The 72,089-nt window shown below is 50.2% G+C and overlaps 1 protein-coding gene across 1 annotated transcript; it reads right to left on the reverse strand.

Annotated features, from left to right (window-relative positions):
* Positions 1-17,866: 17,866 nt before the first annotated feature.
* slc46a1 (solute carrier family 46 member 1) lies at positions 17,867-44,184 on the reverse strand. Its single transcript, XM_059655236.1, has 5 exons — positions 43,680-44,184; positions 34,497-35,349; positions 31,931-32,014; positions 19,748-19,904; positions 17,867-18,114 (listed from the first exon to the last, which is right to left on the reverse strand). Exons 1-5 carry the CDS (start codon positions 43,926-43,928, stop codon positions 17,988-17,990), a joined length of 1,470 nt encoding a protein of 489 aa, XP_059511219.1. The 5' UTR covers positions 43,929-44,184; the 3' UTR covers positions 17,867-17,987.
* Positions 44,185-72,089: the final 27,905 nt, after the last annotated feature.

Here is a 72,089-nt window from a genome sequence, read left to right on the forward strand (position 1 = left end):
CACTGACCCTCTGACAGTGTGCTCCCTCAGCACTGACCCTCCGCAAGTGCCCACTCCCTCAGCACTGACCCTCCGACAGTGCCCACTCCCTCAGCACTGACCCTCCGACAGCGAGCTCCCTCAGCACTGACCCTCCGACAGTGCCCACTCCCTCAGCACTGACCCTCCGACAGTGCCCACTCCCTCAGTACTGACCTTCCGACAGTGTGGCACTCCCTCAGCACTGACCCTCCGACAGTGTGCTCCCTCAGCACTGACCCTCCGACAGTGCCCACTCCCTCAGCACCGACCCTCCGACAGTGCCGACTCCCTCAGCACCGACCCTCCGACAGTGCTGATTCCCTCAGCACTGACCCTCCGACAGTGCCGATTCCCTCAGCACTGACCCTCCGACAGTGCCCACTCCCTCAGCACTGACCCTCCGACAGTGCTGACTCCCTCAGCACTGACCCTCCGACAGTGCCCACTCTCTCAGCGCTGACCCTCCGACAGTGCCGACTCCCTCAGCACTGACCCTCTGACAGAACCCACTCCCTCAGCACTGACCTTCCGACAGTGCTGACTCCCTCAGCACTGACCCTCCGACAGTGCCCACTTCCTCAGCACTGACCCTCCGACAGTGCCGATTCCCTCAGCACTGACCCTCCGACAGTGCCGATTCCCTCAGCACTGACCCTCCGACAGTGCCCACTCCCTCAGCACTGACCCTCCGACAGTGCCCACTCCCTCAACACTGACCCTCCGACAGTGCTGACTCCCTCAGCACTGACCCTCCGACAGTGCCCACTCCCTCAGTGCTGACCCTCCGACAGTGCGGCGCTCCCTCAGCACTGACCCTCCGACAGTGCCGATTCCCTCAGCACTGACCCTCCGACAGTCCCGATTCCCTCAGCACTGACCCTCCGACAGTGCCCGCTCCCTCAGCACTGACCCTCCGACAGTGTGGCGCTCCTTCAGCACTGACCCTCCGACAGTGCCGACTCCCTCAGCGCTGACCCTCCAACAATGCGGCGCTCCCTCAGCACAAACCTCCCGACAGTGCCCACTCCCTCAGCACTGACCCTCCGACAGTGTCCACTCCCTGAGCACTGACCTTCCGACAGTGCCCACTCCCTCAGCACTGACCCTCTGACAGTGCCCACTCCCTCAGCACTGACCCTCCGACAGTGCTCACTCCCTCAGCACTGACCCTCCGAAAGTGCCCACTCTCTCAGCACTGACCCTCCGACAGTGCTCACTCCCTCAGCACTGACCCTCCGACAGGGCCCACTCCCTCAGTACAGACCCTCCAACAGTGCGGCGCTCCCTCAGGACTGAGCCTCCAACAGTGCCCGCTCCCTGAGCACTGACCCTCCGACGGTGCCCGCTCCCTCAGCGCTGACCCTCCGACAGTGCCCGCTCCCTCAGCACTGACCCTCCGACAGTGCCCACTCCCTCAGCACTGTCCCTCCGACAATGCGGCGCTCCCTCAGTACTGACCCTCCGACAGTGCCCCCTGCCTCAGCACTGAGCATCCGATAGTGCCCGCTCCCTGAGCACTGACCCTCCGACGGTGCCCGCTCCCTCAGCGCTGACCCTCCGACAGTGCCCGCTCCCTGAGCACTGACCATCCGACAGTGCCCACTCCCTCAGCACTGACCCTCCGACAGTGCCCGCTCCCTGAGCACTGACCCGCCGACAGTGCCCGCTCCCTGAGCACTGACCCTCCGACAGTGCCCACTCCCTCAGCACTGACCCTCTGACAGTGCCCACTCCCTCAGCACTGACCCTCCGACAGTGCCCGCTCCCTGAGCACTGACCCTCAGACAGTGCCCGCTCCCTCAGCACTGACCCTCCGACAGTGCCCGCTCCCTCAGCACTGACCCTCCGACAGTGCCCACTCCCTCAGCACGGTCACTCCGACAATGCGGCGCTCCCTCATCACTGACCCTCCCCACAGTGCGGCGCTCCATCAGCACTGACCCTCCGACATTGTGCTCCCTCAGCACTGACCCTCCGACAGTGCCCACTCCCTCAGCACTGACCCTCCGACAGTGCCCACTCCCTCAGCACTGACCCTCTGACAGTGTGCTCCCTCAGCACTGACCCTCCGCAAGTGCCCACTCCCTCAGCACTGACCCTCCGACAGCGAGCTCCCTCAGCACTGACCCTCCGACAGTGCCCACTCCCTCAGCACTGACCCTCCGACAGTGCCCACTCCCTCAGTACTGACCTTCCGACAGTGTGGCACTCCCTCAGCACTGACCCTCCGACAGTGTGCTCCCTCAGCACTGACCCTCCGACAGTGCCCGCTCCCTCAGCACTGACCCTCCGACAGTGCCCACTCCCTCAGCACTGACCCTCTGACAGTGCCCGCTCCCTCATCACTGACCCTCCCCACAGTGCGGCGCTCCCTCAGCACTGACCCTCCGACAGTGTGCTCCCTCAGCACTGACCCTCTGACAGTGCCCACTCCCTCAGCACTGACCCTCCGACAGTGCCCACTCCCTCAGCACTGACCTTCCGACAGTGTGGCACTTCCTCAGCACTGACCCTCTGACAGTGTGCTCCCTCAGCACTGACCCTCCGACAGTGCCCACTCCCTCAGCACTGACCCTCCGACAGTGCCCACTCCCTCAGCACTGACCTTCCGACAGTGCGGCGCTCCCTCAGCACTGACCCTCTGACAGTGTGCTCCCTCAGCACTGACCCTCCGACAGTGCCCGCTCGCTCAGCAGTGACCCTCCGACAGTGCCCACTCTCTCAGCACTGACCCTCCGACAGTGCCCACACACTCAGCACTGTCCCTCCAACAGTGCGGCGCTCCCTCAGCACTGACCCTCTGACAGTGCGGCGCTCCCTCAGCACTGACCATCCGACAGTGCGGCGCTCCCTCAGCACTGACCCTCCGACAGTGCCGATTCCCTCAGCACTGACCCTCCGACAGTGCCCACTCCCTCAGCACTGACCCTCCGACAGTGCCCACTCCCTCAACACTGACCCTCCGACAGTGCTGACTCCCTCAGCACTGACCTAACGACAGTGCCCACTCCCTCAGCACTGACCCTCCGATAGAGCCCACTCCCTCAGCACTGACCCTCCGACAGTGCCGACTCCCTCAGCACTGACCCTCCGACAGAACCTACTCCCTCAGCACAGACCTTCCGACAGTGCCGACTCCCTCAGCACTGACCCTCCGACAGTGCCGACTCCCTCAGCACTGACCCTCCGACAGTGCCCACTTCCTCAGCACTGACCCTCCGACAGTGCCCACTCCCTCAGCACTGACCCTCCAACAGTGCCGACTCCCTCAGCACTGACCCTCCGACAGTGCCCACTCCCTCAGCACTGACCCTCCGACAGTGCCGACTCCCTCAGCACTGACCCTCCGACAGTGCCCACTCGCTCAGCACTGACCCTCCGACAGTGCCGACTCCCTCAGCACTGACCCTCCGACAGTGCCGACTCCCTCAGCACCGACCCTCCGACAGTGCCGATTCCCTCAGCGCTGACCCTCCGACAGTGCCCACTCCCTCAGCACTGACCCTCCGACAGTGCCCACTCCCTCAGCACTGACCCTCCGACAGTGCCCACTCCCTCAGTACTGACCTTCCGACAGTGTGGCACTCCCTCAGCACTGACCCTCTGACAGTGCCCGCTCCCTCATCACTGACCCTCCCCACAGTGCGGCGCTCCCTCAGCACTGACCCTCCGACAGTGTGCTCCCTCAGCACTGACCCTCCGACAGTGCCCACTTCCTCAGCACTGACCCTCCGACAGTGCCGATTCCCTCAGCACTGACCCTCCGACAGTGCCGATTCCCTCAGCACTGACCCTCCGACAGTGCCCACTCCCTCAGCACTGACCCTCCGACAGTGCCCACTCCCTCAACACTGACCCTCCGACAGTGCTGACTCCCTCAGCACTGACCCTCCGACAGTGCCCACTCCCTCAGTGCTGACCCTCCGACAGTGCGGCGCTCCCTCAGCACTGACCCTCCGACAGTGCCGATTCCCTCAGCACTGACCCTCCGACAGTCCCGATTCCCTCAGCACTGACCCTCCGACAGTGCCCGCTCCCTCAGCACTGACCCTCCGACAGTGTGGCGCTCCCTCAGCACTGACCCTCCGACAGTGCCGACTCCCTCAGCGCTGACCCTCCGACAGTGCGGCGCTCCCTCAGCACTGACCCTCCGACAGTGCGGCGCTCCCTCAGCACAAACCTCCCGACAGTGCCCACTCCCTCAGCACTGACCCTCCGACAGTGTCCACTCCCTGAGCACTGACCTTCCGACAGTGCCCACTCCCTCAGCACTGACCCTCTGACAGTGCCCACTCCCTCAGCACTGACCCTCCGACAGTGCTCACTCCCTCAGCACTGACCCTCCGAAAGTGCCCACACTCTCAGCGCTGACCCTCTGACAGTGCGGCGCTCCCTCAGCACTGACCCTCCGACAGGGCCCACTCCCTCAGTACAGACCCTCCAACAGTGCGGCGCTCCCTCAGGACTGAGCCTCCAACAGTGCCCGCTCCCTGAGCACTGACCCTCCGACGGTGCCCGCTCCCTCAGCGCTGACCCTCCGACAGTGCCCGCTCCCTCAGCACTGACCCTCCGACAGTGCCCACTCCCTCAGCACTGTCCCTCCGACAATGCGGCGCTCCCTCAGTACTGACCCTCCGACAGTGCCCCCTGCCTCAGCACTGACCCTCCGACAGTGCCCAGTCCCTCAGCACTGACCCTCCGATAGTGCGGCGCTCCCTCATCACTGACCCTCCCCACAGTGCGGCGCTCCCTCAGCCCCGACCCTCCAACAGTGTCCACTCCCTCAGCACTGACCCTCCGACAGTGCCCGCTCCCTCAGCACTGACCCTCCGACAGTGCGGCGCTCCCTCAGCACTGACCCTCCGACAGTGCCCACTCCCTCAGCACTGTCCCTCCAACAGTGCGGCGCTCCCTCAGCACTGACCCTCCGACAGTGCCCACTCCCTCAGCACTGTCCCTCCAACAGTGCGGCGCTCCCACAGCACTGACCCTCCGACAGTGCCCACTCCCTCAGTTCTGACCCTCCGACAGTGCCCGCTCCCTGAGCACTGACCCTCCGACAGTGCGGCGTTCCCTCAGCACTGACCCTCCGAGAGAGCCCACACCCTCAGCACTGACCCTCCATCAGTGCCCACTCCCTCAGCACTGACCCTCTGACAGTGCCGACACCCTCAGCACTGACTTTCCGATAGTGCCCGCTCCCTGAGCACTGACCCTCCGCCAGTGCGGCGGTCCCTCAGCACTGACCCTCCGACAGTGCCCGCTCCCTCATCACTGACCCTCCCCACAGTGCGGCGCTCCCTCAGCACTGACCCTCCGTCAGTGTGCTCCCTCAGCACTGACCCTCCGACAGTGCCCACTCCCTCAGCACTGACCCTCCGACAGTGCCCACTCCCTCAGCACTAACCGTCCGACAGTGTGCTCCCTCAGCAATGACCCTCCTACAGTGCGGAGTTCCCTCAGCACTGAACCTCCGACAGTGCCCACTCCCTCAGCACTGACCCTCCGACAGAGCCGACTCCATCAGCACTGACCCTCCGACAGTGCCCACTCCCTCAGCACTGAGCATCCGACAGTGCGGTGCTCCCTCAGCACTGACCCTCCAACAGTGCCCACTCCCTCAGCACTGACCCTCCAACAGTGCCCACTCCCTCAGCACTGACCCTCCGACAGTGCCGACTCCCTCAGCACTGACCCTCCGACAGTGCCCACTCCCTCAGCACTGACCCTCCGACAGTGCCGACTCCCTCAGCACTGACCCTCCGACAGTGCCCACTCGCTCAGCACTGACCCTCCGACAGTGCCCACTCCCTCAGCACTGACCCTCCGACAGTGCCGACTCCCTCAGCACCGACCCTCCGACAGTGCCGATTCCCTCAGCGCTGACCCTCCGACAGTGCCCACTCCCTCAGCACTGACCCTCCGACAGTGCCCACTCCGTCAGCACTGACCCTCCGACAGTGCCCGCTCCCTCATCACTGACCCTCCCCACAGTGCGGCGCTCCCTCAGCACTGACCCTCCGACAGTGTGCTCCCTCAGCACTGACCCTCCGACAGTGCCCACTCCCTCAGCACTGACCCTCCGACAGTGCCCACTCCCTCAGCACTGACCTTCCGACAGTGCGGCGCTCCCTCAGCACTGACCCTCTGACAGTGTGCTCCCTCAGCACTGACCCTCCGACAGTGCCCGCTCGCTCAGCAGTGACCCTCCGACAGTGCCCTCTCTCTCAGCACTGACCCTCCGACAGTGCCCACACACTCAGCACTGTCCCTCCAACAGTGCGGCGCTCCCTCAGCACTGACCCTCTGACAGTGTGCTACCTCAGCACCGACCCTCCGACAGTGCCGATTCCCTCAGCACTGACCCTCCGACAGTGCCGCTTCCCTCAGCACTGACCCTCCGACAGCGCCCACTCCCTCAGCACTGACCCTCCGACAGAGCCGACTCCATCAGCACTGACCCTCCGACAGTGCCCACTCCCTCAGCACTGAGCATCCGACAGTGCGGTGCTCCCTCAGCACTGACCCTCCAACAGTGCCCACTCCCTCAGCACTGACCCTCCAACAGTGCCCACTCCCTCAGCACTGACCCTCCGACAGTGCCCACTCCCTCAGCACTGACCCTCCGACAGTGCCCACTCCCTCAACACTGACCCTCCGACAGTGCTGCCTCCCTCAGCACTGACCCTCCGACAGTGCCCACTCCCTCAGCACTGACCCTCCGATAGAGCCCACTCCCTCAGCACTGACCCTCCGACAGTGCCGACTCCCTCAGCACTGACCCTCCGACAGAACCTACTCCCTCAGCACAGACCTTCCGACAGTGCCGACTCCCTCAGCACTGACCCTCCGACAGTGCCGACTCCCTCAGCACTGACCCTCCGACAGTGCCCACTTCCTCAGCACTGACCCTCCGACAGTGCCCACTCCCTCAGCACTGACCCTCCAACAGTGCCGAATCCCTCAGCACTGACCCTCCGACAGTGCCCACTCCCTCAGCACTGACCCTCCGACAGTGCCGACTCCCTCAGCACTGACCCTCCGACAGTGCCGACTCCCTCAGCACTGACCCTCCGACAGTGCCGACTCCCTCAGCACTGACCCTCCGACAGTGCCGACTCCCTCAGCACCGACCCGCCGACAGTGCCGATTCCCTCAGCACTGACCCTCCGACAGTGCCGATTCCCTCAGCACTGACCCTCCGACAGTGCCCACTCCCTCAGCACTGACCCTCCGACAGTGCCGACTCCCTCAGCACTGACCCTCCGACAGTGCCGACTCCCTCAGCACCGAGCCTCCGACAGTGCCGATTCCCTCAGCACTGACCCTCCGACAGTGCCGATTCCCTCAGCACTGACCCTCCGACAGTGCCCACTCCCTCAGCACTGACCCTCCGACAGTGCCCTCTCCCTCAACACTGACCCTCCGACAGTGCTGACTCCCTCAGCACTGACCCTCCGACAGTGCCCACTCCCTCAGCGCTGACCCTCCGACAGTGCGGCGCTCCCTCAGCACTGACCCTCCGACAGTGCCGATTCCCTCAGCACTGACCCTCCGACAGTGCCCACTCCCTCAGCGCTGACCCTCCGACAGTGCGGCGCTCCCTCAGCACTGACCCTCCGACAGTGCCGATTCCCTCAGCACTGACCCTCCGACAGTGCCGATTCCCTCAGCACTGACCCTCCGACAGTGCCCGCTCCCTGAGCACTGACCCTCCGACAGTGTGGCGCTCCCTCAGCACTGACCCTCCGACAGTGCCGACTCCCTCAGCACTGACCCTCTGACAGTGCCCACTCCCTCAGCACTAACCTTCCGACAGTGCCCACTCCCTCAGCACTGACCCTCCGACAGTGGCCACTCCCTGAGCACTGACCTTCCGACAGTGCCCACTCCCTCAGCACTGACCCTCTGACAGTGCCCACTCCCTCAGCACTGACCCTCCGACAGTGCGGCGCTCCCTCAGCACTGACCCTCCGACAGGGCCCACTCCCTCAGTACAGACCCTCCAACAGTGCGGCGCTCCCTCAGGACTGAGCCTCCAACAGTGCCCGCTCCCTGAGCACTGACCCTCCGACGGTGCCCGCTCCCTCAGCGCTGACCCTCCGACAGTGCCCGCGCCCTCAGCACTGACCCTCCGACAGTGCCCACTCCCTCAGCACTGACCCTCCGACAGGGCCCACTCCCTCAGCACTGACCCTCCGACAGTGCGGCGCTCCCTCAGGACTGAGCCTCCAACAGTGCCCGCTCCCTGAGCACTGACCCTCCGACGGTGCCCGCTCCCTCAGCGCTGACCCTCCGACAGTGCCCGCTCCCTCAGCACTGACCCTCCGACAGTGCCCACTCCCTCAGCACTGACCCTCCGACAGTGCCCACTCCCTCAGCACTGTCCCTCCGACAATGCGGCACTCCCTCATCACTGACCCTCCGACAGTGCCCCCTGCCTCAGCACTGACCCTCCGACAGTGCCCACTCCCTCAGCACTGACCCTCCGACAGTGCCCACTCCCTCAGTACTGACCTTCCGACAGTGTGGCACTCCCTCAGCACTGACCCACCGACAGTGTGCTCCCTCAGCACTGGCCCTCCGACAGTGCCCGTTCCCTCAGCACTGACCCTCCGACAGTGCCCACTCCCTCAGCACTGACCCTCCGACAGTGCCCGCTCCCTCATCACTGACCCACCCCACAGTCCGGCGCTCCCTCAGCACTGACCCTCCGCAAGTGCCCACTCCCTCAGCGCTGACCCTCCGACAGTGCCCGCTCCCTCAGCACTGACCCTCCGACAGTGCCCACTCCCTCAGCACTGACCCTCCGACAGTGCCCACTCCCTCAGCACTGTCCCTCCGACAATGCGGCACTCCCTCAGTACTGACCCTCCGACAGTGCCCCCTGCCTCAGCACTGACCCTCCGACAGTGCCCAGTCCCTCAGCACTGACCCTCCGATAGTGCGGCGCTCCCTCATCACTGACCCTCCACACAGTGCGGCGCTCCCTCAGCACTGACCCTCCCCACAGTGCGGCGCTCCCTCAGCCCCGACCCTCCATCAGTGTCCACTCCCTCAGCACTGACCCTCCGACAGTGCCCGCTCCCTCAGCACTGACCCTCCGACAGGTCCCAGTCCCTCAGCACTGACACTCCGACAGTGCCCACTCTCTCAGCACTGTCCCTCCAACAGTGCCCGCTCCCTGAGCACTGACCCTCCGACAGTGCGGCGCTCCCTCAGTTCTGACCTTCCGACAGTGCCCACTCCCTCAGCACTGACCCTCCGACAGTGCCCGCTCCCTGAGCACTGACCCTCCGACAGTGCGGCGTTCCCTCAGCACTGACCCTCCGAGAGAGCCCACACCCTCAGCACTGACCCTCCATCAGTGCCCACTCCCTCAGCACTGACCCTCTGACAGTGCCGACACCCTCAGCACTGACATTCCGACAGTGCCCACTCCCTCAGCACTGTCCCTCCAACAGTGCGGCGCTCCCACAGCACTGTCCCTCCAACAGTGCCCGCTCCCTGAGCACTGACCCTCCGCCAGTGCGGCGGTCCCTCAGCACTGACCCTCCGACAGTGCGGCGCTCCATCAGCACTGACCCTCCGACAGTGTGCTCCCTGAGCACTGACCCTCCGACAGTGCCCACTCCCTCAGCACTGACCCTCCGACAGTGCCCACTCCCTCAGTACTGACCTTCCGACAGTGTGGCACTCCCTCAGCACTGACCCACCGACAGTGTGCTCCCTCAGCACTGGCCCTCCGACAGTGCCCGTTCCCTCAGCACTGACCCTCCGACAGTGCCCACTCCCTCAGCACTGACCCTCCGACAGTGCCCACTCCCTCAGTACTGACCTTCCGACAGTGTGGCACTCCCTCAGCACTGACCCTCCGACAGTGTCCGCTCCCTCAGCACTGACCCTCCGACAGTGCCCACTCCCTCAGCACTGACCCTCCGACAGTGCCCGCTCCCTCATCACTGACCCTCCCCACAGTGCGGCGCTCCCTCAGCACTGACCCTCCGACAGTGTGCTCCCTCAGCACTGACCATCCGACAGTGCCCACTCCCTCAGCACTGACCCTCCGACAGTGCCCACTCCCTCAGCACTGACCTTCCGACAGTGTGGCACTTCCTCAGCACTGACCCTCTGACAGTGTGCTCCCTCAGCACTGACCCTCCGACAGTGCCCGCTCGCTCAGCAGTGACCCTCCGACAGTGCCCTCTCTCTCAGCACTGACCCTCCAACAGTGCCCACTCACTCAGCCCTGTCCCTCCAACAGTGCGGCGCTCCCTCAGCACTGACCCTCTGACAGTGTGCTCCCTCAGCACTGACCCTCCGCAAGTGCCCACTCCCTCAGCACTGACCCTCCGACAGCGAGCTCCCTCAGCACTGACCCTCCGACAGTGCCCACTCCCTCAGCACTGACCCTCCGACAGTGTGCCCCCTCAGCACTGACCCTCCGACAGTGCCCGCTCCCTCAGCACTGACCCTCCGACAGTGTGCCCCCTCAGCACTGACCCTCCGACAGTGCCCACTCCCTCAGCACTGACCCTCCGACAGTGTGCCCCCTCAGCACTGACCCTCCGACAGTGCCCACTCCCTCAGCACTGACCCTCCGACAGTGTGCTACCTCAGCACCGACCCTCCGACAGTGCCGATTCCCTCAGCACTGACCCTCCGACAGTGCCGATTCCCTCAGCACTGACCCTCCGACAGTGCCCACTCCCTCAGCACTGTCCCTCCAACAGTGCGGCGCTCCCACAGCACTGACCCTCCGACAATGCCCGCTCCCTCAGTTCTGACCTTCCGACAGTGCCCACTCCCTCAGTTCTGACCCTCCGACAGTGCCCGCTCCCTGAGCACTGACCCTCCGACAGTGCGGCGTTCCCTCAGCACTGACCCTCCGAGAGAGCCCACACCCTCAGCACTGACCCTCCATCAGTGCCCACTCCCTCAGCACTGACCCTCTGACAGTGCCGACACCCTCAGCACTGACATTCCGATAGTGCCCGCTCCCTGAGCACTGACCCTCCGCCAGTGCGGCGGTCCCTCAGCACTGACCCTCCGACAGTGCCCGCTCCCTCATCACTGACCCTCCCCACAGTGCGGCGCTCCCTCAGCACTGACCCTCCGACAGTGTGCTCCCTCAGCACTGACCCTCCGACAGTGCCCACTCCCTCAGCACTGACCCTCCGAAAGTGCCCACTCCCTCAGCACTAACCGTCCGACAGTGTGCTCCCTCAGCAATGACCCTCCTACAGTGCGGAGTTCCCTCAGCACTGAACCTCCGACAGTGCCCACTCCCTCAGCACTGACCCTCCGACAGAGCCGACTCCATCAGCACTGACCCTCCGACAGTGCCCACTCCCTCAGCACTGAGCATCCGACAGTGCGGTGCTCCCTCAGCACTGACCCTCCAACAGTGCCCACTCCCTCAGCACTGACCCTCCAACAGTGCCCACTCCCTCAGCACTGACCCTCCGACAGTGCCCACTCCCTCAGCACTGAGCATCCGATAGTGCCCGCTCCCTGAGCACTGACCCTCCGACGGTGCCCGCTCCCTCAGCGCTGACCCTCCGACAGTGCCCGCTCCCTCAGCACTGACCATCCGACAGTGCCCACTCCCTCAGCACTGACCCTCCGACAGTGCCCACTCCCTCAGCACTGACCCTCCGACAGTGCCCACTCCCTCAACACTGACCCTCCGACAGTGCTGACTCCCTCAGCACTGACCCTCCGACAGTGCCCACTCCCTCAGCGCTGACCCTCCGACAGTGCGGCGCTCCCTCAGCACTGACCCTCCGACAGTGCCGATTCCCTCAGCACTGACCCTCCGACAGTGCCGATTCCCTCAGCACTGACCCTCAGACAGTGCCCGCTCCCTCAGCACTGACCCTCCGACAGTGCCCGCTCCCTGAGCACTGACCCTCCGACAGTGCCCACTCCCTCAGCACTGACCCTCTGACAGTGCCCACTCCCTCAGCACTGACCCTCCGACAGTGCCCGCTCCCTCAGCACTGACCCTCAGGCAGTGCCCGCTCCCTCAGCACTGACCCTCCGACAGTGCCCGCTCCCTGAGCACTGACCCTCCGACAGTGCCCACTCCCTCAGCACTGACCCTCCGACAGTGCCCACTCCCTCAGCACGGTCACTCCGACAATGCGGCGCTCCCTCAGCAGTGACCCTCCAACAGTGCGGCGCTCCCTCAGCACTGACCCTCTGACATTGTGCTACCTCAGCACTGACCCTCCGACAGTGCGGCGCTCCCTCAGCACTGACCATCCGACAGTGCGGTGCTCCCTCAGCACTGACCATCCGACAGTGCGGCGCTCCCTCAGCACTGACCCTCCGACAGTGCCGATTCCCTCAGCACTGACCCTCCGACAGTGCCCACTCCCTCAGCACTGACCCTCCGACAGTGCCCACTCCCTCAGCACTGACCCTCCGACAGTGCCCACTCCCTCAACACTGACCCTCCGACAGTGCCCACTCCCTCAGCACTGACCCTCCGACAGTGCCGACTCCCTCAGCACTGACCCTCCGATAGAGCCCACTCCGTCAGCACTGACCCTCCGGCAGTGCCTGCTCCCTCAGCACTGTCCCTCCGACAATGCGGTGCTCCCTCAGCACTGACCCTCCGACAGTGCCCACTCCCTCAGCACTAACCGTCCGACAGTGCCCGCTCCGTCAGCACTGACCCTCCGGCAGTGCCTGCTCCCTCAGCACTGAGCCTCCGACAGTGCCCACTCCCTCAGCACTGACCCTCCGACAGTGCCCACTCCCTCTGCACTGTCTCTCCGACAATGCGGCGCTCCCTCAGCACTGACCCTCCGACAGTGCCCACTCCCTCAGCACTGACCGTCCGACAGTGCCCGCTCCGTCAGCACTGACCCTCCGGCAGTGCCTGCTCCCTCAGCACTGACCCTCCGACAGTGTGCTCCCTCAGCACTCACCCTCCGACAGTGTGCTCCCTCAGCACTGTCCCTCCGACAGTGCCCGCTCCCTCAGCACTGACCCTCCGACAGTGCCCACTCCCGCTGCACTGTCCCTCCGACAATGCGGCGCTCCCTCAGCACTGACCCTCCGACAGTGCCCACTCCCTCAGCACTGACCGTCCGACAGTGCCCACTCCCTCAGCACTGACCCTCCGACAGTGCCTACTCCCTCAGCACTGACCCTCCGAAAGTGCCCACTCTCTCAGCACTGACCCTCCGACAGTGCGGCACTCCCTCAGCAGTGACCCTCCGACAGTGCGGTGCTCCCTCAGTACTGACCCTCCGACAGTGCGGCGTTCCCTCAGCACTGACCCTCCGACAGTGACCATTCCCTCAGCACAGACCCTCCGACAGTGCCCACTCCCTCAGCACTGACCTTCCGACAGTGTGCTCCCTCAGCACTGACCCTCCGACAGTGCCCTCTCCCTCAGCACTGACCCTCTGACAGTGTGGCGCTCCCTCAGCACTGACCCTCCGACAGTGTGCTTCCTCAGCACTGACCCTCCGACAGTGCCCACTCCCTCAGCACTGTCCCTCCAACAGTGCGGCGCTCCCTCAGCACTGACCCTCCGACAGTGTGCTCCCTCAGCACTGACCCTCCGACAGTGCCCACTCCCTCAGCACTGACCCTCCGACAGTGCCCACCCCCTCAGCACTGACCCTCCGACAGTGTGGCGCTCCCTCAGCACTGACCCTCCGACAGTGTGCTCTTTCAGCACTGACCCTCTGACAGTGCCCGCTCCCTCAGCACTGACCCTCCGACAGTGCGCACTTCCTCAGCACTGACCCTCCGACAGTGACCATTCCCTCAGCACTGACCCTCTGACAGTGCCCACTCCCTCAGCACTGACCCTCCGACAGTGTGCTCCCTCAGCACTGACCCTCCGACAGTCCACACTTCCTCAGCACTGACCCTCCGACAGTGACCATTCCCTCAGCACTGACCCTCCGACAGTGCCCACTCCCTCAGCACTGACCCTCTGACAGTGTGGCGCTCCCTCAGCACTGACCCTCCGACAGTGTGCTCCCTCAGCACTGACCCTCCGACAGTGCCCGCTCCCTCAGCACTGACCTTCCGACAGTGCCCACTCTCTCAGCACTGTCCCTCCAACAGTACGGCGCTCCCTCAGCACTGACCCTCCGACAGTGCCCGCTCCCTCAGCACTAACTTCCGACAGTGCCCACTCTCTCAGCACTGTCCCTCCAACAGTACGGCGCTCCCTCAGCACTGACCCTCTGACAGTGCCCACTCCCTCAGCACTGTCCCTCCAACAGTGCAGCGCTCCCTCAGCACTGACCCTCCGACAGTGCCCACTCCCTCAGCACTAACTTCCGACAGTGCCCACTCTCTCAGCACTGTCCCTCCAACAGTACGGCGCTCCCTCAGCACTGACCCTCCGACAGTGCCCGCTCCCTCAGCACTAACTTCCGACAGTGCCCACTCTCTCAGCACTGTCCCTCCAACAGTACGGCGCTCCCTCAGCACTGACCCTCTGACAGTGCCCACTCCCTCAGCACTGTCCCTCCAACAGTGCAGCGCTCCCTCAGCACTGACCCTCCGACAGTGCCCACTCCCTCAGCACTAACTTCCGACAGTGCCCACTCTCTCAGCACTGTCCCTCCAACAGTACGGCGCTCCCTCAGCACTGACCCTCTGACAGTGCCCACTCCCTCAGCACTGTCCCTCCAACAGTGCAGCGCTCCCTCAGCACTGACCCTCCGACAGTGCCCACTCCCTCAGCACTGACCCTCCGACAGTGCCCACCCCCGCAGCACTGACCCTCCGACAGTGTGCTCCCTCAGCACTGACCCTCCGACAGTGTGCTCCCTCAGCACTGACCCTCCGACAGTGTGGCGCTCCCTCAGCACTGACCCTCCGACAGTGCCCACTCCCTCAGCACTGGCCCTCCGACAGTGTGCTCCCTCAGCACTGACCCTCCGACAGTGCCCGCTCCCTCAGCACTGACCCTCCGGCAGTGCCTGCTCCCTCAGCACTGACCCTCCGACAGTGCTCACTCCCTCAGCACTGACCCTCCGGCAGTGCCTGCTCCCTCAGCACTGACCCTCCGACAGTGCTCACTCCCTCAGCACTGACCCTCCGACAGTGTGCTCCCTCAGCACTGTCCCTCCCACAGTGCCCGCTCCCTCAGCACTGACCCTCCGACAGTGCCCGCTCCCTCAGTACTGACCCTCTGACAGTGTGGCGCTCCCTCAGCACTGATCCTCCGACAGTGCGGCGCTCCCTCAGCACTGATCCTCCGACAGTGTGGCGCTCCCTCAGCACTGATCCTCCGACAGTGCGGCGCTCCCTCAGCACTGATCCTCCGACAGTGTGGCGCTCCCTCAGCACTGACCCTCCGACAGTGCGGCGCTCCCTCAGCACTGATCCTCCGACAGTGTGGCGCTCCCTCAGCACTGATCCTCCGACAGTGCGGCGCTCCCTCAGCACTGATCCTCCGACAGTGCGGCGCTCCCTCAGCACTGATCCTCCGACAGTGTGGCGCTCCCTCAGCACTGATCCTCTGACAGTGCGGCGCTCCCTCAGCACTGACCCTCCGACAGTGTGCTCCCTCAGCACTGACCCTCCGACAGTGTGCTCCCTCAGTACCTGAGCGGAATTTCTGACACCCTTTAACCCTGAGGCAATGTGGAACTGAGTGAGTTATGACTGACACCTTTGAACTTGCTCAGTTTGCCTCTGGTACCAACGTTTCATGTCTCCTCCCACATCGGTACGGTTCTGTGTCTGGTTAATTAACGAGTACAAAACACTGTGAGATTTCATCAATAATCACTTTATTTCAACTATTATCTGTTAACATGCATTTGGAACCTTCCCTCTCCTGTGTTTGAAATATGGAGACAGAGAGAGTCTGCAAACTGTAATTACAATGTATACAAAATTTAAAACACCTGATTAGGCCATCATTTTGATTATATTTTAAATAAGCGTTGCAAATTCTAAATTAATGTTTAATTCACATACTGCAATGCAAAATCTTAAAATTTCCATCTCCAGGTCTTTGATCATGTCTCGAGCTCAATTTACAGGAAGGGCCCGTTCAGAGATGGACTCATTCTTCCTTCACTGCGCAAGGCAAATCTTGGGAAACTGACCAAGATTATGAAGATGCCTGAAAGTCCACAGCACGGCTGTGCGAGCATCGAAATACTGAGGCATTCGAAATTCTGCACAGTCTGATGGGGGCGAATGGGTTGGGTGTGGGGGGGGGGGGGTGCAGTGCGGGGGTTTGGGGGGGTGGTGGGGGTTACTGTACCCAATGGCTGGTCAGCTGGTTACTGGATCGAGTCAGATCTAATGTTAATCAGTAAGAGAAGAAGCAGGGATGGTGACGGAATCATAGTTACACTCAAGGTCTTGTGATCTGGACCTTCAGACCTGAAAGGGTAGTGCGAGGTGATTCGACAGGGAAGGTCATGGTGTCATGATAATACCACTGACCTAGTAACCCAGATCCCAGGGGAATGTTCTCGGGACTCGAGTTCGAAACCCAGTATGCCCGAGGATGAAAACCAAAAGAACTGCGGATGCTGTAAAACAGAAACAAAAAAACCCAGAAGTTGCTGGAAAAGCTCAGCAGGATCCAGTCGGGTCAGGTCTGTGGAGAGAAGTGAAGAGTTTCGGGTTTGGTAACCCTTCCTCTTCCTCAGAAGGCGTTCCCAGCCCTGAGGACGGGTCTGAAGCGTTAACTCTGATTTCTCTCCACAGGGCGATGACACATGATGGAAACTTGATTTTGGAAAAACATCTGAAAACAAAATTCTGCTCCAATGTAACCACCGCCATTACACCCTATTGGGTTCATCCTCAAGGGTGCCCTTTAGGGAAGGTCACGGTCCTGGGGTCATTTCTTCCTCCCCAGGGGGATTTACCGAGATGTTGCCTGGCCTGGAAAATTTTCATGGGCAGACTAGGTCTATTTCCCTTGGAGCACAGGAGATTGAGGGGGAACATGATTGGGACGTAACAAATTATGAGGGGTATCGACACAGTAGACAGGAAGGAACATTTTCCCTAGGAAGAGGGATCAATGACCAGGGGGCATGGAATTAAGGTAGGGCGCAGAAGTTTAAAAGGGGATGTAAGGAAATTTTTTTTTAATCCCAAAAGGTGGTGGGGGAATCTGGAATTCACTGCCTGTAGGGTGGGAGAGGCAGAGACCTTCATAATATTGGGGAAGTGCTTAGATGTTCACGTGAGATAACTAAACTATAGGCCATGTGCTGGGATTAGAATAGTGAGGTGCTTGTTTTGGACTGGAGTGGACTCGATGGGCTGAAAGGCCTTTATCTGTGCTGTAGACCTCTGGGACTATATGAAAACTGCTGTCCTGACCTGTTCTGGCCTCCATGTGACTTCAGACTCACAGCAATGTGGTTGTCCCTTAACTGCCCCAGGGGCAATTACAGATCGGCCATAACTACTGGTCCAGCCAGTGACACCCTCAAGAAATTTTTAAAAAAATAGATTTTCAGAAGATACTTGGAAGAACACCTGTAAAGCAGGAAGGTTCTGGAAGAGAGAGAGACTGGTACAAATTGGCACAAAATGGATCTGTCAAAATGTCATCACTGACCCAATCAGCTAAAAGGCTCCCGCCGCATTAAATTGTTGTCCTCGCTTCCACAGGTTTGCAGTTCCATGTGAAAAAGCAAACAAATTCACTCACAGAGATAACAACGTGTGGAGCTGGATGAACACAGCAGGCCCAGCAGCATCTCAGGAGCACAAAAGCTGACGTTTCAGGCCTAGATCCTTCGTCAGTGAGCCTCATCCCCTTCTCTGATGAAGGGTCTAGGCCCGAAATGTCAGCTTTTGTGCTCCTGAGATGCTGCTTGGCCTGCTGTGTTCATCCAGCTCCACACGTTGTTATCTCTGATACGGATTTACTCACAGTGACAGGCAGAGTAGCGGGCAAACCCACGGTGATGACAAAGGTTTCGTGGTAAAACTCCGCACCAGAATCAGCAGGTGACAGGGGTAACCTGCTCACTGTGGTCGGAGGCAGGATCACAATCGCGATTCACAGCAGTAGCGGCCGGGCTCTCAAAGCGTCTGTACAGCACCTTCCTCTCTTCGCAGCCCAGAACACTAGGGTACGAAGCAAATGGGTAAGGCCAGTCAGTGCGGGCACTCTGCTCACGGGCAACGTCACCCATTTCGGCTTAACTCATCTTCGCATCTAACCCCGTGCTGTCCCTGCCCCGGGAGTGTTTGATGGGGACAGTGTAGAGGGAGCTTTACTCTGTATCTAACCCCGTGCTGTCCCTGCCCCGGGAGTGTTTGATGGGGACAGTGTAGAGGGAGCTTTACTCTGTATCTAGCCCCATGCTGTCCCTGTTCCTGGGAGTGTTTGATGGGGAACAGTGTAGAGAGAACTTTACTCTGTATCTAACCCTGTGCTGTCCCTGTTCCTGGGAGTGTTTGATGGGGAGCAGTGTGGAGAGAACTTTACTCTGTATCTAACCCTGTGCTGTCCCTGTCCTGGGAGTGTTTGATAGGGACAGTGTAGAGGGAGCTTTACTCTGTATCTAACCCCGTGCTGTCCCTGTCCTGGGAGTGTTTGATAGGGACAGTGTAGAGGGAGCTTTACTCTGTATCTAACCCCGTGCTGTCCCTGTTCCGGGGAGTGTTTGATGGGGAACAGTGTGGAGAGAACTTTACTCTGTATCTAACCCTGTGCTGTCCCTGTCCCTGGGAGTGTTTGATGGGGGACAGTGTAGAGGGAGCTTTACTCTGTATCTAACCCCGTGCTGTCCCTGTTCCTGGGAGTGTTTGATGGGGGACAGTATAGAGAGAGCTTTACTCCATATCTAGCCCCATGCTGTCCCTGTCCCTGGGAGTGTTTGATGGGGGACAGTGTAGAGGGAGCTTTACTCTGTATCTAACCCCGTGCTGTCCCTGTCCCTGGGAGTGTTTGATGGGGACAGTGTAGAGAGAGCTTTACTCTGTATCTAACTCCGTGCTGTCCCTGTTCCTGGGAGTGTTTGATGGGGGAACAGTGTAGAGGGAGCTTTACTCTGTATCTAACCCCGTGCTGTCCCTGTCCCGGGGAGTGTTTGATGGGGGAACAGTGTAGAGGGAGCTTTATATTGATCCATCTGGCATCACTGTGTCTTTCTCCCCACTCGCAGTGTGATATCACCGCCTCCTCTCCACAATGTGCTTCTACTTCCTTTTCCCAGGGTTGCAGGCTAACGGACTGACTGCAACGTGTGATCTGCACCATGCAGTCACCCTCCTTTGCCTGTTGGCTCCCATACCCCAACCTGTGAGGCAGGTCATGCTGCCCTGAGGGCTGTATTGGACCTGTTCAGTGGCAGGTGGTCCTTTGCCAAGGCCCGGGCTCTTCCTGTGCGATTACAGCACTGTTGCGGTGCAGCAGTGTTTTCCCCTTTCCTCTGCGCCAGATCTCAGATCATTCGACAAGAATACTGATAGCTGAATGAACACAGTGCACCCTGTGCTAGCTACTCCTCGGAAAAAGAATTGTTAATGCTGACTGCCTCACGAGGGACACAAAACATGGTTAAACACACAACCAGAGGATTACCCGTTAACCCAGGGAGCCACAGCAACCCAGTGACCGGTAAACCCTGACCACCAGTAAACCCTGACCACCAGTAAACACTGACCACCAGTAAACTCGACCACCAGTAAACACTGACCACCAGTAAACACTGACCACCAGTAAACTCGACCACCAGGTGGTCAAATTACTCACCCGACTATTCCAGCTGGAATGAGGAGCAGGGCAGCCCCGAACAGGAAAGTGAATCCTTTCATGAAGTGCAGTGTTGCAGGATATAAGGAGTTGAAGACAAGTGTAGACACCAGTGAGCACGCACTCTCCACACATGCGACCGAAGCGAACAGGGCTCCTGTAGACAGAACAACGGCATCTCTTACACACCACTCCCCTGAGTCACGGCTTCCTGCAGGAAATCTTTGGGGGACAACTCCGAAGATTCAGAGCCAGACTACATCAACAGAATCTGGAGAAACCATTTCCCCGAGAGCAGGAGATCAGGCCAAAGGGCAGCGATATCAGGAGCTCTCTCCCCCAAACCCGCTGATTAGACCAGGGCTCAACAAAAGAATTGAGACTGACAAATGTCTGCTGAGTTTAGAGGATTACAGGGAAACGAGATGGGTGGAACGAGTTAGGACCCAATGTGAACTCAGTGGTATGGGAAATAGTCTCACAAATATCTTTATAGTCTTACTGGATGACACACACAGGAAATTCTCCCTGTCACGAAGTCATAGAGCTGTAACAGCATGGAAACAGACCCTTCGATCCAACCCGTCCATGCTGGCCTGATATCCCAAATTTATCTAGTCCCATTTGCCAGCATTTGGCCCATATCCCCCTCAACTCTCCCTACTCATGTACCCATCCAGATGCCTTTTAAATGCTGTAACTGTACCAGCTCCCATCCCTTCCTCTGGCAGTTCATTCCATACATGCACCACCCTCTGTGTGAAAATGTTGCCCCTCAGGTCCCTCTTAAATCTTTTCCCTCTCACCTTAAACCTGTGCCCCTCGTATTTTGGACTCCCCCACCCTGGGGAAAAGACCTTGTCTATTCACCCTATCCATGCCCCTCATGGTTTTATAAACCTCTATAAGGTCCCCCCTCAGCCCCCGACGCTCCAGGGAAAATAGCCCCAGTCTATTCAGCCTCTCCCTGTAGCTCAAACCCTCCCACCCTGGCAACATCCTCGTAAATCTTTTCTGAACCCTTTCAAGTTTCACAACATCCTCCCTGTAGCAGAGAGACCAGAACTGAACGCAATATTCCATAACTAACATCCTGTACAGACACAACATGGCCTCCCAACTCCTGCAGGGGAGGCAATGGCCTAGAGGTATTATTACTGGACCGTTAATCCAGAGAGAGAACAAGAACAAAGAAAATTACAGCACAGCAACAGGCCCTTCGGCCCTCCAAGCCTACACCGACATGCTGCCCGTCACAACTAAAACCCTTCTGGGGTCTGAATCCCTCTATTTCCATCCCATTCATGTTTTTGTCAATACACCCTTTAAAAGTCACTATGGTATCTGCTTCCACTACATCCCCCAGCAGCGAGTTCCAGGCACCCACAACCCTCTGTGTAAAAAACTTGCCTCGTACATCACCCTTAAACCTTGTCCCTCATACCTCAAACACATGGCCCCTTGTGACTGACTCTTCCACCCTGGGGAAAAGCATCTGACTGTCCACTCTGTCATTGCCCTTCATAATCTTGTAGACCTCTATCAGGTTGCCCCTCAACCTCCATCATTACAGTGAGGACAACCCAAGTCTCTCCAACCTGTCCTCATAGCTAATGCCCTCCATACTAGGCAACATCCTGATAAATCTTTCCTGTGCCGTCTCCAAAGCCACCCACATCCTTCTGGTAGAATTGAACACAATATTCCAAATGCAGCCTAACTAAGGTTCTACAAAGCTGCACATTAACTGCTAATTTTTAAACTCAATGCCCCGGCCAATGAAGGCATGCATATCCATATGCCTTATTGACTACCTTCTCCACCTACGTTGCCACTTTTAGTGACCTGTGTTCCTGTACATCCAGATTCCACTGCCTATCAGTACTCTTCTGCCATTTACTGTATATTTTCATGGTCATGTTCTGAGGGCCTGGGTTCGAATCCCATGACGGCTGATGGTGGAATTTGAATTCAATAAATATCTGAAATTAAGAGTCTAATGATGACCGTGAATCCATTATCAATTGTCAGGAAAAGCCCATCTGGTTCACTAATGTCCTTTAGGGAATGAAACTGCCATGCTTACCTGGTCTGGCCTACATGTGACTCCAGACCCACAGCAATGTGGTTGACTCTTAACTACCCTCTGCCAGTGACACTCAACCCTCATAAAGGTAACAAAACAGTCAATGCAGAAACCAATAAAGGCAAGCGTACCAAACGCTGCCTTCACTATCCTGTCTACCTGCGACTCCACTTTGAAAGAACTGTGGACCTGCACCCCTTGGTCTCTTTGTTCAGCAACACTCCCCAGGACCCTACCATTAAGTGTACAAGTCCTGCCCTGATCAGTCCTACCAAAATGTAGCCCCTCACATTCGTCTAAATTACAATCTATCTGCCACCCCTTGGCCCATCTGATCAAGGTCCTGTTATACTCTGAGATAACAACTACACCACCAATTCTGGTGTCATCTGCAAACTTACTACCCATTCCTCCTAAATTCACATCCAAACTGTATATATAACTGACGAGAAGTAGTGGACCCGGCAATGATCCTTGTGGCACACCATTCACTTCTCACAGCACAGACGTCGTGCCTGTGCTCTGATAATGTTATTTCATCAACCACACTTCTGACTCCTGTTCTTATCGCCTCACCACACAAATCCTTCCTTTCCAATTCCCCTTTAGGACAGTTATTACTGAGTCTGTTTCCGTTACATGTTCTACATCAGGACATTTACCGTGACTTTTGTACAGAAAGAGGCGAAGTTGGAGCAAGAGTGAGCCATGTTGGTCTGATTACTGTGACCAACCCAATAACCTTTCACATTTGCATCCTGTCCTTATCAGGAATCTACCTCCCTCTGCTTGAAAAAAGATTCACAAACTCTGCATCCACTGCGTTTTGAGGAAGAGACCTCCAAAGATTCGCAACTTTCTGCGAGAATTACTTTCCCCTCATCTTGGTCTTGAATGTGCGAGCCACAATTTCGACACTGAGGTCCCTCGATCTACGTTCTCCCACATGGTCTCCATTTCTGTCCTGTCAAAACCCCTCAGGATCTCTGCTGAAGAGTCATCTCTCTTGAAACATTAGCTTGCTATCTCCCCACGGACGCTGCCTGACCCGCTGTGATACAAAGAAACAAAGAAACCTACAGCACAGGAACAGGCCCTTCGGCCCTCCAAGCCTGCGCCGATCAAGATCCTCTGTCTAACCTGTCATCTATTTTCTAACGGTCTGTGTCCATTCGCTCCCCGCCCATCCATGTACCTGTCAAAAAGACGCTAACGTGTCTGCGTCTACCCCCTCCGCTGGCAACGCGTTCCAGGCACCCACCACCCTCTGTGTAAAGAACTTTCCACGCATATCTCCCTTAAACTTTCCTCCTCTCACTTTGAACACATGACCCCTAGTAATTGAGTCCCGCACTCTGGGAAAAAGCTTCTTGCTATCCACCCTGTCTATACCCCTCATGATTTTGTAGACCTCAATCAGGTCCCCCCTCAATCTCTGTCTTTCTAATGAAAATAATCCTAATCTACTCAACCTCCCTCCATACCAGGCAACATCCTGGTGAACCTCCTCTGCACCCTCTCCAAAGCATCCAGCATTTGCTGTTTTCAGTTCAGAGTCCAGCATCTGCAGTAATTTACTCCCCTCAGGATCGTATCTAGTTCAATTATGTCACCACTGTCCCTTCCGCACTCCAGTGGATACAATCCCAGACTGCACAACCTTTCCTTGGAAGATAAACATCCTGTTCCAGTTGTTAGTTTGCTAAACCCTCTCTGAACTGCTTCCAAAGTATGTACATCCTTCCTTAAATAAGGTGACCAAAGCTGTACACTGTACTGTGGACGTAGTCCCACCAACACCCTATACAACTGTCGCAGAGAGTTTTGTACATTCAATTCACACCACCAGCTTTCTGAATTACTTCCAGTACCTGCACACTAGTCTTTCATGATCCATCTACACCTCAAAGCTCAGGAACATTTCTACATTTAGATAACATTCTTTTTTATTCTTCCTTCCAAAATGGTCCATCTCACTTTTCCCATTTGTGAGATCTTTGCAGATTCGCTTAGTCTATCAGCTTCCTTGTGTAACATCCGCTCGTCCCCTTCACATCTTAATTTCCTACCTATCTTTGTGTCATTGGAAAATTTAGACACCACACCTGCAAAGAAGCCACTTGTACAAACGGTAAAGAGTTGAGGTCCCAGCCACTAATTTCACACCGCAGGAAAACACACCCCCATCTACATCAATGGAACTGAGGGTGAGAGGGTGAAGAGCATCAAGTTCCTCAGAATGACAATAACCGACAATCTGTCCTGGATTTCCCAGATCGATGCAACAGTCAAGAAGGCACAACAACACCTCTTCACCCTCAGGAAGCTCAGGAAGTTTGGCATGTCCATAAGGTCCATCACCAACTTCTACAGATGTACCACTGAAAGCAAACTGTCCGGGTGCATAACGGCCTGGTATGGAAACTGTTCTAAAAACTACAGAAAGTTGTGTGCACAGTCCAGACCATCTCAGAAGCCAACCCTCCATCCATGTCCCCATTTACACAGCTCACTGCTGCAGAAAGGCGGTTAACATCATCACAGGCCCATCACACCCCAGTAACGACCTCCCACAACCTCCTCCGTCAGGCAGAAGATACAGAACCTGAACACACGCACCAGCAGGTTCAGGAACCGCTTCTTCCCGGCCGTTATCAGACTGTTAAAGCGACTGTAGCCTCAAATAATGTAACCTGCAATGTAACCTGTATGCCTCTAAGTCTTAGAGCTGGATGAACACAGCAGACCAACCAACATCACAGGAGCTTTCCTGCTGCTTGGCCCGCTGTGTTCATCCAACTCTGCATCTTATTATCTCCTAAGATGCTGCTTGGCCCGCTGTGTTCATCCAACTCTGCACCTTATTATCTCCTAAGATGCTGCTTGGCCTGCTGTGTTCATCCAGCTCTGCACCTTGTTATCTCAGACTCTCCAGCATCTGCAGTTCCTACTATCTCTGCCTCTAAGTCTTTTTGATCGGTACATCCTTTGCTGGCTGTGATCTTCCTGCACCACTTGCACACAAAGCTTTTCACTGTATTTCAGTACACATGACAATAAAATCAATTACCACTCATTAAATTTCAGTAATCAGAAAGTGACCCTATTATTATTAATATTCACTGCTTCTGTGAGCTGAATCCCCCCACTATCAACATCCTGGAGGGGGTTACCACTGTCCGGAAACTCAACTGGTCTCCCCACATAAACTCAGTGGCTACAAGAGCAGATCAGAACCAGGAATACTCCAGCGAATAGCTCACTTCCTGACTCCCCAAAGCCTGTCCACCATCTACAAGGCACAAGTCAGGAGTGCAATGGAATACTCCTCACGAAGCTTGACACCATCCAGGACAAAGAAGCCCTCCCTTGAGTGGCACCACATCCACAAACATCCCACTCCCTCCAGCCCCAAAGCTCAGTAACAGCAGTGTGTACTATCTACAAGATGCTCTGCAGAAATTCACCAAAGATCCTCGGGTAGCACCTTCCAAACCAACGACCACTTCCATCTAGAAGGACATGGGCAGCAGATACATGGGGAGCACCATTCCCTACAAGTTCCCCTCCAAGTCACACACCATCCTGACTTGGAAATATATCACCGTTCCTTCACTGTCAAAATCCTGGAATTCCCTCCCTAAGGGCATTGTGGGTCAACCGACAGCACACAGACTGCAACGGTTCAAGAAGGCAGCTCACCCCACCTTCTCAAGGGGGCAATTAGGGATGAACAATAAATACAGGCCCAGCCAGAAAATGCCCAAGTCCACAAGTGAATAAAACAAAGCTGAACTAATCTATTCATGCCAATATTACTCCTATATCCCTTAAATACAATTTCCTTTACAAAGAGAAACCACACTGACTGGTCAATTACCTGAATGCACATAAGTCCCCTGCAATAACTTAATAGTAGCTTTGAATATTTTCTCTGTGACAGATGGCTTGTAGTTTTCTGCTTTCTGACTCGCTTCCTTTCTGAATAATGGAGTTTCAATAGGACTGAACCTTCCCAAATCCAGTGTATTTTGGAAAATTAAAAACATTTGGTAACTATTTCACCAATCTCTTTATTTTCAAGATCCAGCAGGAAGTCCTTCAGAACCCCACAGCTTGTCCGTCACATCACTGACAACTTGATCGGTTTCACTTCCCTGGTGGTAATAATTTACTTGAATTCCTTGTTCCCTTCTATTTCCTGATTTACAGCTATTTCTGGGATCTTACCCTGCATCTACTGTGCTAAAGACCGACGCAAAGCGCTTGTCCAATTTATCTGCCATTTTTTTATTGTCCGTTGTTAATTCCACAGACACACTTTCTACAAGTCCTATATTCACTTTGGAACACTCTTCTTTTTAAAATAGCTATTGAGTCTTTTAATATCTATTTTTATATTCCTGGCTAACTTACTCTCACACTCTAACTTTTCCCTCCAGCATTATTTTGCTGTTAATTATATACTGTACAATTTTCTGACCTAGCTCCAATCAGCACAATTAAACCGGTTTTTTTAAGGGTTTAGTTAACCCTTTAGTTAACTCTCGGAGATAGGTCCTGTCCTTGTAATTTTTCTTTCTTGTTGGAATATACCTATTCTGTGTACTCTAAAACATCCGCTTAAATTTCTGCCACTGCATCTCTTTCGACATACCTTAGCACTGCTGCCTCACAGCGCCAGGGGCCTGGGTTCAGTTCTACCCTCGGGCGACTGTCTGTGTGGAGTTTGCACATTCTCCCCGAGTCTGCGTGGGTTTCCTCTGAGTCAAGATGTGCGGGTTGGGTGAATTGGCCGTACTAAATTGCCCGTGTGCAGGCTAGGTGGACTAGCCATGCGAATGCAGGGTTACAGGGATAGGGTAGGGCGGGTGTGAGTCTGGGCAGGATGCTCTTCATTGGTGTGGACTTGTTGGGCCGAATGTAAGGATTCTATGATCTATCCGTCCATGTTGTTTGCCAATTTTCTTCAGGTAGCTCTGCTTTTGTGTTCTCTGTACTGCCTTCACTTAATTTTGAAACAATAGTCTTCAATCCACTCTTCTGTTCATCAAACTGAATGTAATTCAATCATGTTATGATCACTGCTTCCTATGGGCCGCCTTCACAATGAACACAGAATGTAGAACTGTACAGCATGGGAACAGGCCCTTCGGCCCAACACGTTGTGCCGAATATGATGCTAAATTAAACTAATCCCTTCTGTCTGTCCTCAGTCCATGTCCCTCCATTCCTTGCATATTCATGTGTTTATCTGAAAGCCTCTTAAATGCCTCTATCATATCTGCTTCCACCCCCACCCTGGCAGCATGTTCCAGACTCTTACCACTCTCTGTGTAAAAACTTGCCCCTGACATCCCCTTTGAAGTTTCCCTCTCTCACCTTGAACACATGTCCCCATAGTATTAGACGTTTCAATTCTGGGATAAATTATGACTGTCAACCTTAACTATGCATCTCATAATTTTACGGATTTCTATCAGGTCTCCCCTCAGCCTCTGACACTCCGGAGAAAGTAATCCTGGATTACCCAGCCTCTCCTTATAGGTCAAACCCTCGAATCCAGGCAGCATCCTGGTAACTCTCTTCTGCACCCTCTTCAAAGCCTCCACATCCTTCCTGTAATGTGGTGACCAGAACTGAACACAATTCTCTATGTGTGGCCTAACCAAAGTCTTGTAAAGGTGTAACAATGACATCCTGACTTTTGTACTCCATTTCCAGACCAATAAAGGCAAGCATGCCATACACCTCCTTTACCACCCTATCTACTTATGTGGCCACTTTCGGGGAGCTATGGACTTGAACCCCAAGGTCCCTCTGTACGTCAGTGCTGTTCAGGGTCCTGCCATTAACTGTATACTTTTCCTTAACATCTGATCTCCCAAAGTGCAGCACCTCACACTTACCTGGATTAAACTCCATCTGCCAATTCTCCGCCCATATCTACAGCTGGTCTATATCCTGCTGTATCCTGTGACAACCTTCTACACTGCCCACAACTCCACCGATCTTTGTATTGTCTGCAAACGTAGTAACCCACCCTTCTACATTTCAATCCGAGTCATTTATCACAAACAGCAGAGGTCCCAGTACGATCCCTGCGAAACAGACGGACCTCCAGCCTGAAAAACACTCCTCTGTCACTACCCTCTGCTTTCTATGGGAAGGCCAATTCTGAATTCACACAAGCAAGTCACCGTGGATCCCATGCATCTTACTCTTCTGGGCGAGCTGCCATGAGGGATCTTGGTGAAAGCCATGTAAACAATATCCACTGATCCAGCCTCATTGATCACCTTCGTCACCATCTCAAAAAATTCAACCCATTTAATAAAATACGACCTGTCCTGCACAGCACCATGCTGACTGTCCCTAATTAGGCCGTGCTTTTCCAAATGTACATAAATACTATCCCGGTGGCTCAGTGGTTAGCACTGCAGCCTCACAGCACCAGGGACCTGGGTTCGATTCCCCCCTCAGGCGACTATCTGTGTGGAGTTTGCACATTCTCCCCGTGTCTACGTGGGTTTCCTCTAGGTGCTCCAGTTTCCTCCCACAGTCCAAAGATCTGCAGGTTAGGTGGAGCGGCCATGCTAAATTGCCCGTAGTGTTCAGGGGTGTTTGGGTTATAGGGGGATGGGTCTGGGTGGGATGCTTCAAGGGGCGGTGTGGACTTGTTGGGCCAAAGGGCCTGTTTCCACACTGTAGGGAATCTAATCTAATCTAATCTAAGATTCACTCCAAACACTGATGCGAGACTCACCAGTCTATAATTTCATACATTATCCCTATTTCCCTTGTTGAACAGAGGAACAACATTAGATACTGATTTGAGATATGATAATGATATCAGAACATTAATTAATCTATCTCATTGCACAATACAAGGTCTATTATTGTCCACACTTTACGTGACTCAGAAAATGCTTTCCTAAGAAACTATCATGTAAACATTGTATAAACTCCTTATCTTGGTAACCTTTATTCACCTGAGCTTTCTATTTATATGTAGATTAACATCTCCCCTGATTATTGCCTTGCTTTTCTGACAGGTTCTTATTAAGTCTTCCTCTATGCTTCAACCTACAGTGTAGTAATTTTGGTGGGGTCTGTACTTCACTATCAGGAATGACCTTGGGTTTTCTCATTTCTTACCAAACCGTTTGCACACCTTGGGTCGACCCTCCCTCCTGGGATATTACCATCATTAATGAACAGATCTAAGTCCCCTGCCTTGCTCCTGGCTTCCTGTCCTTCCTAAATCCCCTGGCCTTTCAATACTCAAATCCCGATCCATATCCCTGCAATGGCCATCAGATTGTATTTCTCTCATAGAATCGCAGAATCCCTACAGTGAAAGCAGGCCATCCAGCCCACCAAGTCCACACTGACCCTTTGAACAGCATCCCACCCAGACCCACCCTCCACCCCATCCCTGTAACCCACCTAGCCTGCACATCACTGGACACCATGGGCAATTTAGCATGGCCGATCCACCTAGCCTGCACATCTTTGGACTGTGGGACGAAACCGGAGCACCCGGAGGAAACCCACACAGACGTGGGGAGAATGTGCAAACTCCACACAGACAGTCGCCCAAGGGGGGAATCGAACCGGGTCCCCGGTGCTGTGAGGCAGCAGCGCGAACCACTGAGCCACTGTGCTGCCCCTTTGCTTCTGTTTGTGCTCTCTGTTCATCTGTTTTGCTCCAAATGCTGCGTACACCCAGATACTGAGCCCTTATTATTTTCTTAGTCTCTAGCTTTCTCTGTCGCCTGACTCTTGGGAGTTGTATTGTCTATCTGTTCCTGTTATGGTCAGTTCACCATTTCCTGCCAGGATACCTTTCGCTTTGACTATGACTCTCCTCGTTGAATGACCACATCTCCCCAGGTTTTATTTTAAGACCTTCCGAGCCTCCCTGATGATGTGGCTCACATGAACACTGACCACAGCATCCCAACAGTTTGTGTCTCAGCAGAGTCACCCTCCCTGTGTCTGAAACCTGGGCATGCAGCAGGGCTGATTTTCCACGCTGGCTCCTACCCAGGGGAAGTCTTCCAATGGTGCAGTGCTCCCTCCGCGTGTCGGCTGAGTGGGGTTTAGATTAGATTAGATTAGATTACCTACAGTGTGGAAACAGGCCCTTCGGCCCAACAAGTCCACACTGCCCCTTGAAGCATCCCACCCAGACCCATTCCCCTATTACCCACACACCCCTGAACACTACGGGCAATTTAGCATGGCTTGACTGGCAAAGCTGGACAGTGAGTCACCAGCAAAGTAACCCAACTGCCTGACGGTTTCTTCATTGCCTGACAGGGTCCTGTACATATCTGCCTGGGTAGCAGCGGTGGCCAGAGCTCTTTCAGTGCGGTAAAGGTCAGGAGCAGGAGCTGTTCTGATATTTATGGGATAAATGTGCAGCAGCAGAGGGAGCAGGATGGGACTCTGTCTTCTAGTAGACTCTTGAAATGACCTTGAATTTTAACAATAACTTCCTCCTAACCTGCAGCACAAACACAAACAGAGGTTAAGCCTCCGGTAGCAGTTTCCTCATTGCATCCCTTTCATCTTCACCAACTCACTCTGCTGACCATTAGGCCTCAAACTCAAACCTAGTTCACTGTTCCTCAACACCTCCAAACTCTGCAGCACCCTGACCACCCCCTGGTCCTTCACAAAGTCGCCTGTGTGCCTGAGGCACACACTCATTTAGGCAGGGGGCTGTCTCAGTCGTGGGGGCCTGGGCGAATATTTCCTCTTGTTGGGGAAAATGGAGCCAAGGACACCGTTTATGAATGAGATATCGGTCTTTTAACATAGAGCTGAGGAGGGATCCTCTGTCTCAGACAGCTGTATTTCTGTTCAACCGTCTTCCCCGGGGAGCAGAGGAGGCTGGGTCAGTGATTTTGTTTAAGGCTGAACTGGACTGATGTCAGGCTGACCGGGAAGTGAAGGAGAGCAGTCAGAAACACAGAGGGAAGGTGACAGCTAGATCACTCTTAATCTTATCCAATGGGGGAGCAGGCTCAAAGGGCTGAATGGATCCTGTTAACACATGCCAAAATCTTCACAGATCCTTCATAGACACCCACCCCTCCCTTTAAATCCTGAGCACCGTCCAAAGGCTAGGACTGTGTTGGAACAGGGTGCTACTCTACCCCGGGACAATTCCCCAATGTGGCTGGGGCTCAGGGCTCCCTTGTGAGTGGGGCAGTCAGTTGCCTGCATCCCTCACATCTGATATATCCTCTAGCCCCTCGGTCGGCTTAGTTACAGAACTGGCTTGGTGTCTATGTCACTCCCTCCTCCATCCCAATTCAGATTTTCTGCAAACCTTACCAGTAAATCTGTGGCTCGATGCAATCAGGCCAGCAGTGAGTAACTTTTGCCTATCACATGGTTCTGGCTGATAAAAACTGTTTAAACTTCAAGTATTTCACAGGAAGGATCAGGCTGACTAGAGAGCACATGCAGGAAAATCAAGACATATCACAGTGCTGGTAGCGATCACTCCTCTCCCAAACATAGCCAGACCCTTGGGAGTAACAGCTGTCGGCGGAATACCAGATCACAGTGGGGCAAGGTCGCAATAGTCCTCCCTCAAAACTGACCCACAACAGACATGATCACCCCTTCAGGCAGCCAAGCTGACTCTGATAGATCGTATCATGTACTTTTACATGTTCTGCTATTTACACCCTTTATAACAGACAAAAGAAAACACTGAACATTTGGAATGAAAACTGAGAGCGCAGGACAAATTCAGCAAGGTCTCTGCAGTGAGAAACAGAGTTAATCTTTCGAGGGCAAATGACTTTTTTGGGGAGCCCTGAAATCCTGAAGGCGGTTCTGACAACTGGACTCAAAACTTTGACTCTGTTTCTCTCTCCGCAAATGGAGACAGGCGCATTAAGTTTCTCCAGCACTTTCCCATCTTATCCTTGATGACAGACTTTAACATTTTCTCAAGAAAATATCACGTCCAAGAATAAATAACAAGAGGGTAAGGATTCTGAGCAGGAGCGGTTTGTAGATGAACAAAATTGTAAAGGGTCGCGCTCTGAGTGATGGCATGTTTTTGAGCTTACCTTGTTCTGTCACATCAGCCAACTTTGACAATTTAGCTCGGATCACTGGTGTAGTTGCCATAGCGAGAAAACGTAGCCCGTAACCTTGTGGGAGGGAGAAAGGAGACTTGTTTTGTGATAGAGTAAATTGTCACAATGTAGGGAGACACATTCTGTGGAAAACAAGCAAATGGGATCACACTATGCAGAAACAGTTGCGACAGAGGCTATCTTAATAAGATAACCTACACCAGTAAGGAATTCAGTCCTGTTAGACCTGAGATAACAAGGTGTAGAGCTGTGTTCATCCACCATGTTACCTCAGATTCTCCAGCATCAGCAGCTCCTACTATCATAGAACAATACAGCGCAGGACAGGCCCTTCGACCCTCGATGTTGTGCTGACCTGTGAACTAATCTAAGCCCATCCCCCTACACTATCCCATCATCATCCATATGCTTATCCAAGGACTGTTTAAATGCCCCTAATGTGGCTGAGTTATCTACCTTGGCAGGCAGGGCATTCCACGCCCTTACCACTCTCTGAGTAAAGAACCTGCCTCTGACATCTGTTTTAAATCTATCACCCCTCAATTTGTAGCTACGCCTCCTCGTACAAGCTGAAGTCATCATCCTCGGGAAAAGTCTCTCACTGTCCACCCTATCTAATCCTCTGATCATCTTGTATGTCTCTATTAAATCCCCTCTTAGCCTCCTTCTCTCCAATGAGAACAGACCTAAGTTCCTCAGCCTTTCTTCATAAGACCTTTGCTCCAGACCAGGCAACATCCTGGTAAATCTCCTCTGCACCTTTTCCAATGCTTCCAAATCCTTCCTGTAATGGGGCGACCAGAACTGCACGCAATATTCCAAATGAGGCCGCACTAGCATTTTGTACAGTTGCAGCATGACATCACGGCTCCAGAACTTAATCCCTCTCCCAATAAACCCTAACACACTGTAAGCCTTCTTAACAGCACTATCAACCTGGGTGGCAACTTTCAGCGATATCCCTGACAGACCTGTTCCCTGGGAATGAAGTGAGCTGAGTGGACCAAGTTACAATGGGGGACCATTTGGGGACACTGTTCATTGTATCATAAGGTTCAGGATGATGGTGCGAAATGGCATTGTTCAAGATAACAAAGTGTTCAGATGAAGGGTCTAGGCCCGAAACGTCAGCTTTTGTGCTCCTGAGATGCTGCTGGGCCTGCTGTGTTCATCCAGCTCCACACTTTATTATCTTGGATTCTCCAGCATCTGCAGTTTCCATTATCAATGGCATTGTTCGATCCAAATTGGAATAATCAAGAGAGCTGACTCCAACGGGGCCAAAGCAGAGCTGGGCCAGACTTACCGCAGCCACAGGTTTGTGGGAACAAACAGCCACTGATCAAAGATCCAAATGGAGATTGATTAGGTATAGTCCAGGTGAACGTGAAAGATAGGACAAATAAATGCAGAGCTCCCGCAATGACAGAGTGTGAAAAAGTAAGAAGGGTGCCTATGGAAATATATCACTGCTCCTTCCAGATCAAAATCCAGGGATTCCCTCCCAAAGGGACATTGTGGGTCTACCTATAGCACATGGACTGCAGCAGTTCAAGAAAGCAGCTCACAGTCACAACGGCAACTAGGGATGAGCCAACCAGGCAGGCTCAATTCTAATGAATAAATGATAGTATTTTTCAGAAGGGTCTTATTAACAGCTATCTTTTACCCGGCGTCATGCACATGCAACACCCAGGACAACAGCTCCCGCACAGCCTTTAGACTAGTACTTTTTGGAATGAGGTAAGCCATTTCAGTTATGAGGATACACTGGGGAAATTAGGGTAGAAATGTTTCACAACGGAGCAGACCAAATGGGCTGAATGGCCTAATTCTGCACCTACATCTTATAGCCCAGACAGGGAGAAACTAATCCCACTCACAGAAGGGTCAAGAACCAGAGGACACAGATTTCAAGTATTTTGCAAAAGAAGCAAATGTGAGGTAACAGCAAACATTTTCAGGACTAGAAAGGATCAATGAGCTGAGGGAAAGACCGAGATAAGCAATATTACCAAAGTGGTTGGATTGTTCAGTTCCATTCTGTCACCAGTGGGAAGGATATGATGAATCATCAGTGAGCAGAGTTCACAGTAAAACCATGAGAAACAGGAACGGGAAGAGGCCATTCAGCCGTTTGAGCCTGCTCTGCCGTTCAATGGGATCATGGCTGATTCTGACATTTATGTCCACTTTTCCCGTAGCCCTTAATTCCCTGACTGATCGGGAATCTACCTGTCTCGGTATTAAATATACACAAGAACTCTGCGCCCACAAATTTCTGTGGCGAGGAGTTCCAAAGGCTCGAGTCACACACTGATCTCCCAGGAAGATACCTGGCCCAACACGACATATTGTTCATTGATGCAGGATGCAAGGACCAAGAGGTTGGACTTCCCATGGCTTTTCCATATGCCCCCTCCTTCCTGCCAAACCAAATCCCAGGGTGCGTTAGGAATCATAAGGGTGAGCTGGCATTTCATTATCCCGGGATTCAGTCCGTCTGTTGGTGTTAAACTACAAAGTGGTGACTCACCGGTGAACATGACAGTGCTGTTTGCTGCTACTGAGAAAGTCACCAAACCAGCCACATTTGACAACAGTCCGATCTCAGCGATCCAAGTGTCACCAAGGCAATACTGCATCATCTTCAGGGCCAGGAGGCTGCTCAAGTAGGTCATGTGCTCAACTGCTAAGCCGTATCCAATCTGATCGGATCGCCAGCACAGCGGGGAACTCAGCTCAAAGAGGACCAGGATGTCCTTGACTCCGAAATGCACAGTCACCATGATAAAGAGGGACAGTGCATACAGGCAGAGACGGTGCCGACGTCCAGTCTCCTGCCCACTGGAGTACAGGCGGTACACCGAGCGATAATGCTCCATGGTCAACAGTTTGCCTGGTCTCTTCACGGTCACAGACTCCTCAATGAAAACAAAAGCATAGATGACAGTCACCACATTCAGTGCCAACACCAGCCAGAACGGGATGATGTAGCCTTGAGCCTTACTCCATTGGCCTCCAATAATACTGCCAAACATTCCCGCTATTCCCAGGCACGCCTCCAGCACGGCAATCCGGAACGTCCGTGATGGCTTGTCGCTGATGTCTGCGATGTACGAGAAACATCCGGCCAGGATGCTGTTGAAATCGCCCAGAAGCCCACTCAGCAGCCGGCCAATCAGAAGGAAGCCGACTGGCAGCTCTTGGTACATGACAATGAGATAAACCGCAGCCTGCAGCGACAGACCGATTCCCGGTAAGGTCAGGATGGGTCTACGGCCCACGCGGTCACTCCACGGTCCGAGCAGTGTCGCAGAGAACAGTCCCACGGCAAAACCCCCAACGTTAATGTACAGGTTCCAATGGGAGGTCAGAGTCTCCACTTCCTAGAAAAGGACAGAAAGATTGCTTTCAGAAGATGCCCTCCAGGAGATCCTGACACACCTGTCTACAAGAGATCTTTGGCATCAACCAACCAAAGAATGGAATTAAGGCCATTCAGCCCTTCAAGGGGTCTCTTAATCCAGAGACCCAGATAATGCTCTGGGGACACAGGTTCGAACCCTGCCACGGCAGATGGTGGGATTTGAATTCAATAAAATATCTGGAATTAAGAATCTAATGATAACCATGAACCCATTGTCGATTGTCAGAAAAACCCATCTGTTTCTCTAATGCCCTTTAGGGAAGGAAACTGCCAGCCTTACCTGGTCTGGCCTACATGTGACTCCAGATCCACAGCAATGTGGTGACTCTGAACGGCCCTCTGGGCAATTAGGGACGGGCAGTAAATGCTACCTGATCAGCGACACCCTCATCCCGTGAATGAATTAAGAAAAAATAAAGACTCCCTTCTATTCCATGAGATTATGGCTAATCTGCAACCTAATCTCATATACCCGGCCTATTCCCTGTCCAATTAAGGATTTTGGTGAACAACATTCCATCGATCTCAGGTTTAAAATTAACAATTGACCGAGCATTAGTTAGCACTTGTGGAGAATCCTTATGCTAAGATCTATTTTCTAATTACAGTCTCAAAAGGTCTGGCTCTTATCATCAGACTATCTTCCCTAGTCCTAGCCATTCCAACCAGTAGGAATACTTTCTGTCCACGCTATTCGATCTCATCTCGATAGCACTGCCCTACACAGATCATTGGACTTAACCAAAACAAATTGTACTATCTGATTTAAGCACAAGTGTTGGCCAATCCAAATGGATCGAGGGAGATCCTTGAAGACAGACCAGACATGGAGGATCATGACCACTGTCAACAATGACTAGCCCCAGGACATTGCTACAGGACTACTCAGGGTAGTGCCAGTTAATGGGGCATTTATTTAAGGAAGTAATTGTGATTAATTGTCTGAGTCAAGAGACGTGGGCACCACGTGGTTTGACATGTATCATTTCCCCCCCAACTCCATTTTTATCAAAACCCCCTCCCTCTCTTCCCACTCTCCACAGTTTTGTGATAGTTGCATGCTGGGCCATGCTTGTAAATTATTCTTTTAGTTGGTGAAGGCTTATTACAAACAAAAGGGGGCTTTTCTGGTGCGGTGGTACTGTCTGTACCTCTGGGCCAGGAGGCCTAGGTTTAAGTCCCACCTACTCCAGAGGTATGTCATAACATCTGAACTGGTTGGTTAGGAAGATATCCAAGTCATGGGTCACTGCATATCCACGCAAAAGCTAATGGATGTTTCAAATGGACAAAGTATTCTGAGATGCAGAGAGATCTGGGTGATGGGTATGTGACTCACAAAGTTAAAATGCAGGTATAGCAAGTGATTAAATTCGCTAATGATATTACAAGAGGACTTGAACATAAGGGTAAGGATTTAAAGCTTCATTTATACAGGGTATTCATGAGACCACTTCTCAAATATATTTCTGGAGTCCTTAATTAAGGATGTAATTATGTTGGAGGCTGTTAGAAGAAGGTTGAGTATATTTACACCTGGAATGAGTGGATTGTTTTATGAAGAAATGTCGGACAGACTGAGCTCGTTTCCAACGGAGTTTAAAAGAGTGAGCAACAATAACAAGACTGACGGTTGACTTCATTTAACTAAAAGATCTGAATGGTCTTGACAGGGTAGATGTGGGAAAAAATGGTTCCTTTTGTAGTAGGTCCTGAATTAGGGTGCAACGGCGTAAAATTAGAGGTCACTCATTTAGGACAGGAATTGGAGAAGATTTCTTTTATTTTGCAGAGTTAGTGACTTTGGAACTCTGTGTCTCAGAAAGCAGGGTCATTGGTTATTTTTTGTGCAGAGGTGGGCAGATGTTTAGGATGAGGGATCGAAGGTTATCCGGAATGGATGGGAATGCGGGATTTGGAACACAAACAACTTACTGATAGCCATAATCTTACTGAATGGTGGGGCAGGCTTGAAGGGCCAAATGGCCCAACTTTGCTGCTGATTCAAATGTTTTTATATTTATTGATGACTCTGCATTTAACTGATTACCTTGTGACAATTTTGTGGTTATTCCGTATTTACTCCTTTGTAATTATTATTTTGTCGGTTGGTATTCCAGGCTGATTATTGTCTTCATTATTCTGCACTGATAATTATTAATTAATTGCTAATCAAGTAAATTCACTATTGACTGCTTACTCATGATTATTGATGATTCCCTATCATTGTTCTGCACTGATTGCTGAATCTCTATGATTGTTGATTTTATTAATGTCTCTGTATCGATTATTGACAATTCTCTATTATTGATGATTCTGTATTGATTGCTGATGATTTTGTATCGACTACTGATGATTCTGTATGAGATTCTGTACTGGTTACTGATGATTCTGTATTGGTTATTGGTAATTCTGTATTGATTATTGATGGTTTGTATTGATTATTGGTGATTCGGTATTGATTATAGATGATTTGATCTCCCTGATAATTGATTCTGGATTTACAATTGGTGATTCTGTGTTCATTGATGATTAATTCCATTTAGAATTTTGTACTCATAATTGATCATTCTGTATTGACCATTGTTCTGTATTAATTGTTGATCTTTCTATATTGCTTATTGATGATTTGCTATCGATTATTAATTATTTTGTTCTGATTGATTCTGCATTGATTACCAATTAGTGATGATTTCATAGTGATTAATTCTGTATTGACCACTGATTATTGTTAAATCAGCTCACTCTGTCTGTGCAGGTCAAAAACACCACCTGACTATTCTAATCCCATTTTCCAGCACTTGGCCCATAGCCTTATATGAGATAATGGGAACTGCAGATGCTGGAGAATCCAAGATAATAAAGTGTGGAGCTGGATGTACACAGCAGGCCAAGCAGCATCTCAGGAGGACAAAAGCTGACGTTTCGGGCCTAGACCCTACATCAGAAAAGCTTAAAGGAAAACTTTTTCTGATGAAGGGTCTTGTCCCGAAACGTCAGCTTTTCTGCTCCTCTGATGCTGCTTGGCCTGCTGTGTTCATCCAGCTCCACACTTTGTTACCATAGCCTTATGTGCCTTGGCATCGCAAGGTCACATTGAAGTGCTTCTTAAATATTAAGAGGGTTTCTGCCTTTACCACTCTAACAGGTAGTGCGTGCCAGATTCCCACCACCCTCTGAGTGAAAAGTCGTCTATAAGTCTACAAATGTGGCCTAACCAACACTTTATAAAAAACCAGCATAAAACCCTGCCCTTATATTGAATGCCTTGGCTAATAAAGGCAAGTATCCCAAATGCTTCTTAATTACCGATCCCCATATCTTAAAGGATATGCATACCAATGTCTCTCCGATTCTCAGTGCTTCCCAGGGTCCTACGGTTCATTGTCCATTGATCATTGATTTTTATTGATTCTATGTTGATCAGTAATTATTCCTGATCCTGTATTAATGATGAATTATTTTTGATTTGGTATTGATTATTAATGTTTCTGTATTGGTTATGACGGATTCTGTAATAATCACTGGTTTTTAATGTTTCTCCACTGATTTTTTTATTGATTCTTTATTGATCCTGATTATCGATCTCTGGTAACTGATTCCTGATTACTGATCCCTGATATTTGATTATTGATCCTTGATTATCAATCCCTGATTATTGATCAGTGACCCCTGATCCCTCGGGATTGACAATCTGTCCCTCATTATTGATCAGTGATCCCTGATCCCTGGGGATTGACAATCTATCCCTGATTATTGATCAGTGATCCCTGATCCCTGGGGATTGACAATCTATCCCTGATTATTGATCAGTGATCCCTGGGGATTGACAATCTATCCCTGATTATTGATCAGTGATCCCTGATTCCTGGGGATTGACAATCTATCCCTGATTATTGATCAGTGATCCCTGATCCCTGGGGATTGACAATCTATCCCTGATTATTGATCAGTTATCCCTGATCCCTGGGGAGTGACAATCTATCCCTGATTATTGATCAGTGATCCCTGATCCCTGGGGATTGACAATCTATCCCTGATTATTGATCAGTTATCCCTGATCCCTGGGGATTGACAATCTATCCCTCATTATTGATCAGTTATCCCTGATCCCTGGGGATTGACAATCTATCCCTCATTATTGATCAGTGATCCCTGATCCCTGGGGAGTGACAATCTATCCCTCATTATTGATCAGTGATCCCTGATCCCTGGGGATTGACAATCTATCCCTGATTATTGATCAGTGATCCCTGATCCCTGGGGATTGACAATCTATCCCTCATTATTGATCAGTGATCCCTGATCCCTGGGGATTGACAATCTATCCCTGATTATTGATCAGTGATCCCTGATCCCTGGGGATTGACAATCTATCCCGGATTATTGATCAGTTATCCCTGATCCCTGGGGATTGACAATCTATCCCTGATTATTGATCAGTTATCCCTGATCCCTGGGGATTGACAATCTATCCCTGATTATTGATCAGTTATCCCTGATCCCTGGGGATTGACAATCTATCCCTGATTATTGATCAGTGATCCCTGATCCCTGGGGATTGACAATCTATCCCTCATTATTGATCAGTGATCCCTGATCCCTGGGGAGTGACAATCTATCCCTCATTATTGATCAGTGATCCCTGATCCCTGGGGATTGACAATCTATCCCTCATTATTGATCAGTGATCCCTGATCCCTGGGGATTGACAATCTATCCCTGATTATTGATCAGTGATCCCTGATCCCTGGGGATTGACAATCTATCCCTGATTATTGATCAGTGATCCCTGATCCCTGGGGTTTGACAATCTATCCCTGATTATTGATCAGTGATCCCTGATCCCTGGGGAGTGACAATCTATCCCTCATTATTGATCAGTGATCCCTGATCCCTGGAGATTGACAATCTATCCCTGATTATTGATCAGTGATCCCTGATCCCTGGGGATTGACAATCTATCCCTCATTATTGATCAGTGATCCCTGATCCCTGGGGAGTGACAATCTATCCCTCATTATTGATCAGTGATCCCTGGGGATTGACAATCTATCCCTGATTATTGATCAGTGATCCCTGATCCCTGGGGATTGACAATCTATCCCGGATTATTGATCAGTGATCCCTGATCCCTGGGGATTGACAATCTATCCCGGATTATTGATCAGTGATCCCTGATCCCTGGGGATTGACAATCTATCCCTGATTATTGATCAGTTATCCCTGATCCCTGGGGATTGACAATCTATCCCTGATTATTGATCAGTTATCCCTGAGCCCTGGGGATTGACAATCTATCCCTGATTATTGATCAGTGATCCCTGATCCCTGGGGATTGACAATCTATCCCTGATTATTGATCAGTGATCCCTGATCCCTGGGGAGTGACAATCTATCCCTCATTATTGATCAGTGATCCCTGATCCCTGGGGATTGACAATCTATCCCTGATTATTGATCAGTGATCCCTGATCCCTGGGGATTGACAATCTATCCCTCATTATTGATCAGTGATCCCTGATCCCTGGGGAGTGACAATCTATCCCTCATTATTGATCAGTGATCCCAGATCCCTGGGGATTGACAATCTATCCCTGATTATTGATCAGTGATCCCTGATCCCTGGGGATTGACAATCTATCCCGGATTATTGATCAGTGATCCCTGATCCCTGGGGATTGACAATCTATCCCTGATTATTGATCAGTTATCCCTGATCCCTGGGGATTGACAATCTATCCCTGATTATTGATCAGTGATCCCTGATCCCTGGGGAGTGACAATCTATCCCTCATTATTGATCAGTGATCCCTGATCCCTGGGGATTGACAATCTATCCCTGATTATTGATCAGTGATCCCTGATCCCTGGGGATTGACAATCTATCCCTCATTATTGATCAGTGATCCCTGGGGAGTGACAATCTATCCCTCATTATTGATCAGTGATCCCAGATCCCTGGGGATTGACAATCTATCCCTGATTATTGATCAGTGATCCCTGATCCCTGGGGATTGACAATCTATCCTGGATTATTGATCAGTGATCCCTGATCCCTGGGGATTGACAATCTATCCCTGATTATTGATCAGTTATCCCTGATCCCTGGGGATTGACAATCTATCCCTGATTATTGATCAGTGATCCCTGATCCCTGGGGAGTGACAATCTATCCCTCATTATTGATCAGTGATCCCTGATCCCTGGGGATTGACAATCTATCCCTGATTATTGATCAGTGATCCCTGATCCCTGGGGATTGACAATCTATCCCTCATTATTGATCAGTGATCCCTGATCCCTGGGGAGTGACAATCTATCCCTCATTATTGATCAGTGATCCCTGATCCCTGGGGATTGACAATCTATCCCTGATTATTGATCAGTGATCCCTGATCCCTGGGGAGTGACAATCTATCCCTCATTATTGATCAGTGATCCCTGATCCCTGGGGATTGACAATCTATCCCTCATTATTGATCAGTGATCCCTGATCCCTGGGGATTGACAATCTATCCCTGATTATTGATCAGTGATCCCTGATCCCTGGGAAGTGACAATCTATCCCTCATTATTGATCAGTGATCCCTGATCCCTGGGGATTGACAATCTATTCCTGATTATTGATCAGTGATCCCTGATCCCTGGGGATTGACAATCTATCCCTGATTATTGATCAGTGATCCCTGATCCCTGGGGAGTGACAATCTATCCCTCATTATTGATCAGTGATCCCTGATCCCTGGGGATTGACAATCTATCCCTCATTATTGATCAGTGATCCCTGATCCCTGGGGATTGACAATCTATCCCTGATTATTGATCAGTGATCCCTGATCCCTGGGAAGTGACAATCTATCCCTCATTATTGATCAGTGATCCCTGATCCCTGGGGATTGACAATCTATTCCTGATTATTGATCAGTGATCCCTGATCCCTGGGGATTGACAATCTATTCCTGATTATTGATCAGTGATCCCTGATCCCTGGGGAGTGACAATCTATCCCTGATTATTGATCAGTGATCCCTGATCCCTGGGGATTGACAATCTATTCCTGATTATTGATCAGTGATCCCTGATCCCTGGGGATTGACAATCTATTCCTGATTATTGATCAGTGATCCCTGATCCCTGGGGAGTGACAATCTATCCCTGATTATTGATCAGTGATCCCTGATCCCTGGGGAGTGACAATCTATCCCTGATTATTGATCAGTGATCCCTGATCCCTGGGGATTGACAATCTATCCCTGATTATTGATCAGTGATCCCTGATCCCTGGGGATTGACAATCTATCCCTGATTATTGATCAGTGATCCCTGATCCCTGGGGAGTGACAATCTATTCCTGATTATTGATCAGTGATCCCTGATCCCTGGGGATTGACAATCTATCCCTGATTATTGATCAGTGATCCCTGATCCCTGGGGATTGACAATCTATCCCTGATTATTGATCAGTGATCCCTGATCCCTGGGGATTGACAATCCCTGGTGATTGATCAGTGATCCCTGATCCCTGGGGATTGACAATCTATCCCTGATTATTGATCAGTGATCCCTGATCCCTGGGGATTGACAATCTATCCCGGATTATTGATCAGTGATCCCTGATCCCTGGGGATTGACAATCCCTGGTGATTGATCAGTGATCCCTGATCCCTGGGGATTGACAATCTATCCCTCATTATTGATCAGTGATCCCTGATCCCTGGGGATTGACAATCTATTCCTGATTATTGATCAGTGATCCCTGATCCCTGGGGATTGACAATCTATCCCTGATTATTGATCAGTGATCCCTGATCCCTGGGGAGTGACAATCTATCCCTCATTATTGATCAGTGATCCCTGATCCCTGGGGATTGACAATCTATCCCTCATTATTGATCAGTGATCCCTGATCCCTGGGGATTGACAATCTATCCCTGATTATTGATCAGTGATCCCTGATCCCTGGGGATTGACAATCTATCCCGGATTATTGATCAGTGATCCCTGATCCCTGGGGATTGACAATCCCTGGTGATTGATCAGTGATCCCTGATCCCTGGGGATTGACAATCTATCCCTGATTATTGATCAGTTATCCCTGATCCCTGGGGATTGACAATCTATCCCGGATTATTGATCAGTGATCCCTGATCCCTGGGGATTGACAATCCCTGGTGATTGATCAGTGATCCCTGATCCCTGGGGATTGACAATCCCTGGTGATTGATCACTGTTCCCTGGGGATTGACTATCGATCCCTGCGGATCGGCCCCTGCCCTCCAGCCTCACCTTCTCCAGCTGGGCCTGGCTCCCTTGGCTCTTGTTGCAGCCTCGGCTCCGGTTTCCGCTGAAGCCGAGCTCGGAGCTGATTCTCTGGAAGATGTACTGAGTGGAGAGCGGGGCCTGCAGCACCAGCGCCAGCATACTGAGGAAAACAAGCGGCTCCACCGTCAGCCGAGCCCCGGGGAGCCGGCAGCGGCCTGGGCCTGGGCCCGGGCCCGAGCCCGAGGCGGGGTCCGTCTCCTGTAGGCCCGGCATCGGCACAAATAGAGGCCGGGGATCCGGGGCCTAGTGCCGGAGGCTGGGCTCGGGGAAGGTCAAACCACCGCCCGAGAAACAACCTGCGGGAAATTAAAAATAAACCCGGAATAAATCCATTAACATCCGGAATAATTCGCGGAATAACCCACCCCCAACCGGCAACGGGCTCCCACAAAACCGGAATAAACACCCAAAATCTCAAATAAATCTCCCAAAATCTCAAATAAACACCTAAAATCTCAAATAAACTTCCCAAAAACCGGAATAAACACCCAAAATCTCAAATAAATCTCCCAAAAACCGGAATAAACACCCAAAATCTCAAATAAACCTCCCAAAATCTCAAATAAACTTCCCAAAAACCGGAATAAACACCCAAAATCTCAAATAAACACCTAAAATCTCAAATAAACCTCCCAAAAACCGGAATAAACACCCAAAATCTCAAATAAACACCTAAAATCTCAAATAAACCTCCCAAAAACCGGAATAAACACCCAAAATCTCAAATAAACCTCCCAAAAACCGGAATAAACACCCAAAATCTCAAATAAACACCTAAAATCTCAAATAAACCTCCCAAAAACCGGAATAAACACCTAAAATCTCAAATAAACCTCCCAAAAACCGGAATAAACACCCAAAATCTCAAATAAACACCTAAAATCTCAAATAAACACCCAAAATCTCAAATAAACACCTAAAATCTCAAATAAACCTCCCAAAAACCAGAATAAACACCTAAAATCTCAAATAAACCTCCCAAAATCTCAAATAAACACCTAAAATCTCAAATAAACCTCCCAAAAACCGGAATAAACACCCAAAATCTCAAATAAACCTCCCAAAATCTCAAATAAACTTCCCAAAAACCAGAATAAACACCTAAAATCTCAAATAAATCTCCCAAAAACCGGAATAAACACCCAAAATCTCAAATAAATCTCCCAAAAACCAGAATAAACACCTAAAATCTCAAATAAATCTCCCAAAAATCGGAATAAACACCTAAAATCTCAAATAAATCTCCCAAAAACCAGAATAAACACCTAAAATCTCAAATAAATCTCCCAAAAACCAGAATAAACACCCAAAATCTCAAATAAACCTCCCAAAATCTCAAATAAACTTCCCAAAAACCAGAATAAACACCCAAAATCTCAAATAAATCTCCCAAAAACCGGAATAAACACCCAAAATCTCAAATAAACACCCAAAATCTCAAATAAACACCCAAAATCTCAAATAAACCTCCCAAAAACCGGAATAAACACCCTAAACCTCAAATAAACACCTAAAATCTCAAATAAACACCTAAAATCTCAAATAAATCTCCCAAAAACCGGAATAAACACCCAAAATCTCAAATAAACCTCCCAAAAACCAGAATAAACACCCAAAATCTCAAATAAACTCCCAAAATCTCAAATAAACCTCCCAAAAACCAGAATAAACACCCAAAATCTCAAATAAACACCTAAAATCTCAAATAAACACCCAAAATCTTAAATAAACCTCCCAAAAACCAGAATAAACACCCAAAATCTCAAATAAACCTCCCAAAAACTGGAATAAACACCCAAAGTTCCCAAACACTGGAATAAACACCCAATCCAGGATAAATCCAGAACAGTTCTACACTATAGGGAATTCTATGATAATTAATCAAACCTGAATGAATCCTGAATAATCCCTGACCCTCCCCCCAGAAAATCCAGACTAAACCCTACCCTGGGGTAATCCTTGCCTTTGACCAAACAATACCCACCATGCTACCCAGAGACAACGAGGAACCTCCCTTTCTAGTGCCTCTTCATCCCCACATTAGGCTGCTGCACCTGCACTGCCCGTGGTAGTTTAGGGTCAGAACCTGGGGGCTGGCAGAATAGACTTGAGGGGCTGAATGGTCCACTCCTGCTCCTTTGTTTCTACATTATTCCACATTTCTATTCAAGACTTTATAAACTCTTGTTATATCCATCCTCCACCTTCTTTCCCAGTTGAATAACCCAAGGTTCTCTCGGCAACCCCTTCCACCCCACCCTGAGAAATGCTTCAAGTCTTTGCTGTGTGCTGGCTGCAGATGTGGAATAGCTCCATTAGGTCTTGGTGACAGGCCAAGATGATATTTAACCCTGCACTGGCCTCACCCATTGCTTGCAGAATGCCTGGAGAAGCGGGCCTGGGTTTAGCGTCGAGGGTGGGCGATACAGACAGAATAGTTGCCCATCATACTCCTGGCCAATTGTTCCTGCCCCTTGAATGTCAGTCACGATATGCGCGTCACTGGCTAGGCCAGCATTTATTGCCCATCCCTAATTGCCCGGGGGGTGCGGTTAAGAGTCAAACACATTGCTGTGGGTCATTTGGGCGAGGACGGCAGATGGCAGTGAACCAGATGTTTTTTTCCTGACAGTCGATGTGATTAGATTCTCAATTCAGGTTTTTAAACTTTCTAATGAATTCAAATTCTACCAGTTGCTGAAGTGGAGGCTTCTGGAGCGCTGTGTGCCGTTCTGGGCGCCCTGCTAGAGGAAGGATATTATTAGATTGGAAAGGGTGTAGAAAAGATTTACCAGATTGTTGCCAGGATTGGAGTGTTTGAGTCATAAAAATAGACTGGATAGGGTGGGATCTTTCTCACTGCAGTGTAGGAGGTCGACGAGCTGACTCTGTATAAAATCGTGAGGGGCATGGATAAGGTCAGTAGCAAATGTCTTTGGGAGTTCAAAGCTAGAGGGGCATATTTTTAAGGTGAGAGGAGAAAGATTTAAAAAGGGCATGAGGGGGCAACTATTTCACACAGAGAGTGGTTCATGTGTGGAATGAACTGCCAGAGGAAGTGGTGGATGTGGGTGCAGTTACAACATTTAAATGACACTTGGAGAATTCCAAGAATAAGAAGGTTTGGACGGATATGGGCCGAACACAGGCAGGTGGGACTAGTTTAGTTTGAGATTATGGTCGGCATGGACTGGCCAGACCGAAGAGTCTGTTTCCATGCTATTTGACTCTGTGATAGTGGGATTTGAAGCAGGGTTTGTAGAACATTACCTAGGTTCCTGTATTAATTGTCTAGCAATAATATCACTAAGCCATTGCCTCTTGGTCTCTGTGTCCTCCTGCAGTTGAATTTCTCCTGCTTGTGTTGGGTGCATAAAGACTCCAGGATCTCATTTAGTTTTAGGCATCGCACTCAAACAGTCTTCGTGGTGAAGGAGTGTTGACAATTTTATTTTTCAATTTTACATTTGTGTGTGACAAAGCCTCTTGTGTAGTGGTGTTGTCCCTACCTCTGATCCAGGAGGCCTGGGTTCAATTCCACCTGCTCCAGAGGTGTCACTACATCTCTGTAACCACACAGGTCTATGTCAGGGTAACCCCAGTCACAGTAAGTGTTGCTGAGTCTGTGTTGTTAGCAGAGACGGATTAGAAAAAAACCTATTTGTCAGCACCAAGATTCCTGTTGCAGGGATATCTCCAGGTAATTCATTTGCTCATTACATAATGAAGAGATTGTGCTGCGTCCATATGTATTTGGGTGAATCGGTGTCATGATTTAGATAAGGGTGATCATTGGAGCAGAAGGAACTGGCACACTGATAAAGTTGCTGGACCAGGGAGCCACACAAGTATACTGGGGTTAAAACTGTGTCAGAAATAATGGGAACTGCAGATGCTGGAGAATCCAAGATAACAAAGTGTGAAGCTGGATGAACACAGCAGGCCAAGCAGCATCTCAGGACCCCAAAAGCTGACGTTTCGGGCCTAGACCCTTCATCAGCTCTTCATCAGCTTTTGTGCTCCTGAGATGCTGCTTGGCCTGCTGTGTTCATCCAGCTTCACACTTTGTTATCAAGTATCCTGGGGTGTATGGGCTCAAATCGCAGCATGGTAGTGAGCTGAGAGATAATGGGAACTGCAGATGCTGGAGATTCCAAGATAATAAAATGTGAGGCTGGATGAACACAGCAGGCCAAGCAGCATCTCAGGAGCACAAAAGCTGACGTTTCGGGCCTAGACCCTTGGTAGTGAGCTCTCTATTCAATGCAACTGATTAAAGTCAAAGACAATTGCCTGGTTCACGTTAACAATGCAACTGCTGTGAGTTTGTCATGGTAACTGATCTGGTTCACTATTGCTCTTCAGGGATGGATGTGTGACTCCAGACCAACAACAGTGCGGGTGGCTCTAAGCTTCTGTTGGAAATGGCCAAGATAGCTACTCAGTTCCAGGATGGGCAAGGTCAGAAATCGCACAGCACCAAGTTATAGGGCTCAGAAACCTTATGTTTTCAAATAGACATGGTGTCGTGTGATTTCTGACCTCGCCCAACACCAGCACCTCCACATGACAGTTCCAGGGTGACAAGGGCAGCTACACCCACGTTCGATGATTGCAAAACTTTTAAAAAAGGATTTTATGGGACAGCTGTGATTTCTGTCTTGGGGAATAACGGCATCTGTACCAGGGCATGATTACTTGAATCATTTCGAGCAAGAGCTGGGTCTGTCTGCAATGAAAGATAATGAAGTGTGAAGCTGGATGAACACAGCAGGCCAAGCAGCATCTCAGGAGCACAAAAGCTGACATTTCGGGCCTAGACCCTTCATCTGATGAAGGGTCTAGGCCCGAAATGTCAGCTTTTGTGCTCCTGAGATGCTGCTTGGCCTGCTGTGTTCATCCAGCTTCACACTTTATTATCTTGGATTCTCCAGCATCTGCAGTTCCCATTATCTCTGTCTGCAATGGAAGGTGACTTTACACAGGGCAGTGGGTATGCAGTGTTATAAGCCTGTTGTGTACACCAGCCCCACCCCTCGCAGGGTGATTTTTCAGATTGTTTCTGCTAATTAGTCTTGGGCTATTATTTAGTTTCTCACCTCTTCCAGACAAGTACGCGGTTCCATTATGTACGAGACGGCACAACTAAAACAGGAGAGGCTCCACAGAGGAGTGTCACATCCCTGGGTTTAATAATCTGTTGAAGACAGCAAGCCTCACCCGTCTTCGCTGGGATTCTCAAGGAGAGGAGTCATTGTTAATTCTAGTATTGAGGAGGATAAACATTCATTATGTTCAGTGAAGCTGACAACACAGACTCAGCAACATTTATTGTGACTGGAGATTACCCTGACAAACGCCTGTGTGGTTAGAGTATACACACCGAAGAAAAGTAAATCGTCAGTCACTGAAACGAATCTCATAGAAAGTCGTGCAAACAATGAGAGAGCACAGCAAGATTCCAGAAATCTTGTTCCCTCTGCGGGACTAATTTTCCTGCTCCGTGGCTCATTCCAACATTGAGACCTGAAGAAAGAAACTGTAAAGCATTCAGCAGCACAGTCTGGAGAGAAAAATGGCTCACATTTCAGGCAGCTGACCTGTCACCAGAGAGGAGGAAAACTTTAGAGCGACGCACCCTGGCCGGGGGGGGGGGGGGGGGGGGGGGGGGTCTAATACTCAGCGTTGAATTCAATAACTGAAGAATTAATTAATTTATTCAGTAAACAAAACCAAGATGGAACAAGGGCTGGCATGACAGGCATGAATAAATAACAGCTAGTTTTTAATAATTATTAATTCATGGGATATGGGTATTCACTGGCTGGGCCCAGCACTTATTGCCCGTCCCTAGTTGCCCCTTGAGAAGGTGGGGGTGAGCTGCCTTATTGAACCGCTGCAGTCCATGTGCTGTGGCGTGACCCACAATGCACTTAGAACATAGAACAATACAGTGCAGAACAGGCCCTTCGGCCCTCGATGTTGCACTGACCTATGAACTAATCTAAGCCCCTCCCCCTACACTATCCCATCATTGTCCATATGCTTATCCAAGGACTTTTTCTATGCCTCTCATCATCTTGTAAACCTCTATCAAGTCACTTCTCATCCTTCTTCACTCCAATGGAAAAAGCCCTAGTTCCCTCAATCTTTCCACATAAGACCTGCCTCCAGTCCAGGCAGCATCCTGGTAAATCTCCTCCGGACGGTCTCTAAAACTTCCACATCCTTCCTATAATGAGGCAACCAGAACTGAACACAATATTCAAAATGTGGTCTAACCAGAGTTTTACAGAGCTGCAGCATAACCTCACGGCTCTTAAACTCAGTTCCCCCGTCAATGAAAACCAGCACACCATACGCCTTCTTTACAACCCTATCAGCTTGGATAGCAACTTTGAGGGATCTATGGATGTGGATCCCAAGATCCCTCTGTTCCTCCACACTGCTGTGAATCCTGTCATTAACCCTGTATCCTGCATTCAAATTCAACCTTACAAAATGAATAAATTCACACTTTTTTTGAGTTGAATTCTATCTGCCACTTCTTTGCCCAGCTCTGCATCTCGTCAATGTCCCATTGCCACCTACAACAGCCCTCCACACTAACCACAAATACACCAACCTTCATGTCATCGGCAAGCTTACTAACCCACCCTTCCACTTCCTCATCCAAGTCAGTTATAAAGATGGCAAAGAGCAGAGATCCCAGAACAGATCCCTGCGGAACACCACTGGTCACCGAGCTCCAGGCTGAATACTTTCCATCTACTACCACCCTCTGTCTTCTATTAGACATCCAATTCTGCATCCTGACAGCCAGGTTTCCCTGATAGGGAGGGAATTCCAGGATTTTGACCTGGTGTCACTGAAGGAACGGCGATATATTTCCAAGTCAGGATGGTGAGTGGCTCGGAGTGGAACTTGCAGGGGGTGGTGGCTCAGTGGTGAGCACTGCAGCCTCACAGTGCCAGGGATCCAGGTTCGATTCCAGCCTCGGGTGACTGCCTGTGCAGAGTTTACGCATTCTCCCCATGTCTGCATGGGGTTTCCTCCAGTTTCCTCCCACAGTCCAAAGATGTGCAGGTTAGGGTGGATTGCTCATAGTGTGCAGGGACGTGGGTTAGCCATGGGCTATGCACGGTTACAGGGATAGGGTGGGCCTGGTTGGAATGCTGTTCGGAGGGTCAGTTAGACTCAATGGGCCAAATGGCCTGTTCCCAAACAGTAGGGACACTGGGATATAGTAAATGTCTTGGGTAGTTCACAGACATTGGAGGTCGAGACCTTTGCAAAAGATATTTGATAAAGAGCTGCATCAAAGTCTTCTTAATAACTCGACAGAAATATGTTCTGAAGGTGAAACCTGATACATTAGGCATCACGCTGCTCTTTGTGCAGGCAGACTGACTCTGTTTGGCAGCATCCTTATGTTGCTATCTATGAAAACTGTTCATCGCTACTAAATGAGGCACAATTCTTGAGATTTGAGTTGTTAAGGTTTATTACCTGATAGGAATCCAAGGGCAGAGGATAATTCTAATGACACTTTCCTGTAAACAACTACCTCATAAAACATAAGCTTCAGACTAGTCAGCTATATTTATTTCCAAACGATATTACTCCTGCCTGGCCACCGCCCTCCAAACTTCCGAAACCTCAGCTCACCCAAAACCCGGCCTCAGTGTGTACCCAGTCCCATTCACCCATTTGCTGGTTTACATTGACTTCACATTTTCAATATTCTCATCCCTCTGTTCAAATCCCTGCATTACATCACCCCTCCCTTCCTCTGAAACCTCCTCCACCTCCACAAGCTGTGCTCCTCCAAGTCTTGCAGAAGATCAATCTTGATATCAATGGGTCTGTCATTAACAATATAAACTGACAAGCTCTGGTATTCGGAGACAGTAAGGAACTGCAGATGCTGGAGAATCTGAGATAACAAGGTGTGGAGCTGGACGAACACAGCAGGCCAAGAGCATCAGAGGAGCAGGAAAGCTGATGTTTCCGGCCTAGATTAGAACATAGAACATAGAACAGTACAGCACAGAACAGGCCCTTCAGCCCACGATGTTGTGCCGACCACTGATCCTCATGTATGCACCCTCAAATTTCTGTGACCATATGCATGTCCAGCAGTCTCTTAAATGACCCCAATGACCTTGCTTCCACAACTGCTGCTGGCAACGCATTCCATGCTCTCACAACTCTCTGTGTAAAGAACCCGCCTCTGACATCCCCTCTATACTTTCCTCCAACCAGCTTAAAACTATGACCCCTCATGCTAGCCATTTCTGCCCTGGGAAATAGTCTCTGGCTATCAACTCTATCTATGCCTCTCATTATCTTGTATACCTCAATTAGGTCCCCTCTCCTCCTCCTTTTCTCCAATGAAAAGAGACCGAGCTCAGTCAACCTGTCTTCATAAGATAAGCCCTCCAGTCCAGGCAGCATCCTGGTAAACCTCCTCTGAACCCTCTCCAAAGCATCCACATCTTTCCTATAATAGGGCGACCAGAACTGGACGCAGTATTCCAAGTGCGGTCTAACCAAAGTTTTATAGAGCTGCAACAAGATCTCACGACTCTTAAACTCAATCCCCCTGTTAATGAAAGCCAAAACACCATATGCTTTCTTAACAACCCTGTCCACTTGGGTGGCCATTTTAAGGGATCTATGTATCTGCACACCAAGACCCCTCTGTTCCTCCACACTGCCAAGAATCCTATCCTTAATCCTGTACTCAGCTTTCAAATTCGACCTTCCAAAATGCATCACCTCGCATTTATCCAGGTTGAACTCCATCTGCCACCTCTCAGCCCATCTCTGCATCCTGTCAATGTCCCGCTGCAGCCTACAACAGCCCTCTATACTGTCAACGACACCTCCGACCTGTGTGTCATCTGCAAACTTGCTGACCCATCCTTCAATCCCCTCATCCAAGTCATTAATAAAAATTACAAACAGTAGAGGCCCAAGGACAGAGCCCTGTGGAACCCCACTCACCACTGACTTCCAGGCAGAATATTTTCCTTCTACTACCACTCGCTGTCTTCTGTTGGCCAGCCAATTCTGTATCCAAGCAGCTAAGTTCCCCTGTATCCCATTCCTCCTGACCTTCTGAATGAGCCTACCATGGGGAACCTTATCAAATGCCTTACTGAAGTCCATATACACCACATCCACAGCTTGACCCTCATCAACATTTCTAGTCACATCCTCAAACAACTCGATAAGGTTTGTGAGGCATGACCTACCCCTCACAAAGCCGTGTTGACTGTATTTGATCGAGCCATGCTCTTCCAGATGGTCATAAATCCTATCCCTCAGAATCCTTTCTAACACCTTGCAGACTACAGACATGAGACTTACTGGTCTGTAATTGCCGGGGATTTCCCTATTTCCTTTCTTGAAGAGAGGAATTACATTTGCCTCTCTCCAGTCCTCAGGTACGACTCCAGTGGAGAGCGAGGATGCAAAGATCTTCGCAAGCGGCAAAGCAATTGCATTTCTCGCTTCCCAAAGCAGCCGAGGACAAATCTGATCCGGGCCTGGCGACTTGTCAATCTTAATGTTTGACAAAATTTTCAGCACATCAGCTTCCTCTATCTCTACCCATTCCAGCATGCACACCTGCTCTTCAAAGGTTTCATTCACTACAAAGTTCGTTTCTTTCGTAAAGACAGAAGCAAAAAACTCATTTAGGGCTTCCCCTACCTCCTCAGGCTCCACACACAAGTTCCCTATGCTATCCCTATCCCTACTCTTTCTTTGACCATTCTCTTATTCCTCACATAAGTGTAAAATGCCTTTGTGTTTTCCCGGATTCCTTCTGCCAAGCCTTTCTCGTGCCCCCTCCTGGCTCTCCTCAGACCATTTTTGAGCTCCTTCCTTGCCTGCATGTAATCCTCTCTAGCTGAACTTGACCCTAGCTTCCTCCACCTTATGTAAGCTACCTTCTTCCTTTTCACAAGAAGCTCCACCGCTCTCGTCATCCAAGGTTCCTTAATCTTACCCCTTCTTGCCTGTCTCAGAGGGACATATTTACTCATCACTCGCAACAACTGTTCCTTAAACAGTCTCCACATGTCTATAGTTCCCTTACCATGGAACAATTGATCCCAGTCCATGCTTCCTAACTCATGTCCAATCGCATCATAGTTTCCTCTTCCCCAATTAAATATCCTCCCATTTTGCCTAATCCTCTCCTTCTCCATAGCTATGTCGAATGTGAGGCAGTTATGGTCACTATCACCAAAATGCTCTCCCACCACAAGATGTGATACCTGCCCCGGCTCGTTTCCGAGCACCAAGTCTAGAATGGCCTCTCCCCTCGTCGGCCTGTCAACGTACTGCGTTAGGATTACCTCCCCAAACCGTACCACCCCTCTCTCCTCCTTTAAGATACTCCTTAAAACCATCTGTTTGACCAAGTTTTCTGCCCTAATATCAGTGGCTCAGTGTCTAACCTCGTTTGATCATGCTACTGGGAAGGAAGTTTTGGAGGATTAAAGGTGATACATAAATGAAGGCTTTGTTGTTACATTGCAGGCCAGAAGAAGCGGCAGTTTGAACGGTCATGTATTTTGTGATTTGTGGTTCTAAAGACGAGCCATCAGAAAATGACACTGAAAACAGAGTGTGTGTGAGTACTTCAAAACTTGGCTCCATCTGTCTAAACAAGGTAGGCCTCAGATTGGGCCTCAACCACGGCCAGCCAGAGGCACACTGTCTGATCCTAAGGTCATACAGCATAGAAACAGACCCTTCGGTCCAACCAATCCATGCCGGCCATGTTCCCAAAATAAACCAGTCCTGCCTGCCTGTGTTTGGCCCATATCCCTCCAAATCTTTCCTATTCATGGACCTATCCAAATATCTTTTAAAATATTGTAACTGTGCCCACATCCAGCACTTTTCAGCTCATTCCACACACTAACCACTCTCTGTGTAAAAAAAGTTGCCCATCGTGCCCTTTTTAAATCTTTCTCCTCTCACCTTAAATATATGCCCAGAGTTTTTCACTCTCCCACCCCAGGGAAAGAAAAAGCAACATATAAGATAGGAGCAGGAGGAGGCCATTCAGTCCTTCGAGCCTGCTCTGCCATTCTTCACGATCATGGCTGATTGAACAACTCAACAGCCTAATGCTGCTTTCTCCCCATAACCTTTGACCCCATTCGCCCCAAGTGCTATATCAAGTCGCCTCTCAAATACATTCAATGTTTTGGCATCGACTACTTCCTGTGGTAATGAACTCCACAGGCTCACCACTCCCTGGGTGAAGGTATGTCTCCTCATCTTCATCCTAAATCATCTACCTTGAACCCTCACACTGTGACAGCTGAAAGGATTGCGGATGATGTAAATCAGGAACAAAAACAGAAGTTGCTGGAAAAGCTCAGTAGGTCTGGCAGCATCTGTGGAGGAGAAAACAGAGTTAATGTTTCGGGTCCGGTGACCCTTCCTCAGAACATTTCTCAGACCCTCCCCTTTCCTCTGAGGAACTGCAAGAACACCTTCCTCCACCATAACCCTCGATGCTGGGTACCCCACAAGGCTGTGTACTCACAACTCTGTTGACAAGTTTGATGACAACACCACTGTTGTAGGTCAATCTCAAACAATGACCCCTTGGAAGGAGGTTGGCGGCACAGAGTAAAGACAACACTGTCTCCACCAACGTCAGCAAAATAAAGCAGGTGGTGAGTGACCCCAGGAAGCAGAGGGGAGGGCACGTCCCTCCAGTATTAATGGTGCTGAGGGGGCGATGGTCAACATAATCACCAGCTGCCTATCCTGGTCCAGCTGCGTCAACACTTTGGTCATGAATGCACAGCAATGCCTCTACTTCCTCAGGAGGCTGAGGAAATTTGGCACGGCCCACAAAGACACTTCTACATTTTTACAGATGCACCAAAGATAGCAACTTCTCTGAAAGCGTCACAGCTTGGTTTGGCAACGGCTCTTCCCGAGACAATTGAAAACCTGCGGAGAGCCGTGAACACAGTCCAATCCATTATGTAGGCCAGCCTCCAGTCCATACACTCCATCTATGTACTTCCTACTGTCTCGGGAAGCCAACCAACAAAACCAAAGTGCCCTTTCACCCCATTATACTCCCTTCCAACCTCTGCTATCAGGCAGAGGATTTAAACAGTTGTATGGATATATGAATAGGTTTAAGAAAAACTCTTCCCACCGTTATCAGGCTTTTGAATGGGCCTCTCATACATTAATTCTTGTCCGTCTGCACCACCTCTGAGGCTGTAACACTGCACACTGCTCTCCGTTCTGCCATTCTAATGCATGTCGTATGGTACGACCTGCCTGTATGACACACAGAACAATACTTTTCACTGTATTTCGGGAGAATAAATCAATTCAAAGAAATGGAAAGGGTGTCGGATGCAGGACTTTGATTCAGGGGAGCGCTTGTATTAGACTTGCTGAGGATTCCTTAGCAAGGCATAGCTTGACAGGTAATTTGACTGAGTGTTTCAGAATTCGGAAAGGAATCAAGAAGAGGATTAGAGAGAAAAGTCTTCAGTTTAAATTCAAAGTTTGACCAGCCCAGAGAGAAATTTGGAAACAACTCTTCATACAAAGGATGTGGTATACTTTCCCATGCAAAGACACAGCAGGAGTTAAGACCATAAGAAATAGGACCTTGAGGAGGCCATTCAGCCCTTCAAGCCTGCTGTGCTATTAAATAGGATCTTGGCTGATCAGACATTCCTCAGGGGGTCTAGGCCCGAAACGTCAGCTTTTGTGCTCCTGAGATGCTGCTTGGCCTGCTGCGTTCATCCAGCTCCACACTTTGTTATCTATTCCTCACATCCACTTTCCTGTCCTTTCCCTGTGACCCTTGATCCCCTGTAGATGAAGAATCTATCTGTCTCAGCCATTAATATACACAAGGACTCAGCCCCCCACAGCTCCCTGTGGCCAGGAGTTCCAAAGACTCACAACTCTCTGAGAGAAGAAATTCCTCCTTGTCTCAGACTTAAATCACTGCCCCTTTATTCTGAGACGTTGCCCTCTGGTCCAAGTGTCTCCCATGAGGGGAAACATCCTCTCAACATTTCCCCTGTCAAAGATAATGGGAACTGCAGATGCTGGAGAATTCCAAGATAATAAAATGTGAGGCTGGATGAACACAGCGGGCCAAGCAGCATCTCAGGTGCACAAAAGCTGACGTTTCGGGCCTAGACCCTTCATCAGAGAGGGGGATGGGGAGAGGGAACTGGAATAAATAGGGAGAGAGGGGGAGGCGGACCGAAGATGGAGAGTAAAGAAGATAGGTGGAGAGAGTGTAGGTGGGGAGGTAGGGAGGGGATAGGTCAGTCCAGGGAAGACGGACAGGTCAAGGAGGTGGGATGAGGTTAGTAGGTAGCTGGGGGTGTGGCTTGGGGTGGGAGGAGGGGATGGGTGAGAGGAAGAACCGGTTAGGGAGGCAGAGACAGGTTGGACTGGTTTTGGGATGCAGTGGGTGGGGGGGAAGAGCTGGGCTGGTTGTGTGGTGCAGTGGGGGGAGGGGACGAACTGGGCTGGTTTACAAGCCCATTAAGAGTGCCCTATGCTTCAATGAGATCATCTCTCATTCTGTTAAACTCCAGCGATGAGTGCCCCAACCTGTTTAGGTGATGGGGTTCAGTTCATCATTTTAAATTAAGAGTGAAGGCTTTCTGCTAATGATGGATATTAATGGATAAGGCTCTGAGGAAAATGATGGGGTTAGGTTGTAAATCAGTCATGATCTTATTGAATGGAAAATAACATTATTAAGATGGAAATCAGTCAAATAAATTCTCCTAATATGAAGTTTTATTGTAACTTTATATAATAATATTGTTCAGAGTTGTCCGACTGTCAAATGAGGGGTTAAGATAAATGTGTATAAATTGTTTAATTTAATAGTTTAATTGTCTAAAATATTGAGTTTCCACCTGAAATTGTAAGGTTCAGTTCAAACCCTTTTCTGAGTTTATATTTCAGAGTTGCATGTATGTTCAAAAGCACCTGGTATCTGATGGAGGGCCATACCCACAGCCCACAGAATCTCACCCCTCTACCCCACACATACCGCTAGCAGCCTGTCACCTCTCACACAGCGCCTTGATCCTTGCGATCTGCATGCATGCAGTACCGACATCAGCCAGCATCTTGGATGGCACTACTGAGCAATGGGTTTTTGTCAGCTGCTGATTGGTCAGGGTTGGGGTTAACAGGAGGGTCTGGCGGCTCATAGTGTCAGAGAGGAAACAGACCCTTCAGCCCAACTCATCCAGGCTGATTGTAATCCCAAACTAAACTAGTTCCATGTGCCCACATTTGGCCCATGTCCCTCCAAATCTTTCCTATTGAGGAATTGAGTATAGGAGCAAAGAGGTCCAAGGAATTGAGTACAGGAGCAAAGAGGTCCGAGGAATTGAGTACAGGAGCAAAGAGGTCCTTCTGCAGCTGTACAGGGCCCTGGTGAGACCGCACCTGGAGTATTGTGTGCAGTTTTGGTCTCCATATTTGAGGAAGGACATTCTTGCTATTGAGGGAGTGCAACGTAGGTTCACAAGGTCAATTCCCAGAATGGCGGGACTATCATATGTTGAAAGATTGGAGCGACTGGGCTTGTATACACTTGAGTTTAGAAGGATGAGAGGGCATCTGATTGAGACGTATAAGATTATTAAGGGATTGGACACTCTGGAGGCAGGAAGCATGTTTCTGCTGATGGGTAAGTCCAGAACCAGAGGACACAGTTTAAAAATAAGGGGCAGGCCATTTAGAACAGAGTTGAGGAAAAATGTCTTCACCCAGAGAGTGGTGGATATATGGAATGCTCTGCCCCAGAAGGCAGGGGAGGCCAGCTCTCTGGATAGTTTCAAGAAAGAGATGGATAGAGCTCTTAAAGATAGTGGAATCAAGGGTTATGGGGATAAGGCAGGAACAGGATACTGATTGTGGATGATCAGCCATGATCATAATGAATGGTGGTGCTGGCTCGCGGGGCTGAATGGCCTACTCCAGCACCTATTGTCTATTGTCTATTGTCTATCGCATGTCCCTCTCCAAATGTCTTTTAAATATTGTAACTGCCTCCGCCTCTACCACTTTGAGGTGGCGTGTGCATTCAGGGCCATTGTGCTATGAGCATAAGTGATAATGGGAACTGCAGATGCTGGAGAATCCAAGATAACAAAGTATGAAGCTGGATGAACACAGCAGGGCAAGCAGCATCTCAGGAGCACAAAAGCTGATGTTTCAAGCCTCTCAGATGAAGGGTCCAGACCCGAAATGTCAGCTTTTGTACTCCTAAGATGCTGCTTGGCCTGCTGTGTTCATCCAGCTTTGCACTTTGTTATGATATGAGCATAATTTGGTTTTAACTGAATGAGTTATTCTGTCAAAGGCACTGAAAATTGTCAGGAGCAGTGAAAATCACATTAATGAGCACGGCCTCAATGAACAGGCTTCCCACACTGGCTGTAATAAACACTTAGAGATTATTCGGAGCGGAAACTGAAAATAAAAGATTGATAAAAGTCCAGAATACACATTAAAAAAATCCCTAGATTTCAATATCACATTAACTAAAGGAAGCCAGATTTATGTTTATATTACACGTTTCATTATCTCAGGACATTCTAAAGCGTTTACAAACAGCAGAGATTCATTGTGATGACGCCTGAGACAACAGCTTTCATTGTGAGAGCAGATTCCAGGCTGAAAGGGCCGAATGGCCTATGTCTCTTTCTGTATTCTAGTCTAAATCGAGGCGTGACTCCTTTCACTTACTATTTTTTAAAATCCAATCATGGGATGTAGGTGTCACAGGTCTGCTATCATTCTTTTCTGCTTCAAGTATTCAAGCAAAGTAATTATCCAACATTACTGCGATTTCCCTGTAGTAATTATCCAACATTACTGCGATTTCCCCGTAGTAATTATCCAACATTACTGCGATTTCCCCGTAGCCATTTTGTTTTTCATTAATTCATGGGATGACGGGCATCGCAGGCCAGGGCAACGTTTATTACCCAGACGTCAGTTAAGAGTTCAACCACATTTCTGTGGGCCTGGAGTCACATGTAGGCCATTAGTGAACCAGGTGGGTTAATTACTTTTGAAATGTAGCTACTGTTGAGATGTTGAAAACGCAACAGCTAATTGGCACGCAGAAAAATTCTTCAAAGAGCAACATCACTATGAAAATAGAGTCTGCTCGACCATTTAATAAGATTGTATCTGACTATTATGTCAAATCCACATTGCTGCCAATCCCTGACAGTTTTTGTGCTCCTCTGATGCTGCTTGGCCTGCTGTGTTCATCCAGCTCTGCACCTTATTATCTCTGATTCTCCAGCATCTACAGTTCCCATTATCTCTCACTCGCGAAGAATCTATCCACTTGTGACGCAAACATATTCAGACTCATCTTTCACCATTTTTGCAGGAGACTGTTTCAAAGACACATGGCCCTCGCTGAGAAAAAAAAACAGCACCCCATCTCTGTTTTAAATGGGTGGCAACTGATTTTTAAACAGTGGCCACTATTTCTAGATTAATAACAAACACCTTCTCCACATAGAGTCATTCAGCATGGAAACAGACCTTTCGATCCATCCCATCGTGCCGTTCAGATTTCCTAAATTAATCTAGATCCATTTGCCAGCATTTGGCCCATATCCCTCTAAACCCTTCCTATCCATGTACCCATCCAGACGCCTTTTACATGCTGTAACTGTACCAGCCTCCACCACTTCCTCTGGCAGCTCCTTCCATACACGCACCACCCTCTGCTTGAAAATGTTATCCCTTAAGTTAACAAGGTGTAGAGCTGGATGAACACAGCAGGCCAAGCAGCATCAGAGGAGCAGGAAGGCTGATGTTTTGGGCCTAGACCCTTCCTCAGAAAAGGAGGAGGGGGAGAGGGTTCTGAAATAAATAGGGAGAGAAGGGAAGGCGGATCGAAGATGGATAGAGGAGAAGTTAGGTGGAGAGGAGACGGACAAGTCAAAGAGGTGGGGTTGGAGCTAGTAGAGATGAGTGTAGGTGGGGAGGTAGGGAGGGGATAGGTCAGTCCAGGGAGGATGGACAGGTCAAGGGGGCGGGATGAGGTTAGTAGGTAGGAGATGGCTGTGGGGCTTGAGGTGGGAGGAGGGGATAGGTATGAGGAAGGACAGGTTAGGGAGACAGGGACGAGCTGGGCTGATTTTGGGATGCTGTCGGGGGAGGGGAGATTTTGAAGCTGGTGAAGTCCACATTGATACCATTGGGCTGCAGGGTTCCCAAGCAGAATATGAGTTGCTGTTCCTGTAACCTTCGGGTGGCATCATTGCGGCAGTGCAGGAGGCCCATGATGGACATGTCATCCGAGGAATGGGAGGGGGAATTAAAATGGTTCGCGACTGGGAAGTGCAGTTGTTTATTGCGAACCGAGCGGAGGTGTTCTGCAAAACGGTCCCCAAGCCTCCGCTTGGTTTCCCCAATGTAGAGGAAGCCACAACGGGTACAATGGATACAGTATACCACATTGGCAGATGTGGAAAGTCTTCTTAGGGCCTGGGACAGAGGTGAGGGAGGCGGTGTAGGGGCAGATGTAGCACTTCCTGGGGGTTCAGGGGAAGGTGCCGGATGTGGTGGGGCTGGAGGAGAGTGTGGAGCAGGCAAAGGGAGTCACGCAGAGAGTGGTCTCTCTGGAAAGCAGACAAGGGTGGGGAGGGAAAAATATCTTGGGTGGTGGGGTCGGATTGTAGATGGCGGAAGTGTCGGAGGATGATGCGTTGTATCCGGAGATTGGTGGGGTGGTGTGTGAGAACGAGGGGGATCCTCTTTGGGCGGTTGTGGCGGGGGCGGGGTGTGAAGGATGTGTTGCAGGAAATGCGGGAGACACGGTTGAGGGCGTTCTCGACCACTGCAGGGAAGAAGTTGTGGTCCGTGAAAAACAAGGACATCTGAGATGTTTGGGAGCGAAATGCCTCATCCTGGGAGCAGATGTGGCGGAGGTGAAGGAATTGGGAATAGGAGTTGGCAATTTTGCAGGAAGTTGGGTGGGAGGAGGTGGATTCCAGGTAGCTGTGGGAGTCAGTGGGCTTGAAATGGACATCGGTTTCTAACTGGTTGCCAGAGATGGAGACAGAGGGGTCCAGGAAGGAGAGAGAGGTATTAGAGATGTTCCAGGTGAAGTTGAGGTTGGGGTGGAGGATGTTGGTGAATTGGATAAACTGTTCGAGCTCCTTGCGGCAGCAAGAGGCGGCGCCGATACAGTCATCAATGTAACGGAGGAAGAGGTGGGGTTTGGGGCCTGTGTAGGTGTGGAAGCGGGACTGTTCCACGTAACCTACAAAGAGGCAGGCATAGCTTGGGCCCATGCGGGTACCCATGGCCACCCCCTTTGTCTGTAGGAAGTGGGAGGAATCGAAAGAGAAGTTGTTGAGGGTGAGGACGAGTTCAGCCAGGCGGCCGAGGGTGTCGGTGGAGGGGGATTGGTCAGGCCTGCGGGACAGGAAGAAGTGGAGGGCCTTTAGGCCATCTGCATGGGGAATGCAGGTGTATAGGGACTGGACGTCCATTTTGAAAATGAGGTGTTGGGGCCCAGAGAATTAGAAGTTCTGGGAGGAGGTGGAGGGCGTGGGTGGTGTCATGGACGTAGGTAGGGAGTTCCTGGACCAAGGGGGAGAAAATGGAGTCCAGATAGGTGGAGATGAGTTCGGTGGGGCAGGATCAGGCGGAGACAATGGGTCGACCAGGGCAGGCAGGTTTGTGGATTTTGGGAAGGAGATAGAAGCGGGCCGTGCGGAATTGGGGAACAATGAGGCTGGAGGCTGTGGGTGGGAGGTGACCTGAGGTGATGAGGTTGTGGATGGTTTGGGAGATGATGGTTTGGTGCTCAGGGGTGGGGTCATGATCAAGGGGGCGGTAGGAGGAGGTGTCAGAGAGTTGGTGCCTGGCCTCAGTAATGTTGAGGTCTTTGCGCCATACTACAACTGCGCCTCCCTTGTCTGCGGGCCCTTCGGTTCCTTTTATATCTCTCCCCTATCACTTTAAACCCATCAAACACAACATAAACAAATTGGGTTGTTGTACAAGACCCTCGGGCCCTTCTACATTTCAATCAAGTTGCCTGTTACTCTCTAAATGTCACTAATGCTTCTGAGGATCTGGAATCTGTCTCTAGGCAAGGCATCTCACCTCCAGCAGTATGAAACACAGCCCTCCCCTTCCCTCACTCCTACTGCATTCCACCCATTGTTTCTGCAAAGCTGTATCCACGTCATCTTCTCATGTAGCTGCAATGTTCAATTAATTTTACCATCAGAGTGACCTGAATATGTCTCAACTTGGTCAAATCACAAACCAGTAAAACATTAACATTTGAGATTATTATTTGACTCTCCCTGGAAAAAACAAAGCCAAGGGGAGACTGCATTTACATTGCACCTTCCTCTGTACGAGGTGTGGCACCAGCAAAGAGGAGAGTTTCTCCTGTACCTGTTGATCCCAGCTTTTCCAATGCCACACTCGGGTCGAGGGCTGCCCTGCCCTGCCTACAGGCTTTGCTGTGAAATACTTTAAACTGCATAGGGGCACAGTTCCGAGTTCTCGCATCTTCCAACACATTACACAGGGGAGAGTAATCTTCTCTTTTGGACAATTGGGCCAGATCCTTGAGTTGGTTAATAGCCTGTTACAGGTAATTGCTGACTGAGGCTCTATGAGAGATTTGCACCGATGAGCTCTGTAATTACATTCAACTCAGCAGACTCATTGTGGTGATACCACAAGAGCTTTCATTGTGAGAAGCTGATTCCAGGCTGGAAGGGCTGGATACAGGTTGGAAGGGCTGAATGGCCTCCTCCTGCTTCTGTATTCTCATCTCAATTGATGCATGACTCCTTTCTGTAAGTATTAAAAGAAAGGTTCAACATCAGAAGGCTTGTTGAGGATGTGAAAATAGAAGCTACCACCTTAGAACATCTCAAATTGCTATCTGGCCAACTGGAAGCACCATCTCTACTAGAATGCAGGAAACGTGCATTGTCCCACAACAATGGAAGGTCGACGTAAGCTCACAAGTACAGCAGGTGATGGGTGAATGGGACTGGGAACACACTGAGGCTGGGTTTTGGGTGAGCTGAGGTTTCGGAAGTTTGGAGGGCGGTGGCCAGGCAGGAGTAATATCATTTGGAGATAAATATAGCTGACTAGTCTGAAGCTTATGTTTTATGAGGTAGTTTGTTTTGAGGGAAATGTCATTAGAATTATCCTCTGCCCTTGGATTCCTATCAGGTAATAAACCTTAACAACTCAAATCTCAAGAATTGTGCCTCATTTAGTAGCAATGAACAGTTTCATAGATAGCAACATAAGGATGCTGCCAAACAGAGTCAGTCTGCCTGCACAAAGAGCAGCGTGATGCCGAATATATCAGGTTTCACCTTCGGAACATATTTCTGTCGAGTTATTAAGAAGGCTTTGATGCAGCTCTTTATCAAATATCTTTTGCAAAGGTTTCGCCCTCCAATGTCTGTTGAACTACACCGATCATTTTAGATATCGTCTCATTACTGATGCAAAGTCTCGGCCACGAGACAGCGCCCCCACAACATCCCGCACATCACTGATTGCCACAAACTCTGCTCGCTTCCATCTTGTTCATTAAAGGAAATAGTCTGTTCTTCCACGATTCCACAAATCCCAGCCGCAGGCCCCCAACTCCCACCTGGGGCTTTTCAAACAATCTGGCCATGTTCTGGGAGTGATGGGGGGCAGAGTGCATGCAGCTTCGCTTTGTATCTGTGCACTTAGAGTAAAGCTCCCTCTACGCCGTCCCCATTAAACACACCCAGGGCAGGGTCAGATACAGAGTAAAGCTCCCTCTACACCGTCCCCAATAAACACACTCAGGGCAGGGGCAGCACAGGGTCAGATACAGAGTAAAGCTCCCTCTACACAGTCCCCCATCAAACACTCCCAGGGGCAGGGACAGCACGGGGTTAGATACAGAGTGAAGCTCCCTCTACACTGTCCCCATCAAACACTCCCAGGGCAGGGGCAGCACGGGGTTAGATACAGAGTGAAGCTCCCTCTACACTGTCCCCATCAAACACTCCCAAGGCAGGGACAGCACGAGGTTAATTACAAAACAAACAAACAGATAATTGGTTTCGGGTCCAGTGGCTCCTCTTCAGAAACCTATTGTTGTGAGGAAGGGTCACTGGACCTGAAATGTTAACTCTGATTTGTTTTCGCAGAAAACTGGCTGAGAGTTTCTGGCAACTTCTGCTTTTGTTTCTGATTCGCAGAATCCACAGTTCCTTTCGGTTTGTTTTTTAAACATAAATTTGGTCCATGTTAATGCGTCCAGTTGGCACTCCCCATCACTGAGGGAGCGTTTGGACGTGAACATTGTGAGTTAATGTGAATGTGTTGAGACTGGAAGCCTGGTCTACTGGTTCAGGATCATTGGGATTGACTGTACTGTTATAAATGTTTGATCTCAGGGGATAGTTTGATTAACAAGTAATGGAATATGTGTGTGACCTGCTCAGAATCCTGTTCCTGCACAGAATCACTGGCCGTGTTTGTCAGTATTTTAAATAGAGGTGGGAAATCTGCCAGAGTTTGGTTCAGCCGAGCAATCTCCATTGTAACTCCGAGAGACAGAAAAGCTCCATTTCCCAAAAAAACCTAAAAAGATAAGGGACAGCAGGAAATAAAAGAAGAAAGGGCTTACAAAAATACAAAAAGCAGCACAGATCATGCTGAATGGGAACGGTATAAAGACCAGGAAAGGGCCAGAAAGCATCTAAGTGCGACTATAAGGTGTTGTGAAAGAAATCTTGCTCGGGGCAATCAAATCAATAAGAAATTTTATAGGTACATAAAGGGAAAGTGGGTGGTCAGGAGCAATGTTCACCACTAAAGACTGAAAGTGGGGATATTGCCAATGACTATGGGAAATTGCTGACATATTGAATAATTACTTTGCTTCAGTGTTTGCAGGAGAGAAGGATGATAGCATATCTGAAGTCTGGGGGGAATTAATTATGGATTGATAGGGTTTGAAAAAAATTAAAGTAAACAAAATATCATATTGAGGAAATTCATGGAATTAATGATTGACAAATCCCCAGGACCTGATGGTGTTCATCCTAGGATGTTAACGGAAGGAGGGAAGCTCATTGGTGATACGCTTTTAGAGTTCTCGAGATACAGGAGTTTGGAAAATTGCACGTCTCTCTTTTTTAAGAAGGCTGAGAGAGGAAAGTCAGGGAATTACAGACCAGTTAGCCTGACATCAGGGGTGGAGAAATTGTTGGAGTCTCTAAGGTCACTGAACATCTTGAAAATTTCCACTTAATCAGGGAGAATCAGCATGGATTCATGACAGTATGACATACCTGACAAACTTCGTTGAATTTTTTGAAGAAGTGACTGAAGTAGTGGACAATGGAATATTATGAACGTTGTTTATGTCAACTTCCAGAAAACACTTGATAAAGTTCTGCATAACAGACTGTTCACTTGCATAGCAGCCCATGAATTGAAGGCAAATTACTGACGTGGCCAGGAAATTGATTGAGTGGCGGGTGAGAGAAAGCAGGGATAATGGGCAGGTCCTGAGATAATGGGAACTGCAGATGCTGGAGACTCCAAGATAATAAAGTGTGAAGCTGGATGAACACAGCAGGTCAAGCAACATCTCAGGAGCACAAAAGCTGACGTTTCGGGCCCAGACCCTTCCCATCATCAGCCTTTATTTACACGAGGAGAGTCTTTAACATTGATCCAGCTCCCTCAGATACAGCTCTCAGGGTAAACAGAACCCCTACACTCCTGTTTATACCTGTCAGCCAGGGCTCCCTGATTGGACCCCAATGTGCCCTAATCATTCTATAAGGTGCACCCACCTGACTTCATTACAATGATGACACTGGGGTCAGTGGTGTCCCACAAGATCTGTGTTCAGGCCTTATTTATTCACATAATTAATCAACAACTTGGATAAAGATGTGGAGAGTTATATATCCAAATCCATTGATGACACAAATTTAGGCAGCATTGTACACGGTGTAGGTCATAGCATCAAATTACAAAGGGATATTGATAGATTAAGTGAATGAGAAAAACTGGTCAGTGCATTGAGTACAGGAGTTGGGGGGTCATTTTGCAACTGTACTTGTTTGGCCATTTGGAATACTGTGTTCAGTTCTGATCTCCCTGCGATAGGAAAGATGTTTTGAAACTTGAAAGGGTTCAGAAAAGATTTACGAGGATGTTACCAGGGTGGGAGGGTTTAAGCTACAGGGAGAGGCTGAATAGACTGGGGCTATTTTCCCTGGAGCGTCACAGGCTGAGGGGTGACCTTATAGAGGTTTATAAAACCATGAGGGGCATGGATGGGGTGAATAGACAAGGTCTTTACCCCAGGGTGGGGGGGGAGTCCAAAACTAGAGGGGCATAGGTTTAAGGTGAAAGGGGAAAGATATTAAAGGGACCTGAAGGGCAATGTTTTCATGCAGAGGGCGGTGCGTGTATGGAAGGAGCTGCCAGAGGAAGGGGTGGGGGCTGGTACAGTTACAACACTTAAAAAGCATCTGGATGGGTGCATGGATAGGAAGGGTTTAGAGGGATACGGGCCAAATGCTGGCAAACGGGACTGGATTTATTTAGACTTAAGGTTGGCATGGATGGGTTGGAACGAAGGGTCTGTTTCTGTGCTGTGCAGCTGCATGGCTCTATAATGGTGACAGACAAAACTCAATCTCACCAAGTGTGAGGTTATCTATTTTGGGCTGAAACAGGACAAAACTTTCCAGACGACATGAAGTTAAATGCAATGGATATCCAAAGACACTTGGGAGTTCAGGTGTGTAGATGCCGTCTCGACCAGGTACAGAAGGTAATCCAGAAAGCTGGTGTAATGCTGGCCTTGAGATCCAGAGGACTGGAGTATAAGGGTGCAGAGAAGTTATTTTGCAGATACACAAAGCCCTGGTTAGACCCCACATGGAGCACTGTGACCTTAGGAAGGATAGATTGGCCTTGGTGCAGATATAGTGTAGGTTTACAAGAATGATACCTGGAGTTCAGGGGTTACATTCTGAGGAGAGATTATACAAATTACTATCCCCTCCCCACATCCCCACCTACCCTCACGTTCACTGGCTCCACCCCCACCCCTTTGACCTGTCTGTCCCCTCTCCACCTATCTTCTCCTTTATCCATCCTCTATCCACCTCCCCCTCTCTCCCTATTTATTTCAGAACCCCCTTCCCCTCCCCCATTTCTGATGAAGGGTCTAGGCCTGAAACATCAGCTTTCCTGCTCCTGAGATGCTGCTTGGCCTGCTGTGTTCATCCAGCTCCACACCTTGTTATAACGTTTTTTTGTTCCTGATTTACAGCATCCACAGTTCTTTTGGTTTTTGTTGACAATATATACAGAACAGGCCATTCAGCTCAAACACTCGGTGTTGCTGTTTATATTTCAGGCAATCCACATCCCATTACCATCACTGTATCTCAGGCTTTTCAGAAAACCTTCCTCTCCTCTTTCCTCTCATGTATATCTCCAGTTTCCTTTCCAAACGCTGCTCCCCAGACCCGGCCTGTGGCCTGTGAGTCCACATTCTGACCGCAGCCCACAGAAACAGTCTCCACTGGTTTATGTGTGATGGTCTTGTATTCATGTCCTCTTGTTTTAGATTCTCTTACAAGTGAAAACATTCCTCTGGCGTCCACTTTATCCAACCCTCTCATAACTTTCGATCGACCATTTCTGAGGACAGCCTTTTCTCCAGGTTAAAGCTCTGAACTGCCCAAACCTCTCTGATAGCTGCTATCTCTCAAAGGCCGGTTTCTTCCCTGTAAACCCATAGTTGTACCTTGCACTCTCACTATCAGACAGAGAGCAGAGCTGTTACACATTGGCTGATACAAGTTGGACTGAATGTCATAATGTTCTGAATTTCCTCTCCCTTGAACAAACTGCTGGTGCGAAGTGAGTGGTGTGAATATCGAGAACAGAAGCCAATATTTAAAAGTGGATTAAACTCACATTTCTCGCCTGTGTTGTATTTGGAATGATCGATTTGCTTGATGTTCTCTGTCTCTATGTTGGTGCTGTTGAGTTTCTCAGGCGCTATCTCAACGGCGAGGGGATTAGTGATGATTTTATTCATCTCCTGCAGCCCCAGCTCCTCATGGCCTTTGTCCAGACCATGCTCCAAGCTCCTGATCTCTGTTTTGTGGAGCTGGTCTAACACGGCCTGGGCAATGGGCACCATCATGGCAGTGGTTGCTGTGTTACTGATCCACATCGACAGGAAGGCAGTCACACCCATGAACCCCAACATTAACCTGGAAGGCAACAGCCCACACTAACACACACTGCTTCTCAGTCAGGGCAACAGTGAGAAAGTTCTCATCCTTCTTTAGAAATCACTGCATCGCATTGACCCTCCCTCTCTCCCTCATCTCCTCGAAACCTCTAGACCCTCCAATGACCCCACACCCAGCCCCAGTTCTGTCCCCTTGACCCTTCTCTGATCTCCTTTGCGCGCCCCCCCCCCCTCCAATTATTAATGGCCAGGCCTTCAGCTCCCAAACTCTGGAACTGCCTGCATAATGGCACAGTGGGTGTCCCGACACACCCCACAGGCTACAGCAGTTCCAGAAGGCAGCATCTCATTGCCACCTTCACGTGTGTGTGTGTGTGTGTGTGTGTGTGTGTGTGTGTGTGTGTGTGTGTGTGTGTGTACGTGTGTGTGTGTGTATGTGCACGTGTGTGTGTGTGTGTGTACGTGTGTGTGTGTGTGTGTGTGTGTACGTGTGTGTATGTGCACGTGTGTGTGTGTGTGTGTGTGAGAGAGTGTGTGTATGTGTGAATGTGGGAGTGTGTGTGTGAGTGTTAGTGTGTGGGTGTGTGTGTCAGTGTCTGTGTGTGTGTCTGTGTGTGTGTCCCAGGTTGCACATTCCCCTCTCTCAATTGCAGCCATTCAAATGATAATCTGCCTTCCTATCTTTGCAACAAAAGTGGATAACCACACATTTATCCACACTGTACTGCATCTGCTATGCTGATTCACTCAGCCTGTCCAAATTACATTGCAACCTCTCTGTATCCTCCTCACAGCACACTCTTCCATCCAGCTTTGTGTCATTTGCAAATCTTGAGAAGTTTGATTTAGCTTCCTCATCTTAATCATCAACATATATTGTGAATAGCTGGGATCCTAGGACTGACCTCTGTGGTATCTCACCAGTGACTGCCTGCTATTCAGAAAAAGACCTATCTATTCCTACTCTTTCTTTCTTTTCTGCTAACCAGTTTTCTATCCATGTCAATACACTATTCTCATTCCCATTCCTTTTAATTTTACACTTTAATCTCTTATACGTGATTTTGTGGAAAGCCTAATCAGTCAAAATAAACCACATCACTCGTACCCCGATCAACTCGACCAGTGACATCTCAGTGGATTCCAGTAAGTTTGACAAGCATGATTTCTCCTGTGTAATTCCATGCCAACTATGTCTGATTCTACCACTGTTTTCTAAGTACTCTGGTATAAAATCCTTGACATGGACTCTAGTATGCTCCATCCTACTGACATTAGACTCACTGGTCTATAATTTCCCTGTTTTCTCTCTGCCTCCCTTTTCAGAAAGTGGTATTACATTAGCTATCCTCCAATGTGTAGGAACTGTTCCAGAGTTTAAAGAATCTTGGAAGAAGACCACCAACGCATTCATGATTTTGAGGGTCACTTCCAGACCTGCACTGGGATGCCCAGAGGGCAGTTAAGAGTCAACCACATTGCTGTGGGTCTGGAGTCACATGCAGGTCAGACCATGTAAGGATGGCAGTTTCCTTTCTTAAAGGGCATTAGTGATCCAGATGGGTTTTTCCTGACAATTGACAACGATTTCATGGTCATCATTAGAACCTTAATTCCAGATTTTTAAAAAATTGAACTCAAATTCTACCATTAGCTGTGGCAGGATTTGAACCCAGCTCCCCAGAGCTTTATATGGCTCTCTGGATTAACAGGCCAGCGATAATACCACCAGGCCATCACCTCCCCTCCCTGAGATGGTGATGGGATGCCAGCCTCTGTGTAGTTCTTTCAGTGGTTACAAAAGCAAAGTGTGCGCTGAAGAAATTCGCTTGCAACAGTTACTTTTGAGTTGGTGGAAGTATTTCTAACATCATGCCTTTGATTGGGAAGCTTGACCTGTTCGATCTGGCCATTGAGCACTGGGCCCAGTGCGTGGAAAGGATGCTTTATTTTTATTCTGGGCAAAGGATATTGCGGCAGATGAACAGCAATGAGTAATTTCCCTGACAGCTTGTGGACCCACAGCTTTTTCTGTCGTTAGGAGCGCGAGGCACCAGATACAGAAACCTTTCAAGATTTGACTGATTTAATCGAGGAATATTATAACACCAAGCCTCCTCTAATTCTGAGACACTATCAGTTTTACTTAGCAATTTCATGGGATCCCGTGTTGGGATTTTTGACCGGCTTAAGATGCCTGGCAGAGGTCTGTGACTGAGGTCTAACCTGTAATAAGATGCGGAGGGACCAGGTGGTAAGTGGGATTAATGATGTACCCATGCAAAAGTCCCTACTCGCTGAAGCCCAACTGGACCTTAAACCTGCACTAAAGCTGGCTTTATCATTGGAGAATGCAGCAAGGGGAGCATATGAGTTGCAGAGTGTTCTGATGGAAGTGAACACTCTCAGCACATTGACTGAGCTTGGGGTGCACCACTCGAATGCAAGCAACTTCACAGCCTCACGCAGGACTTGTCCCGAGCGGAGAGATTCCCGATCAGCCCAACAGCAAAACCCTAGAGCAAAGCCAGGCTTGGGCCACGCGGTTTCAGGGTTCTGACCCGCAGGCCATTGTAGTCTCAGACAGCTAAAGTGTCCAGCTCGTTGAAAACTGAGTAACAGAATCTGGTATCCAGCTGGGTCCATATCCTGGAAAACCCACCTACATATTGTTTGGGACAATTAAATTGTTCTACAACATCCAAATCAAAGTAAATGTTTGGTTAAATGGTTATCCTGTTGTAATGGATGTCGATAGTGACGTTGCTGTTTCAGTGACTGCAGAGCCAGCTTTTAAGAAAATTTGCTCAGGGCTCGAACCCTGAAGTTTGCCTAAGACCCAGTTAGACTGAGGACCCATTACCAGGGAACCCTTACAGATTAAAGGTACAGCTTTGGTTCTCGTTTCGCATGAGAAGCAGCTGGTTCAGCTACGAGGGGTTGTTGTAAAAGGCTCAGCTTCAAGCCTGATGGGGCGAAACTGGTCGTGAGAGATTCACCGAGACTGGCTCAACATATTTCAATTA

Source organism: Stegostoma tigrinum, chromosome 27, assembly GCF_030684315.1.
Source record: "Stegostoma tigrinum isolate sSteTig4 chromosome 27, sSteTig4.hap1, whole genome shotgun sequence".
Taxonomy (NCBI): Eukaryota; Metazoa; Chordata; class Chondrichthyes; order Orectolobiformes; family Stegostomatidae; genus Stegostoma; species Stegostoma tigrinum.

Bases quoted from the DNA above. Each gene is read 5' to 3' on its own strand.
- slc46a1 (XM_059655236.1), bottom strand. From the start codon at position 43,928: ATGCCGGGCCTACAGGAGACGGACCCCGCCTCGGGCTCGGGCCCGGGC. The intron at 19,905-31,930 runs GTAAGCTCAAAA...TTCTGTCTACAG, and splicing joins GGCTGATGTGACAGAACAAG to GAGCCCTGTTCGCTTCGGTC. The intron at 18,115-19,747 runs GTGAGTAATTTG...TTCGTACCCTAG, and splicing joins ATTCCAGCTGGAATAGTCGG to TGTTCTGGGCTGCGAAGAGA.